General features: G+C 37.7%; 3 protein-coding genes across 3 annotated transcripts; 2 read left to right on the top strand and 1 right to left on the bottom strand.

Moving 5' to 3' along the window:
* The first annotated feature begins 2,817 nt into the window (after positions 1-2,817).
* LOC145778980 (EEF1A lysine methyltransferase 2-like) lies at positions 2,818-14,826 on the top strand. Its single transcript, XM_082590563.1, has 3 exons — positions 2,818-2,952; positions 11,022-11,157; positions 13,727-14,826. The coding sequence occupies exons 1-3, from the start codon at positions 2,818-2,820 to the stop codon at positions 14,188-14,190; spliced, it is 735 nt and encodes a 244-aa protein (XP_082446689.1). The 3' UTR covers positions 14,191-14,826.
* Positions 14,827-15,195: 369 nt separating this feature from the next.
* On the top strand, positions 15,196-21,181 carry LOC145777909 (eukaryotic translation initiation factor 2A-like). Its single transcript, XM_082589264.1, has 12 exons — positions 15,196-15,385; positions 15,641-15,710; positions 16,005-16,079; positions 16,177-16,295; positions 16,589-16,771; positions 17,193-17,383; positions 17,875-18,016; positions 18,341-18,504; positions 18,721-18,925; positions 19,245-19,441; positions 19,688-19,936; positions 20,124-21,181. Exons 1-12 carry the CDS (start codon positions 15,346-15,348, stop codon positions 20,253-20,255), a joined length of 1,767 nt encoding a protein of 588 aa, XP_082445390.1. The 5' UTR covers positions 15,196-15,345; the 3' UTR covers positions 20,256-21,181.
* Positions 21,182-21,592: 411 nt separating this feature from the next.
* LOC145777908 (uncharacterized) lies at positions 21,593-53,210 on the bottom strand. Its single transcript, XM_082589263.1, has 31 exons — positions 52,956-53,210; positions 52,192-52,316; positions 49,563-49,731; positions 48,828-49,040; positions 47,916-48,051; positions 47,421-47,557; positions 47,058-47,188; positions 46,751-46,864; positions 46,438-46,513; positions 45,994-46,144; positions 45,171-45,409; positions 44,481-44,581; positions 44,209-44,323; positions 42,754-42,938; positions 41,808-42,070; positions 40,489-40,696; positions 39,888-40,008; positions 38,628-38,809; positions 37,708-37,870; positions 37,021-37,212; positions 35,902-36,035; positions 35,692-35,785; positions 35,198-35,397; positions 34,735-34,911; positions 33,648-33,889; positions 33,101-33,297; positions 31,293-31,489; positions 30,357-30,450; positions 28,900-28,960; positions 27,333-27,443; positions 21,593-21,733 (listed from the first exon to the last, which is right to left on the bottom strand). The coding sequence occupies exons 1-31, from the start codon at positions 53,194-53,196 to the stop codon at positions 21,628-21,630; spliced, it is 4,875 nt and encodes a 1,624-aa protein (XP_082445389.1). The 5' UTR covers positions 53,197-53,210; the 3' UTR covers positions 21,593-21,627.
* Positions 53,211-61,239: the final 8,029 nt, after the last annotated feature.

The raw sequence follows: 61,239 nt of genomic DNA, 5'->3' as shown, positions 1-61,239 counted from the left end.
TTATGATATTGACGTTTGTTGAAATAAAAATTTATATAAGCTTCAATTCACAGAATTGTAATGGGTACTTTTCATTATGTAAGATTATTTCACCCGGAATATCAAAATAAACAATCGGTGGCTGGAGGTTGGTTTTCAACTGAATGCCCACGACGACAAATGCGACGTTGGCCCACCATTGTCTTAGCATTGTGTCCACAACCAAGTTTTACACAATATATATTTGGTAAAAAAAATGTTTTATGTGGTTTATATCACCAAATTATAACATGTTGTACCCTTTTTTACTGATTCTTTGTCCAGTTAAAGAAATAATGTTAGTTGGCAAATGGTTGTTTTGCGGCGAAAAGCCGACCGCGACGTTCGCGACCGTTGGCCAACGATCAGCCGACATTGTTTGCTGTGCGGGGCGTTGCACCCCATTTACACAGCTTTGAGGCCATTTTTACAGAAATACAATTCTTAAATAAACGTTTCAGAAGAGTGTTTCTTTCGGTCATTGCATACAGACGAACGGATCCGGGAACTTTATGTTACAATTTTCCCACGAAGAGATTATGGTTTACCGCTGTGACCAGACACAAGTAAAACCATATAACTTTAGGTGTATGGTGTGTTAGTACTGTAATGTCGTGTGAGCATGGTCCGTTTTAAATACCTTCAGACAGCAGTGCAGGACTACAGGTTCATCTACATGACTGTTGACGCTCTTGGTTTACGCCAATTGAGCACTTTACTGGAGGCACCTTGCTATGCATTGCGCAAAGCTCACTGCTTGCAGTTTGAGCACTTTGGCAAGGTTGGCAGTAGTACCATTTTTGGTTACTGATTAGGTACCACAAATGGGAAAATGTCACATGGGGATATATATATCTTCATGGCCATTATTCCAGTGTAACTACTGCACTGATGAGACCGGGAGGTCGAAACGGTGTGCACTGTCTGCAGTTAGTGACTGTGTCGTATGTATGTTATTTATACGACAATTAATATTATGCGACATTGCAATTATGTTTAATGTGTGTTAGGTATGGCCAATGTTGAGTAATTTCGTTTAGGTAATCTTCTGGAAGATGGATATTGTAATATTCATCTTGGAGGCTGCTATGTTCACGAAATTATGGCCAAGTTATCTGTCTCCGTATTGTGACATAGATTGTCGCGCAATCGTGACGTCATCATTGCGATGCACTGTCACGCTTGAGCGACAATCTCTCGTCATTCTTTCTCTAATTTTCTAACTTGTGTTTTCCAAACGTGTTGCGTCTTCCTTTTACGATGTGTGAATCTAACGGACGGACGTAATTAAGAGTGTGAAGTGACTATTCCACATCACAATTGAACCCGTTTCTTGTTAACAATATACCATCAATCTTCACTCAACACATGTGGAACTTGAGTCGAAAGTTAGGAAGAAGACAGGTTGGATAGCAGCTCATACATAGCGGTTATCAAAAAGAAAGAACATCATGATGACCTAAAAAAATACCAAATAGGTAAATAGGACTGCTCTCCATTCAGCGGTAGGCTACCTAGTGAATGGAGTAATTCCCCGGCAACAACACTTCAACAATTGGAAAACTTCACTCTGCCAAACTCGGTAACCGCCCTGCGTCAAAAGCCTCTACAAGTACCAGTATGCGAAACTAACAGGAATAACCAATCAAGGCTGTCAGTCCAAGGGTATAGATTCAAAACCAATCAACACAGTAGGCCTACCGGTAATGTTCACAAATACATGTAAAATGTGTTCATTTGCGATGTTTATGGTTTTATTGAAATTGCCTATCATAATTAGTCATAAGAACAAAAAGGCAAATTAAAAAATGCCAAACAAAATTTTTTTGGCAAAAGAACAACAAAAAAGGCCAAAAAACTGTCAAATTTTGAAAAATTGCCAAACAAGATTTTTGATGCCAAACAACAAATAAAAATGCCAACCTGACAACCCTGGTCACAAACTTAAGTGTTACCAATCACAATCTTAACTGACACCCGTCACACACTTGTCACAAACTTGGGCGACACGTGCCACGAATTTAAGTGACACTCATCACAAAGATGGCGACACCTGCCACAAACTTCGGTGATAGCCTACCTGCCAAAAATTTGGGTGATACCTGCCATACCTTTAGGCGCCATATGTCACAAATGTCAGTGACAACTGTCACAAAAGTGGTGACAGGTGTGGTGGCAGTGACACCTGTCACCAATTCGTCACAAACTTGTCATGCTGTTTGTTAAAGTTGCCAGATATTTAAAAAAAGTAAATCGTTTCTTTTTCAGAAAAATTTCAAAATTGCAGAAACAAGAAAAGGTAATATGAAAAATTTCTACAAAAAATGGCTTAAAAACAATCTTGAAAAGAAAAAACTTTCTACAAACGCAATTGTGATAAAAGGACCGGAAAATTGAGATTTGAGAATACTATCATGACAATTTGTAACTATTCATAAAGCAACGACGGGCAACACTTCTACCTATCTTATTCTTCTCATTTCTCAAGTACGTACAAATTGCAAAAAACCACGCTACAGGTTGTTGTTCTTGCTGAAGCTGTGCCTGTGCGTGTAGTGTGTAACAAGGATTTGAGGAAAGATCTGCTGATTTTGGTGGTTGTGCCACAAAGCTTAGCCTAGAATTTCGCTAACCATACTGGTGTATCTTGATAACTGTGACTAGTGTGTGTGTCATAAGTTTGTAGTAGGCGATCTACCAGTACCTCGGAAGCTATCGATCTCATTTCAATAAACTACTAAAGTTTAATACGTTACTGGTTACAGGTGTGTTGCAGCCTACCTTTCATAAATATAAGTAATGGAAGAGCTAAACTCATCTGTTTTGGGTACCCAAAAGCACTGGAATAGTGTGTATGACAAAGAGCTTTTAGATTTTCACAATTATGAAGATAAAGGCGAAGAATGGTTTGGTCGAACAGCTACAAAACGAGTTGTGAGTGTTAATTTAGACTATGTGTGAAAGTATTTTGTTAAATTCTTGTTAATTTGTGTAGATCAGTAGTTCTCAAACTGGGCTCTGTGGTCCCCAGTAGAGATGCAGCGAACCCAAAATTTTTATCCGCACACCGCACCGCAACTGACTCATCTATCCGCGCACCGCACCGCACACCGCAATTTATCTGGAACTTTGACACTGCACCGCACCGCACACCGCAAATTACAAAATTAAAAAAAAATATTTTAACGAGTTATTGTTTAGAAAGTCAATTGTAGGAAAAAGCATCCATGGCATATAACTGGTAACCTAGTACCAATACAGTTGTGCACTAATTGGCCAGGCTAACCAGATCATATTCTCTTATCAGCAATGCATCTAAGTTCTAAGACATAATACAAACTAAGACAAATAGAATGTTCCTGGATCCAGTATCAGGACTTTTGAACACTTTTTGTAAGCAATAATGCAATTATAATGCCAGTGGCTATATGAACTACACACACAAGAGTAAAACTTATAGCCTGAACTCACTGGGCTAACTGATATAGTAAATAATGCGGTAGTTGCGCTAGGCCTATAGCCTGGTAACTGAGCTTATCAGCTAGGCTACTAACCAAAAACATTCGTACAGCTTCCCTGACAAGCAAGCCCTAAAACCCTGTCAACTGCAAGCCATTTGCAATTTGCATTTGCATAGCTTTCCATCTTAGGGTTTCCGAAGGGAAAAATAACTGATCCGTGTTTCCAATTTAAATTTGAAGTTTCATAGCTGATTCTTGAAAAGTTGAAAGTTTACGTTTACGAAAGTTTAATTTCTTGAAAGTTTACGTTTACAAAAAATTAATTTCTTGAAAGTTTACGCGGCAAGCGGCGCGGCGCGGCTTTGTCATTTCAACCTTCGGCGCGGCGCGGCACGCGGCGAAAAAGTCAAAAGCGGCCGCGTACGCGGCGCGGCGCGGCTTGCATCACTAGTCCCCAGGTGTTCTATGAGGAAGTTTCATGGAGTTCGCCAACATCTTTTAAATCACATGAAATAAAAATAGCTACATAACTTTAAACGTTTTCGGCAAAACTTTCTGCCCTCGTCAGGAAAATATCTTAGTTCATCTAAAAAAAAACAAATATTCATGAATGTTAATAATAAATGACTGAAATTAAATAAAACTGCACTGACCTGCATACAAACAACTACTGACAAACAAACACAAAAGGTGGTAACAATCTGTCATAAATTATGCGGGAGTGTGATCATGAGACAAGATAGTGAGCGGAACAACATTTAGGCAATGAAGGAAAAACCACTAAGCAACATAAAACAAAGGTGATCTAATACAAATTCAACGAAAAAGATGCTCCTCCAGCGAATAATTGTTTGTTGAGCCTGGGGTTGTGCTGTTTTATTTGGAGTGCCTCATGAATTTTAGTTTCAAACTCTGATTGACAGTTGCGAATTATTTTGAATGAATCTAATGCAAATTTGATGTTGGAACAAATACTGCAGTCAATATACCCTCAAAGGCTATATTCACAATCAATCACAACACCATGGTAAGAATAGCCACTGTGTTCATATAATTTTGTGATAATAATTGTCGTGAGGCTTCTCATATTGATTGTACAGTCTATTTAAAATACAGTTAGATAACAGGGTTCGATCTTAGCACTGATCCTCTGGCCAATGTCTAGTGCGAGTCTCCCGCGGACCAGTACGAATCGTTTCGCACTGGTCCGACTGTCCAGTGCAAAAATATTGTATTATGTCGTTTGGAGTGCGTGGTTCTCGTTTGCGCTTCTCTTCAAACAACAAAACACGTGATCCGTGTGTGTTAAACCGTAAAAAAAAGGCAATCGCAACATCACGTGACGGTGTTAAATCGTAAGAAAAAGGGTAATCGCAACAACACATGAGCTCTGGTAATCGCAATAACCACGCAACAGATCTTCTGACCATCCAGCTACACTGCTACAGTCAGCAGAAATAACAGATTTCGACCCCAAACCTGCCATACATCCATGGCTGTCAAACGATTCATCTGTGAGGTCAAGAAGGCCCGACACTGGCTAGGCCTATGTGTTTACAAGACCAGACAAACACACATCGGATTCAGATTATGACCCCGTGATTGTCCCGTCATCAGATTCTGATTATGACCCATCATCTGATTCAGAAATTGAAGAAGAGCCCCAAGTAGATTGATTGTCTTGCCTAGATGAACTGTTGTTACTGTTATTGCCATTGTATATTTCCATGTTATTGCCACCATTCATTATTGTCGTTTTAAAGTGGTTTTCCCTGGGTTGGCCTCGTGCTTCCCACGACCAGGGCTGCGATTTTTGCCTTTTTTGGTGACGAGGTCACTCGACACACGCCATCACTATTCGACAAACGCCGTGCCTTACGAAAAAAAAAAACGAAAAAAAAGGAAAATAAAAAGGAAAAAAACTGAGAGAGGACTAAACGTTGTCAGGTCGAAGAGCAATCAGGGGGGCATCACGTGATGCAATCATAAAAGTGCTGACTTATGTAAACTTTCTTGCGCCAGGTACTACAAAGCAAGGTCTAAAAGCGACGCTTAACACGAGAAACTCCCAAGGCGTCAGCGCCACCATTTTGAACACTGCGGGAGAATGCTTTGATCAAAGTTCCAACGCCTGGCATCAAACATTTTGCAATCACACGTTTTGTGCTATTCGACACAACGGGTTTCTTTTATAGATGAAATATTCTAGGCTACGTTGAGTTGTCAACGTCTATGCCAGTTTGTATTTCGCCGTTTGAGCCAATTAACAATATTGCTCTGGTAATATGACTGTTGGATACTTGCTATGAAAGTTTTTCATGTGTAAAAAACAGCCTAGTTTCCGACCCATACGCGCCGACTTCCGGGGGGCGCCGCCCCCCCGTAAATCAATGGTTGAGGGGCAACAAAAATGGCTATTACAAGTGGTATTTCAAAGATAAAATACTTCGCGAAAGATATTTACATCATTTAAACGGGCAGAATGCTGAAAGCGAAAAGCAGCCTTTGTACGTTGCTCCTGCTCGCAAAACAGCAGCTGATCGCATTGCTTTCTCTGGAACGTGAATTACTACTGAGATGCGCAAGGCACGCACGCTCACAGTCCCACACTGCTTATCTTCCAGCGCGTCAGGAGCAACTTCAAATTCAAAAATGTTTATTCTCATTTCACGAGTTATCCAAACGTCCGTTAGTTTTTTGTGACTTCAAACATGAAATCGATTTTAGCAAACTTATCGAGTTGAAACTACGACACAACGAACAATTACGTGAATAAAGAATCAAAGACAAAATGCATTTGTCAAAACTGTCATCCTTGTTTTGCTTTAATAAGCACTTATTGATGTATATATTTTCACAATATATACATCAACAATTATGAGAAAACTGCACTACCGTATTCGATTAAAGACTTTCGATAAAAAACAGAAAACACTTCGCCGTTGTTAACGCTTTGAAGGTAAGTAATTAGCAAAATGAGCGAAACGAGGTTAATAAAACTGCGTTTTATTTTGATAACTTCACTGTCTTGAGTGTTGTTATTCACTCGCACGAAAAGGAAATCAATCGGCTTGTTTTCCAACTATTCCAATTATGAGCTAACAATATCAAAATTTTTACAACTAGGCGCATTGCATGCGTAAAACTAATCCTTTCAAGCAGCGGTTCTAATAAATTCGGTTTGCGACCTAGGTGTCAATATAAACAAGACGGTAAGCTTAATCAAAGACTATTTTAATTGAGTAAAAAGCCTTATGGTTATGACGTCATCACCTTTCTCGCCCCCCAAGGTTTTTTGCAAAGTCGGCGCCTATGTTCCGACCAGATGTTCAGAAATACAGATGAAAAAAGTCGCTATTTTTATGGAAAGGAGTTCTCTTCCAAACATTTTGAACACTGCATGAAAATGATTTGATCGAAGTTCTAACGCCTGCCATCAAACATTTCGCCACACACGTTTCGTGCTATTTGACACAACGGGTTTCTTTTATAGATAAAATAACCGAAGTAGGCTACTTTTAGTTGTCAACGTGTTTACAAGTTTGTGTTTACGTCTGACTTAGCCTATGCACTTGTTGTTTCAAGATTGCAGAATTTTTTTGCAATGTGAATAAAGAATTGTAGACAGATAAACACGGTTGCAACTCGACTTCCTTCCACTAAAAGAGTTTCTGTGATTACGTAATGGGCGATTTTGCACATTCACAAAAGCACACAACCCAGCTAGCAAAACTCGTCGTTTTTACATTGATTCAACGTCTGCAGACGTTGAATCAATGCATGCCATGTATAAACAAGTTTGCTGGCTGGGAAGTCTGGACATCTGCTGGAAATTTGTCTCGCACCAGGCGAGATGCTATCCTTTGAAAGATTTAACAATGATGGATTTTTGTAGCCAGTGCATGATAACGAAAACAAATTTAAGATTTCCTTTCCGTTCATCATCATCATAATCCATCGTCGGTTTGTTCCCCACTAGTGGGGGTGGCCGATTGTTTCCGCGCAGCAATTGTCTTAATCCCTTTTCTCCATTTCACCCTGTCCCTTGCATCTTCCTCCTTCAGTCCGACTTTTTTAAACTCATCCTTCACTTGTTGTTTCCACGTTCTTCTTGGACGACCGCGTTTCCTCTTCCCATCCACCTTTAGATCTAGTGCCTTTCTAAGAGTTATTTAACTTAAAACAGGTGATTGATACAGGAGAAAAGAAACGCAGAAGTACACAATAAAAGAACACAATAAAGCCTACTTATTACGGGTCTGCTACTATTCAGTGAGTCCGAATCGGTGAGTCCGATTTGGTGAGTCTGATTCGGTGAGTTCCTAACCTCTAACCCCTAACCCTAAAACGGCAATAATAATTAGGCTACGGTACCCAATAATTCAAAAAAAAAATTTGAAAAAATCCCCCGTTAAGGGATCGGACTCACCGAATCAGACTCACCGAAACGGGCCATTCCGACTTGTTACGCAAGTTTTTACATCAAGAAAATAGCCTAGTTTCCGACCAGATGTTCAGAATTAGAAACACAGATAAGAAAGGTCGCTATATATAAGAGTTCGCTTCTAGAAGAATAGTAGGTAGTCACTGGGAGTGCACAAGGCAAGGTCATAAACAAGTTGTAAGAACAGCATAGCTTTGCCCAACTACAGATAGAATAGTCTTCAGTTAGTCAGTATCCTATAATGACTAAAAAATGAAAGAATCCTCCAACAACACAGATGGCAAAAGCTTCGGTCGGTCTTACCGAGAAGTGGTTAAGGTTCAGCAAACAGCGAGTGAAGTGCGGGATCTGTTCGCAGGAGCTATCGAGAGAAGCATTGCCATGTCACTTTGGAACTTATCATTCAGGTAAACTTCCGGCTAATAGCTTTAGTAGCTTGACATCGCAAAGCATTCTCAATTTTGAACAAATTTAATCTTTCTGCTCCAGCTACGCACTGCACGACTCGCGATTAAGGCCGCTGTCTGACGAAGCTATTCAAGATGAACTATTTGTTGGCGTGTGCGGTCCACCGATTTCACTGGCAAAACCATTGTTGCGAAAAGCACTTGACTGCCTGTTCCCCAATGGTTGGCATTTCTATCTTCAAAAAAAAAGTACCAAATACCGGAAATCTCCTGTCTAAAGTCATACAGAGGCAGCATAATCAAGATCTAGCAGCAAGCATGCCCTGGCATTAATGTTTGTGTTGTTACTAATATTCTTTCCTTTTCACTGTTATTAATTAATTCGTTCTTGTGTTACCGGTACTTTACGTGATTGCATGTAGTTTGTTGCAATGTTGTACGAAGAGGCTTGTTTGCCATCTCGGCACCCCTTAAACGCTGTAGGCCTGTAGCATTACGCCGTTGTTTTGTATTAAAGTGGTATTGTTCCGTTTTCTTTTATCTGCAGTTCATTTTTTGCTTTATCTTCGCTGTGTTTCTTGGTAACTTTCATGTTTTGCTCCTAACTGTGTTTGCATGCGGGTACGTGCATAACCATTAACGTACTAAGCGAGACTAAAGAGATGCCAAAGGAAAAATTCTCCATCACGTAGTAATTCACAGCCAAACGCTTATAATCTGACTCCTGTGACGTCATAACACTATTCGACAAACAAACGCAAAATTTTTGGTCATTCAACAAGGAAAAAAAAATTGCAGCCCTGTCCATGACGGGTCTGCTACTATTTGGTGAGTTCGATTTGGTGAGTTCCTAACCTCTAACCCTTAACCCTAACCCCAAACCCTAAAACGGCAATGATAATTAGGCTACGGTACCCGATAATTTAAAAAAAAATTAAAAAAATCCCCCTTTAAGGGATCAGACTCACCGAAACGGGCCATTCCGGCCCACGACAATCTTGTTTTTATCAATAAAAGGGACGGACCAGTGCGATCTTGTGCGGACCAGTGCAAGTGGTGAGCCACTGGTCCGGTTGGCCAGTGCGAAAAAAAGTTAAGGTCGAACCCTGAGATAAGGTCTATCTTTCACCACAGCACTTTGCACATTCATCGTCTCTAATAAGCTGAACTATCGTAACTCCAAAAATGCAGTTTTGAGAAAATTGAATTTTAAAGTTCACGCTGTGTTTGCTGTACATTCATTTACGATAGTTCATCGTTCTGTATCATCAAAACTAAAGTAGATAGAGTTACGATGCTTTAACAAAATATACTGTAGTCTATAAAGATACCAAATCAATCAAAAACGCAATTTTGAAAAATTTGGACTTACGATAGTTCAGCTTATTAGAGACGACATATCCATACAATTCCATAACTGCTAGTTATTCTCTAGTTCTGTTTTTTTATTATATACAGCGTCATCGATAATTAACATTACAACTTCAAACAACTGTATTTAACGTTAATATTTAGCGTTACAATGTTAATAAACTGAATACTTCTTGATTTTATATTTTTAGGCCTAACAAGGAGTGATATTGGCAAGGCCTTAAAAATTAACAGAGTGTTGATCTGGAGAACTCTCAAAAGGCACAAAGAAACTGGAAATGTCAAAAATTGATCTGGCCAAGGTCACTCTCGAAGCGCCAGAACTTCAAAATTGATAAAAGCAACCAGAGAAAAGATGCGAAGAGATCCATTCAAAAACTGGCAAAGGAGACGAACGTGGCCTATGGAACCATGTTCACAGTTCTCAAGAAGGATTTGAAGATGAACCGATTCAAATTCAAACACATGAAGAAACAGTTGCTAAATGCCATTACCATTGAGAAACTTCTCTCCAGAGCCAGAATTCTGCTTTCACGCATTGAAGGAGGAGGCATGCTGCCGAACCTTGTGTTCAGCGATGAGAAGAAGTTTGATGTCCAGCGTTGTTAAACAGTCAGAATGATCGTGTTTGATCAAGAGATGGTGAATGATGTGAAAACCCGGGTAGTCACTCGGAGACAAGGGGCGGCATCAGTGATGGTGTGGGCCACAGTCGAATCAGGAAGGAGTCCATTGAGTTTTGTGGACCAAGGAGTAAAAGTGAACCAAGAAAACTATTGAAATGATATTCTTGAGGGTTCATTGTTGCCTTGGGCAAAGAAATACTTCAAAAATCGTAATTGGTCATTCCAACAAGATTCTGCTCCTTCACATTGAGCTAAGAGAATGCAAACCTAGCTTTCAGCCAATGTGCCGTTCTTCGTTTCCAAGGAAGAATGACCTTCTTCATCCCCAGACGAACCCCCTAGATTTTGGCATCTGGTCTTACCTGGAGAGCAAGGTTTTGACTAAACACCAAAGTTTGGAAGCACTGTAGGCTACTCTGAAAAAAGAATGGACCAAATTCCTCAGAGTTATTCATGACTCTTGCAGGTCCTTTTCAAAGCGTCTCCGATTTGTTATCGACGCAAATGGCGGACACATTGAGTAAAACTTGTTTTTCCTAAACATTTATTTATTTGACAATAATATTATATGTTTATTACTCAAAAATTGTCTACCATTTGTTAAATACAGTTGTTTGAAGTTGTAACGTTAATTATTGATGACTCTGTATAATGTATATGTATATCAACAGATTATGTTTTACTCCAAAAACAGGTTAAATGGGTTGCTGCTTCAGAAAAGATTTCACACAGCTCCAAAATTCTTGATATTGGTTGTGGCAATGGATTAATGCTATTAGAATTAGCCAAGCTTGGTTACAATGCCTTAACTGGTGTTGATTACTGTAAAGGTAATTTATTGTCAAACTTCTCATTGCACTAAGTATGTTATTGTACTTACTAACATAGGCGCCGACTCCAGGGGGGCAGGGGGGCGGCGCCCCCCCGTGAATTTAGCTCGGGGTGGCTGCCCCCCCGCAAATTATTTAAAAAAAATCCTAAATCAAATGTTTCTAAGTTCAGATTCGCGTTAGTTTGACCTTCATTGCGGATCGATCTCAATTAAAAGATCTACTTGTTGCAACAAGAGCGCTGCTCCTAAGATAACAAAAGAAAGAGAAGTACCGTAGCTGATAAACGCCAGCATGGTGCCGTTGAAGCATAGTAACAATGATTGAAAAACGTTTTTCTTGATTTCTTTTGCTTTGTTTTTTCTTGGGAGTGTCAATAACGAGGTACGGCTTGCTGTTTGCTCAGTTTAGTATCTAAGCGTATTAAGAGCTAAAGTTCAAAGTGACCAGCATATAATTCGAAGTAGCCTACAGGCCTCGAAATTCGTTTTTTTGACGGCGGACAAACGTGTCCGGTCTGAGCAGCTATCTCGGCGGACAAATTAAGTCTCACGGCTGACACACCAGTTTTAGCCGTCGATCGTCATGCGTAATCACTTTATCTTGATGACAATTCTTCGCCATTTCAGAACTATAACTACGGTTTAGAAGGCTATTTAAAAATTCAGTAAAGTCACTCTGAAAGGCTTTCATCAGACCAACGACTTGCGCTTGAAGAGTCAAAGCGCCGTGTATAGCTGGTCAATACGTCACAACACTGTTTAACTTCCACCGAACGAGGTCGTGTGGCTTATTGCGTCACAATGCTCTGGGCAGGAGTCGGAAAATTTCTACACTAACGCTACTGTTTTCTGCTGTGCAAAGTTTCACAGGCTTTTTTCTTTAAGTGTATTTTTGCGTGTCATGTGAGCGAAAGTAAATTTTCCTTGGGTCTTTTCTTTCTTACTGTAATACCAAAACTTAACAAATTTTGTTGCATCTTGCTGTAATAGCCTACTCGTATAATCTAATTTAGTAACCAACCTTGCCGTATCATTATTACCCGGAGATCAAAGCCAGACATTGTGACGTAAACTTGAACTAAATTGCGCGTGATTAGTGTAGAGAAGTACCTGTACTCCTATCGATTCTTAGCGAAGGATTCACCTTTGTTACGCTGACTCAATGTCATCAATCGTTGAAGCAATGTAAAAATCGAAAGTTTTCCTCCTTGAATGGAAGTTAAGGGATACAGTATTCACATTTTCTAGATGCGCGCTAGAATGCGCTGGAAATTATATTATAGCAACAATTGTTCGTGCTATGCAATGACGATTTGTATCGCTAGTTCCTGTGTTATTTCTCGGCGGACAAATATGACCGACCTAGATGGTACTTCCCGCGGACATCACATAGCCTACTGTGACGGCGGACATGTCAATCAATCAATGTTTTATTTGTCAGTAACAGGAACATAGGTACATGTTTGAAATATGCAATTAATATACACAATGCAAAGTTACACAAGTTCCCATACCGACAGGGAGACAACGAAACGACCATACGGTCTACAAGTCAATTGCCACCCTACGGAAATGACGATTTTGCCATTTAAACTAAACTTACAAGAGAAAAATAAAACGTTAAAACGTTCCCGCGCTTCAACATACGCACCAAAAAAAAAAAAAAAAACATATTTATGATAACGTAGGCCTAAACACAAATTCCAAGAAGCAAGCAGAGATTAATCAAGTTTCCGACTGAACATTGTATTGCATAATAATGAAACTGGCAAGTTGGCTTCCATAACATACCTTTCCATAACATGTCCGATGTTCGCCGTGAATTTCGAGGCCTGAGCCTACATTATAAAGCTTGGCGATATACAATGGCATATAGACGCTAAAAACATCAATGCTGACAAACAAAGATCAGCATTTTGAATGTAAGCAATCAGTCGGCTAGAAAGTTTGCCCCCCCGGCGATTTTCAAAACCCGGCGCCTATGCTTACTAACTTAATGAAATTTAAATCATGGATATTTGGATAATGGATATTTTACATAAGAATTGTGTGCTGGTTATCAACGCCGATTTTGTATTGTTACCGGTACACATGATTGTGAAGGTTACACATACTTGTGTCATGTGAGGTGTGACTCGTGACTATGCAAATTGTAAGATGGAAAGAATTTTTTAATTGATGTACTAATGATGTGCTTCAGTATTTATTTTGTACAGTAGATGAAAAGTTGTGGTACTAGTATACATTAAACTATTTAAACAATAAAGTTATGCAACTTTGGTGAATTTTTTTACGTTTGTGAAAGCAACAATTAAGATATAATTTGTGTAATTTTTTTTCTGGCTGTGCAATAGTTGTATATTTAAAAAATCAAAATAACGTTGGCAAAAACAAACTTTGCAGTATTTTTCAAGTATGATTTACCGCAATGCAAAAATATCGTTATTTCTCCTGTTCACTTTCTAATGTTTATGATTATTCAATACTACTTTCTTTCCATTAATAAATAAGTACACAAAAGTTGAGTTTATTTTTTTGTTATGCACAATTGCACATTTTATTTTCAGATGCTCTTAAACTTTGCAAAGCCATTTTCAACAGTGAGGGTTTCAACAATAAAGAAGCCACTTGGTTAGAATTAGATGTGACACAACAAACAATTATTTGCAGCACACAAAACGCAGGAAATATGCAATCATGGAATAAATGTAAAACTTTCCCTGATGGCTTCAAGTTGCAATCTTTTGATTTGTGCCTGGATAAAGGGACATATGATGCTATTAGCTTATGTCCAGATAATGCTTGTGAAATGCGTTCCTGCTACCGAAAATGTGTTGAAAATTTCTTGTCTACGAGCACTGGACTCTTTATTATTGTTTCTTGTAACTGGACGACGCAAGAACTTCAGTCTCATTTTTCAAACTTTTGTTTGCTTGAAGATTTGCCTGCACCAACATTCTCATTTGGTGGTAAATCTGGCAAAACAGTTTCTACATGTGTTTTTCAATATCAACCGAAAAGTAGTAGTTAATATTTTTAATTTTATGTAGCCTAATTATTTTCTGCAATTATCACTCCTGCGATTGCTTGGTCTGCGACAATTGGATGCACCCGATTTGGAGATGACCTTTATCGAAGACAATCGATTGAGGCTTTTGCTCCTCATTCATTTTACATAGTGTTGATTTAGATTATGTCAGTGCTATCTGTGTCTTCTGTTGCTATTACCTTACGTTGCCAAACGCTACTCTATCAAGGTACGAAATGCCACACTTCACGGAATGGCCCGTTTCGGTGAGTCCGATTCGGTGAGTCCGATCCCTTAACACTTAACAGGGAATTTTTTCAATTTTTTTTTTAAATTGTCGGGTACCGTAGCCTAATTATCATTGCCGTTTTAGGGTTAGGTGTTAGAGGTTAGGAACTCACCGAATAGTAGCAGACCCTACACTTCACATCTACTTGAAACTATTGTTTAATTGGGTCAACGCAACTATTGTTTAATTGGGTCAACGCGTCTGCTCCAAATCGGTCGTCTCTGAAAAGGACCGTCTCTGAATCGGCCATTTCGCTCATTGCTTGTAGTCGATATCAGGGTAGTCCTACAACGACTCTTCAGTCTTCACTCTTGAAAATTGGGAATAGACAATAGTCATTAGACACCTAATGGTATTTTACTTTATTTGGACAAATGTTTCAGGAGATATTGTCAATTATGTGTTGGCCACTAGAGCCAGTAGCCAGTATAACGCTAAGGGAAGCACAAAGTTGCTTTTATCTTGGCTGCTCTTGGACCAATTTAAACAGTGTTTTATTCAATTATGTGGAATGAAGAGAGGAGCTTGTTTCCAAAGTAAATACAGTGTTGTATCTACGAGTCGATTTAGCTTTTACTATCAGTTCATTGTTATGTTTGGTTGACTATTACATTTTGAAGTATAAATGCACCATTAAGCAAGCCAGTTCATTCACTATCCGAACATCTCAGTGTGGCTACTTTAAGTAAGACTACTCACCATTTCTTTTAAAATTTGTGATTTTTGAAACGAGTTGTGTTTGTGCTGATACCAATGCTTATTTTTAGTCTGGTGATCTAGCTAATGTCAAGCAGTGAATAGCCATTAGCCAATATATAATTACATACGAGCAATCAAATTTATTTGTTGTTGATGTGACAAGGAGTAGCATGGAGGGAGAACACGAAAAAACATTACCACTTCTTGCAGGTATGTTAATTTTGTGTTTCTCTTATCAAATTTTTAATTTTACTTCTCTCATATTTTCTTCATGCTTTGTTTCTTTAATTGACTGTTTTGTATGTTATTGTCCAAATTACATAATGCTGACCACTTGTTCATATTTATTTTTCGGATTTTTTTTAAGTAATTACAAAACCAGTTAATTATTCTAAGTACTGACTATTACATTCTTGTCATTTTATTGTAAACACCTGTAATGTCATAATTGACTGTTTATTGTAGTACGTGGCTCGAATGGAATTTCCCTTGTGGACTGGAATGGAGAAAAAAAGGGAACTTGTGAAACTATAAAGTTAGTAGAGCAAAAATATTATGTTTTAATACATGCGATATTCAAGATCGTTGAGCAATGAGCAAGGCTGCCGTTAAGGTCACACTTTGTTTAGACAAATGCTTACAAACCAACGAAAGAATGTTCAATATTGAAATTTGCAAAAGTAAAAGCTAACAAGTATGCAGAATCCCCGACCAAGTTTGTGCATATAGGCGTACATGGTGTTCCCGAACTTAATGTCACTTACTCTTATCGCCATTCATCATTTCTATGATTTGAACTGATCACTATTTTTGCGTTTCATATTTACAGAATATCTGAAAGCGTATGCCGAGTGATGAAGTTTTCCAACAGCGGCAACAGACTGGCGTGGTGTGATGGCTCGAAGTAAGCATTTTGCTTTCGATTTGTTGAAACAACATCTTTGAACATAAATTACATACATAACAGTTGGGCATTGGCATTTTAATCTTGTCTTTTGCAGATTGCAAGTGATGAATGTTAAATCAAGGGAAACATTCTTCACCACTCCTTTGTCAAGAACATATGCCATGTGTTTTTCCGCAGATGAAAGTATTTTGAGCACTTGGGAACCGTACGCTGGTAAACATTGTTTGGAGTTTATAGCCGTAAGATGAGAAGTAGATTGCCAATTTTGAAGAACTGCTACTCGCCTATTACTTTAGTGTTTTATGTTCTACTAACACATGCTAGGTGTTTTCCAAACAAATTTATTAGCTAGAGATTATTAAGGTTTACGAAATGTCGTTGTGTTTCAGTGGTGGTCATAGAATATTTTATTAAGGTATTTGTATTTCACATATTATTTTGCAAAGAATCATATTTACCATTTCACAACGTGAGTTTTTTTATCCTGAAATTTTCTGTTTTTGCAGTAACGAAAGAATTTCCTCAGGGAAAGCCGAACTTGCAAATGTGGGACATAGAGAGTGGAAAATGTATTCATGAGTTGGTACAAAAGAAAGTTGATGGGTGGAAGCCGAATTGGGAGAAAAAGTCCAACCTATGTGCAAAACTGGTCGGAAGTACTGTCCATTTCTACCAAAACAACGACTTCCGTGAGTCGCATTGATTTTCTGGCTGTTCGCTGGCACGCAATGGCTTTAATTTCGCTTTAACTAATAACAGTCATTTCGCTTTAAATGTCCACATTTTTGATAGCAAACGCTATTAAAATATAAAAATAATCTTACGGTACGTATGTAACTTTTTGTAAAGGTTTGTGTGGATGCCACTTATTTACCAGTGGGGGACAGTTGTCAGTCCGAAATGTAAAGATATTTATTTCAACGAGACCTTACGGCTTACGCTGTGGACGTTTTATAAAATTATGTCTTACCTATTAAAACGCTTTTAACGCTGAACCAAATGCCAACCGACCACATTTACAAAATTTTTCAACTCACTATTTGAACTTTGAAGGTGTTAAAAAAACCTCATGTATTTACAAGAACAATACCACCACCTCGTGCTTTGCAGATCAAACCGTTGCCAAATTGAACATCCCGAAATTGGATTCATTTGAAATATCTCCCAACGAAGGCCGACTTAGAATTGCATGCTTCATACGTGGAACGAAGGGGGCACCTTCGTCAGTTCGAATCTTTAACTACCCGCGCTTTTCTCCATCGGATATGATCGCGAGCAAGAGCTTTTTCAAAGCAGATTCCGTGAGTTTTGTTAAAATGTATTTAATCATCAATCGTCGCATTGTTGCACGATCTGAATATTACCAATTTATATTTTTATGGCAAGTTGACCGCTACAGATTGCATGCTAGATCATGGTAATCCCAATAGGCAATTATTGTCATTTCACATTGTTTCAGTCGTTACATGACATTGTCTAACACTTAGCGATGAAACAAAGTAAAGAGCAAAGTTTGCAGGCTGAGATCAAGTAAAATTCTCACTATGCAGCTTGCTTTCGGAACATTCTGCCTTCGATTAACATCAGTCAAAAATCTTTGCCCCAATCTGTGTTCACTTTCATCTTGCTATTGAAAATGGGAATGGATAGGCTTTTGGCCCGCTACGATTTTACGAGTGTGTCTTTACTGTATCATACATCATTTAAATGCTGGTTGGCAATGGCCAAGCAGCCTTTGACCGTGAAAACTTTGTGGTATTTCTATCTCTGCATCACACCGAGTTGCTTTCAGGTGAATATTCTATGGAACAAACAAGGGACAAGCTTACTGGTGAAAGCTGCTGTGGATGTGGACACCACTGGCGAGTCTTATTATGGCGAGCAAAGTCTTCACTTCATGACATGCAAAGGAGAAACGGCAATAGTTAGTTTATGTAAGCTATTGACGCACATTTCAAGGAACTCATTAGCTCCGTTGGTCACACACGGAGCAACAATGTAAAGCTGGTGCTTAGAATGTTGTGCGTTGTATCGCCGATGGTGTAGGAATATAATTATTATACAGCTTTTCAGACTGTAGGCCTACAACAAATATTACACTTTGTCCTTTTTTGTTATCAACATAACTTTGACGACAATGCATCAAACAACGACGCGCCACAAGTATTTAAAAATGTAAGACTTTATTTTGATGCTTATTCTAGGTTACTTTTTACTTCCATCACACCGAATAGGTTTTGATGTTTTCTTCTGTTCAGCTAAAAAGGGTCCGATCTATGACGCGGCGTGGTCTCCCAGCTCGTTGACCTTCTGTGTTGTGTTTGGTTTCATGCCGGCGAAAGCATGTATCTTCGATTTAAAGTGTGACATGCTGTTTGAGTTTGGTCCAACACCGAAAAACGAATGCTACTTCAACCCACAGGTAAGCCTGGTTACTTAAGACACTGCTCAGGCAGGGTTGTCTAGGAAAAGCGATTTGGTAATTGACTCAATGTGTTTTGATTTTTGTCTTTAAGCTTTTAGTCGAATTATTGTTAACGAACGTCTGTGTAGTCTAGAGCTTTAGAACTTTTTCATGTACATATTTTCTTATCTTCACATAATGGTTTGTATTTGCTGAACATTTTTCTCTCTGTAGGGCAACTTATTGGCACTGGCCGGTTTCGGAAATTTGCGTGGAAATATAGAAATTTGGGACTACGAAAGAAAAAAGCAAGTCGCACAGTATCAATCACTAGACACGACGTTCTTCGAATGGTGCAGTGATGGAGCTAGCTTTGTCACTGCCACCACATCACCTAGATTGCGCGTGGGAAATGGTTACAAGCTTTGGAATTTTAAAGGTAACCAAAGTGAGATAAAGCAGCTTAACCATCAAGCTTTCATACGCTTGCTACTTTGCGCATAATTACCAGATATCGTTAAGTGCAAGTTACAAAATTTCTTCTGCATTTATTTTCTTCAAATTCATGGCAGCACCCATGTTCCAACGCTCTTGTTCTGTGGATACTTAGCCGCTATTATCTTGTGCAATACAAGAAATAGGTTGACAGTTTAGGTTGTTGTTTTCTGCAATGTCATCATTGAGTAGATTGCATTTGATTAGCGTCATTGATTGTTGCGATCGTATTCCCTCTAAAATGACAAGGTCTTCTCTTTCAGCTGGAGTTTGTCACGAGTACAAAGCAGACCGAGACATCAATGAGGTCACGTGGCAGCCTGCTCCCGAAGGCGTCTACCGCGCTCCGATTGTGCAGAATGTGTCGAACAAAGAAATAAACGACATCATCAAAGCGTCAAAACCGGCTTCGTATGTACCGCCACACGCGAGGGGGAAGCAAACGTATTCTGCCGCCAAGGTACTTGAGCTTCCGTGCTGGGATAATCGAGCACGCAGATTTCAACTAGCAACTATTTTAGGCCTCTTCATACTGTGAAGAAGATTTTAGTCCTGCTTTGGACAATAACTTTCTTAAAAACTAAATCGTAAACTTTTGCTAGACGCGATGCATTGAATATTTTTTATGAAGTTAAGTTATCGAAAAATGTCAGTAGTTAATTTTTTTGTATCCTCGAAACTTTTGACGATTGTTCTTGTGACGTAGAACCGGTTTGAACGTGACGACGAGGAACCTGCTGCCGTCGTGGAGAAATCTTTGTCGAAATCCGCACAAAAGAATAAAAAGAAGAGAGATCAAAGAAGAAACAAACAGGCGATGGATTCTACTCCTTCCAATATGAGCTCAGAGCAGAAGGATGCTGTAGACATGGCGAAATATCTTTTAAATGATGACGCAGCACCGCAGGACGCCGCAGCGAATTCGACAGAAAAAAAAATCAAAGGTTTACGGAAGGTAATTTTAAAAGAGTTTCCAAACTGCAGATTTTTACTTCTTGTTGATAAAGATTGCTTGTTTGAGCACTTCATCCCACAAGTGATAACTGCAAGACACTAATTTTGAACAATAATTTGCTTTGATGTCTTTTATGTTAATACCCAGATCTCGCCTTCGTTTAAGTCGCGCATTTTTTGTATTTTAGAAATTGCAAGCGATCGAAAAACTTAAAAAACAGCAGCAAGAAGGAAAACAGCTCGAGAAGAATCAAATCGCAAAAGTTAATACCGAAGCTTCGTTATTGCAAGAGCTTGAACAATTGGAGATAAATTCTTAATGAACAGTTGAGGTTCTCATTTCTAAGCTGCTTCGAAGTATTCGCATTGATTCCAACGCCGATTCCACTCTTGTTTTGTTGTTGCTCAACTACAAGGTTGTTGTGCATTGAACGAAGTGAAGGAAGTTTCTATTCTTTAGCGGGCACGAGGCTTTCTAAGCGGCTTGTTTGTTGGTGGCTTCTTTTAAACTGCTTTTGTGGTCAAAGCCAAAGGATCACACAACACTGATCATCGTGACTGGGTGTTCAACTGTTCAGTGCCTACTTTGTTTCATAATGTTGTAGTTTACTCAGTTGTATTTTACCCGTAGAGGATTAAATGAATTTGGTATTTAAAATCGTTTTCAAATTACCGTCGTGTTTCCAGAATAAAAAATACTTAGTGTACTTTAAGTGTTAGGATGGTCACCACTCTGTGCTATGCGTGGACTGTTCAACTTTAACGTAACCGCTAGCCAATGTGTTGCATTTAAACGATCCTGGTCTTGCTTTGTTAACGGATAAGTTAATTTTTAATTGGAGTAGCTGCCTCATTTGTCCTGTTCGTATTGAAAATTGGCTTTTCTATATTCAGTCACTCTGATTAGGTTACAGATTAAAAGCTAGTGTTTTTTGCAATATTTTGCAAAAAAAAAGTTTATAATTTATTGTTTGATATTGGCGTAACCTCTTAGAAACTTTGCAACTACGTTTAGGCACTGTTGAAATTCCATATCAGACCATTGCCTGCTTTTGTAACCTCCCATAAGAGTAACACATCAAGTTTGCCGTCAACCTTTACGCTACAATGTGACGATTCTGACACCCGCCGCTCCAAAGCATCATATAATTTTTGAACAGCTCAAGTTTTTACGAAATATCAACCACAGGAACTGATGAAGACTGCATAGAAGAGCACTGATACATCTGTTAAGACTGCACAAAGCAATTACAAAGTAACTTCCACTTTATTTGCTTTTAAAATATGTGATCGAAGTGTAGGGCTTAAACGAGATAGCGCCATGATTGCCCTCTCGACCGCGTTTAGATAGTAGCATTACTGCATTAGCGTATTTCTATTTACAATAAGCTTGCATCTCAATAGAAGAGTGTTATTTAAAATTGTAAAAAGTTCAAGAACAAACATTTACATGCGAGCAAAGATTGCTATGAAGCTAGGTTTCAACTGTAAATAAGTTTTGAAACAAGAAGACTTGCAGAACTGATCAGCTGACAGCCTCGCTCCTTGATTTGATACGTTCCGCAAGAGGTTAGAACCGTTCACTGCTGAAGTTGCAGAAAATATGTGGACTATGAAAAGTGCGTTGATGTGCTCAGTTACATAATTGATAAGATATGAAAGTCGTAAAAGTCCAGCTTGCGTCATGAGACCTTATGGCTCTTCAACTCGTCGTCTACGTCTTCCCGAACGGATTTGGCTGGGTTCTGGTATCCCTCGAAGTCTATCAGCGTTGACAAAGATGCTCTCCAAGTCTGAACTAAATAAATAACGATTTTTTATCATTGAGAATCAACAAAAACAGCAAATAAATGATATTTTGTACATTGAAATAAACTTCGATTTTCTCTATAAATTTAAACCTTGCTCCAACTTCGATTGCACTCCGTTTGGCCTTATCGTGCAATTGCAGCTCTCATATTGTTTCACGACGATTAGCCCAGTAGACCTAACGTAAAAAAAACCTCTACCGTTCCTTGAACACTTCGTGTGGTCTATGCCAACCCTCACTCATTTTCGTAATTCTGCAGCTCAACACACTTGTAGGTATCCAGTAGGCTAAGCCAGTTCAACAATATACTTTTTATTTCAAAAACCAATTCGAGTTGCTACAGGCCACTGATCAATAAATCCACAAAGTCACCACCACCCGAACCTTATCACCAATTCGCAACACCATCGTTATCTGCGCTGTAGGTACACTGCAAGCCATCAACTGGTACTCGCGTTCTGCGTTTCGAGCAGGCCCGGATTTAGGGGGGGGGGGGGCAGAGGGGGCAGGTGCCCCGGGCCCCCCGCTATTTTTTCTTCCTTTCAGCTTTTGAAGTTTCTGCAAAATGCTGTGCAGCAGTGCTGGATTGATGCTACTGTAGACACAGAGGTGGTTTTTCGCGCCGTAGGCGCGAAAATTTTTTTGCAGGGGGGCCCCCGATCTAAAAGTGCCCCGGGCCCCCCATCAGTGAAATCCGGCCCTGGTTTCGAGTGCCTCAACCAAACCTTCCTTTGCTCTGCAGAGGGCTTGTCACAATCAAGGTGCAAATGCCTCGCGATGGCTTGCTTTGTATCTTCAACGAATGTGCTATTTTCATTATGGAATTCTGGTGCGTTGTGTTATTATCGGTTATGACCTGAAGTAACCTCTGATTGAGAAATTTGTATTATGTAACGTATTTCTAGAATCATCTGTAAGCATGCAAATCTAGAAGGTTCTGTTGTTTTTCATGATTTCTGAGCGTCGTTTGTCATGACGTCATAAGGTTGTTTATCAGTAAATGTCCGATTGCGAAATCGTTATTATGTAAGAATCTTCTTGTGAACGTGACATTCTTTAGACTTCTATAAGCTTCTGCTTGTTGACATTTATTGCAACTTGACAGAACAATGTGACGTTACGTAACCTTCTCGATGTTACTGGACTGAACAACCAACTATAAATAGTGGTGTAGTTTGTATTCTGATTATTCTGAGATTATTATTATGGTGATTGTTACGAGTTGATTATGAGAGTTGTGCTATGAGTTGTGGATTGGTAGTTGATGCAGAAATTAGAGTTATTTGAGAAGCCGTTCGTTAAAGTTTTTCAAGAAGTCAGATTATCATTTCGCTAGTAGAATTATTCGACATTTAATTGACTGCTTTTCGGTTGACCCATCAAACTACGTCATTGAATCTTTCCAAGTCTTTTTTCTGGTAAGAGATAGAAAGAAATCGTGACATTCTGGGGGCTCGTCCGGGAAAACCGAAAAAGGGATTAACCGAAAAACCGAAGAATACCGAAGATTTATTGAAAGAATAATAAATTAATGTCAAGATGGCGGATACTGTCAAACATGAGATGATTGAAGACTTAGGGAGCATGGCTGAACGAATGGGGCTGACTGGTAATGAGAAGTCTCAGTTTGTGATGGAAGAGTATCACAAGATAATGGACCAAAAAGCTCAGCGAGAAGCTGACGAAAGAGAAGATAGAAGAGCTGCTCGTGAAATACGGAAAGCAGAACTTGAAGCTGAAGAAAAACAAGCTCAACGAGAAGCTGAAGAGAAACAAGCGCAGCGCGAAGCTGAAGAAAAACAAGCGCAGCGCGAAGCTGAAGAAAAACGTGCTCAATGGCAGTACGAAACAGAAGCTGAAGAAAGAAGAGCGCAGCGCGAAGCAGAAGCTGAAGAAAGAAGAGCGCAATATGAATTGGAAAAGTTAAAACTTGAATTAGAAAGACAAAAGCTGGACATTGGTGAGCGATCTAATTCTACTAATGATAATGCTCGAGATGTTATTGTGGCGCAAGTTAGACGTCCAGATTTGCCATCATTTGTTGAAGAAAAAGATGAGTTGGACAGTTATTTGTTAAGATTTGAAAGATATGCTACAATAGCCAAATTGGAGAAGTCGACGTGGGCTACCCAGCTAAGCATGTTATTATCGGGACAAGCTCTTGATGTATATTCAAGACTTTCGCAAGAAGAGGCCATGAACTACGACAGATTGAAGTTAGCTCTGTTAAAGCGATACAATTTTACCGAGCATGGATACCGTCAAAGATTCCGTGAGGCAAAGCCTGAAAGACACGAAAGTCCAGGTCAATTTATTGAACGTTTGAGAAACCTTTTGTTAAAATGGTTTGAACTTTCGGGGGCCGAACAATCATTGGACGGATTGGCAAACCTTATAGTTAGGGAACAATTCACAGATTCATGTTCAAAAGATCTGTCTGTTTATCTAATGGAGAGAAGTCCAAAGAATCTAGAAGAAATAGCCAGTGTGGCAGAACAGTATTTAGTTGCTCATGATGAGAAGTTGTCGACTGAAGAAACGTTGTCATGCGATAATGACGAGGAGCAAACAAATAATTCTAAAGGAGGTGCTGTTCCAAGAGAAGTACGTTGTTTTAATTGTAATGGCTTAGGTCATAAGTCTGTTAACTGCCGGAAAAAGACTAACATAAATCATCAGGAATCGAGGAAGTGGTGCAATCGTTGCAATAGGCAAGGACACGAAGCGAAGGAATGCAAGGACAAGTCGTTTTCCCGATCCAATCAGTCTGGAAAAGATGAAGACACGGACGTTTATCGATGCGGTTGTGCGTTAATGATTCCTGAACCCACGCTTGGGGAGGAGAGGCCGGATGAAAATGTTTGCGAAAAAATAATACCTGAAGATTACCTGCCAGTAGTGGATGGAAAAGTTGGAAACAAAAAGGTAAAAGTTTTACGTGATTCTGGTTCTACGGGTATAATGGTGAGGAGAGATTTGGTTAAAGACAGTCAATTAACGGGAAAAACTGGCCATGTGACAAAAATAGATACCACTTCAATCCAAGGACCGTTAGCGATGATATCTATCGAAACTCCGTATTGTAGTGGGACTGTGAAAGCGTTATGTTTACAAAACTCTTTAGTTGATCTGATAATCGGAAATGTTTTTGAGAGAGATTCTGAAGTTACTTGTTATTCTTGTGGCAAGAATGGTCACTTTGCTCAAGATTGTTCTGCAGATAATCAGCAACGATCTCACGATGACGGATATTACGAGCGCGAAGAACCGAGGAGAAGAGGCAGGCGACGACCATTTGGAGTTTGCTATAGATGCGGTAGACGCGGACACTTCGCCAGGGAGTGCGTTGCTGACGGCGGACATTCGGAAAATAGACGTTGCCGTGACAACCACTGCTACCGATGTGGGGAGATTGGACACATAGCCAGGAGCTGCTCTTTTGATGAAAAGGCTTGCTACAACTGTCACAGAGAAGGTCATCTCGCCAAGGACTGTCGGGAGAGGAGGTGTTTCCGATGTAAGAAGATGGGTCATCTTGCTCGCCGGTGCATTGAAAACATTGCGGACGTTGGAAACTTTCACAGTAAACGTGACTATTGTTTTGAGAAAAGCTATCGTTGGTAGTTCATGCAACGATGGACTTATGAGAATTGATTATTGAGTAATTAATTGTTTTGTAATATGTTTTGTATTGATTGTGTTGTTATATTGTTTGCAACAATATTCTAAGAGGGGGCGTATGTCACAATCAAGGTGCAAATGCCTCGCGATGGCTTGCTTTGTATCTTCAACGAATGTGCTATTTTCATTATGGAATTCTGGTGCGTTGTGTTATTATCGGTTATGACCTGAAGTAACCTCTGATTGAGAAATTTGTATTATGTAACGTATTTCTAGAATCATCTGTAAGCATGCAAATCTAGAAGGTTCTGTTGTTTTTCATGATTTCTGAGCGTCGTTTGTCATGACGTCATAAGGTTGTTTATCAGTAAATGTCCGATTGCGAAATCGTTATTATGTAAGAATCTTCTTGTGAACGTGACATTCTTTAGACTTCTATAAGCTTCTGCTTGTTGACATTTATTGCAACTTGACAGAACAATGTGACGTTACGTAACCTTCTCGATGTTACTGGACTGAACAACCAACTATAAATAGTGGTGTAGTTTGTATTCTGATTATTCTGAGATTATTATTATGGTGATTGTTACGAGTTGATTATGAGAGTTGTGCTATGAGTTGTGGATTGGTAGTTGATGCAGAAATTAGAGTTATTTGAGAAGCCGTTCGTTAAAGTTCTTCAAGAAGTCAGATTATCATTTCGCTAGTAGAATTATTCGACATTTAATTGACTGCTTTTCGGTTGACCCATCAAACTACGTCATTGAATCTTTCCAAGTCTTTTTTCTGGTAAGAGATAGAAAGAAATCGTGACAGGGCTGATTAAGCTCACAAAAAGCTTTCTCAATCCGAGGATAAAAGACAATCAATCTACGTCCGTCTCACACCAATAATAATTAAATCGACCAAATGATTCCTAAAAACAGCTGGATTTCCGCCTTGGGGGTGGTCAACAATAGATCAAGTCGCTTTTCCCACACGAATATTAAGAAGTGTTCTTTGGCAAAGAACGTAGAGATTCTGTTTCGACCTACAAGCATCACATGGAACCGAGGCTTCACCCAGATGCTGCTTCGTCTGGTTGTTGACAAGCCATGGTCAGAATGATGATAAGACTGGTCGATAAAAGTAAATTACGTGTGACGAAGTCAGAGTTGTACACTCTGACACTCATCACTGTTGTATGACAAGATTACCAAACTCTTGCTCGTCATCTGCAAGATTTCTATAGTACCGATACTAGCCTAACATTATTTCAACATAGAATCATGCCTCTAACACTCGTAGAAACTCGACGTTCTACGCCGGTAGTTAGAAAGTGTAACCTACATTTGTGTAAATGTCATATAGGCTATATTTTAGACATAAACTTTCTGTAATTGTAGGGAATTTCTATTCTCTTTCGCCCTATGTTGTAGATAGCCTATCGACATCTATGGTGTAGAAGCATCGTGAGGTACAAACCTAAGTCTGCAGGTAAGAATTGCACAAAAACAAAACAGTCGCTCACTAACATGGCAGTACATCATTATCGCATTAGCTAAACTACAGTCCCTGGAAGAAAAAAGCTTAAATCAGCCATAGGGTGCTGACTGCAGAAGTGTAGGCTGGTTGGTTGGTTTTGAATGTTTATCCTCGGACTGACAAAGCCATGATTGGTAGTTTCGCAAACTTGTAGAGGCTCTTGACGCAGGGCCGGTTACCGAGATTGACAGAGTAAACAGAATATCTGTTTATGACAGAGTGAAGTTTTCCAATTGTTGAAGTGTTGCCGGGGAATTATTCCATTCACTAGGTGCCGCTGAATGGAAAACAGTTCTGAAATGCGTTGCTCAAGCGCACACCCCTCGAGTAGCCTAACCACTGAGCTATCGGGGCGGACTGTAAAATTTAAAGATACGACAGTTTTTCAAAAAGTCTTAACTTAGCTATCTTATAGCCTATGCGCCCTATGGTTCTAACTTACCATGGCGTTTCTGTATCTCTTCCCAACCCTACTGGACAAGTTCGGTTAAATTCTCGCCAAGGTTGTCCACAACCATTGCCAAGGTAACGAATCTGAATAACTTCGTTTGATCTGCAGTTAAAACAATATTGTTAATATTTTGTGCAGTGTGGAAGGCCGAAGCTCAACCACAAAGTTGCAAACGGGGGTTCGTAACTCTAATCTATGCATTTTAAGTACGGTAGCCAATAAAACATGTTTTCAATATAATTGTGAATATAGCGTCATCATTAGGACAACTTTTTATTGACCTAATACAATTGACTGTATTGACATAACAAAATTTGACTGAGTGAACTTTAAGTTTCTGTCCTTGGCCAGAAGTTTGTGAAGCATCAAAAACCTTTTTTTTACAGAAGCAAACGTGGGAATAAGTTGTTAAAATATCAGTTATTCTTAGCATTTTAAAGGAAATATTTGGACTGGTCCTGTCAATTAGCCTACGTAGGCTACAATTGACCAAACGATAAAAAATTGATATTTTATTGACCTATCAAATCACGATTTTGAAACTTAGGCTACTTCTTGTGTCTGGAACTCTTAAAACCACACCGCAATAACTTGTTTAAAAAAAATTGGCTTTACTTGCTCTAGTCATCATATTTGAGCGGCCTCTGACAGCTATTGTATTGTCCGCGAAAATGATTTTTCTGAAGCCCGACTAAAAGACCTTGTGCTTTATTGAGGTCATCACCTATTTTGCTGCAGGTCTTATATCAATCATTATCTCAAAGCTCATTTTAATCCCATTCAGCTTTTTTAATTATCCAAAACAACTGACGCAGTCCGTTCTAATAACATCATATGTTAAAGCAAACTTTAGAAGTGCTCACGCATGTTTGCATCTTGGTAAAACACAAATTACACACAATGGTTAGCGTGCAGAAAGTCTTTAACCATAATGGTTGAAAGTCTTTAACCATAATGGTTAAAGAAAGAAAGTCTTTATGGTTGAAGAAAGTCACCTCTTTACCAAAATTGTATTAGAAAGTCTTAGCACTTTCGTACGTTAGAAAATATCGAGATTCGTGACATTACACATAGATTAAGTTACTACATGTTTCAAAAGGGTGCGAAAGTGTGACTCTCGCAACATCTTTGCTGATGCGCTGCTGACGGGAAGCATTGGCCTACGATCATAGTAAAGAACCTACATCCATAGACTACTCAACACTCATCAGCAGTAGCCTACCGTTGATAAGGGGTCCAGGATGTACTGTCGGCCGGCATGATTTTAGGGGCCCGTGGACAAACTTTTCCAAGGGACCCAGAAACTTAAAGAAATCACCGCATATTCTTTGGATATGATGCTTTTTTTCAGAAATGTATTGATTTGGGGTCGGAGAATCTCATAGGCTACCTGGCACAAATTATCCGCTCAATAATCCTGCTCATCAGATACAAATAGTGATGGAATAGGTTAATGTACCTCTTCACCAAAATCTTAAAAATACAGCGCTGTAGTGAAAGCGGGAGATTAGTTAACACTTTTTTAAACAACCCTCCCTTTCTCAGGTAGCGTACTTACATGGGGTAGTTGTATCTACAACATGAACTCCATCCACTCCAGTCAAAGTTGCAGCATGGTCCTAGTGCAGCATAAAAATTGTGTCAGGTTTGCCTTATTAGGTAAAGCCCGTAGTCTACAGATTGTAGAGTATAGCCTAGAGGAGTCTACTGTCTGCACTAGCAAATTAATTCAAAATGTTTATGTTCTTGCACTTGGTAATATGCTAAATTTTGTGAATTTTTTACCGTAGACTACTATAGTGATGATCGACAAAAACGTAGGCTAATTGGGCTGAACAACATTATTCGTACCGGTACTGCAACAAAATCAATAAACTATTTAAGAATGAACGTTTTCGAGGCAGTAGGCTTACAGTGCTTTCCATAAAAAATATTAATCATCTACAATTAACAAAATGACAAGAATAAACAAACTGTTTTGAGAGATGTAAGCCTACATTTAAATTAAATCTTATAACAAGCTGGCCAAAACTATTAGAACCTGTATGAAAGCTTTAAAGACTTCTATATTTTTGCTTTTGTTATAGTTTGAACAATGTTAAAGCAACCCAATTACTTCGTTGTCAAACGTGTGTTTAATGTGAAGTAAAACTTCTTCAAAAACTTTCTACCCACTTGTGTCAGTTTTTCAGTAGGCTATCAGTAGTATAGAAAGTATGATCCAACAAGTAAATGTATTAACCCTCGGTATTAACCTGCCACAAGCACATTTGATTTTATACCACATTTATATAGTTATGAATATGAATGGTCTTGTAAATGTATTAACCCAAAGTGGTGACGCACATTTGATTTTATGTGAGAAACGTCAGAGTAAAAAAATACTAGAGTGATGTCATGCGATCAACAAATGATAAATCGAGTTCCAACAGCAATGATATTTTATCTGCTCACTTTTTATAGAACACAATGCTTTGTTCTGCCAACCTCTATATAAAATCTCTGTTTTATGTATGTTATGAGCATTTTTCAATTCCCAGCTTATTTCATAATATGGTGCCTTTTTATCAGTATCCTTGTAGCACATAATTCGGACTTTGTACTTTGCGATTTACCTTTCTCACATAAAATCAAATGTGCGTCACCACTTTGGGTTAATACATTTACAAGACCATTCATATTCATAACTATATAAATGTGGTATAAAATCAAATGTGGTATAAAATCAAATGTGCTTCACCACTTTGGGTTAATACATTTACAAGACCATTCATATTCATAACTATATAAATGTGGTATAAAATCAAATGTGCTTGTGGCAGGTTAATACCGAGGGTTAATACATTTACTTGTTGGATCATACTTTCTATACTACTGATATCTTCCTTTAACAAAAATTAAAAACGTTTGAAAGAATTTTCAAACTAAAAGTGAGGTTTAAGATCATATAAACTGCTGTGTGTGGCTATTTAAATTCTTGCAGCTAAACTAGTAGCCTACTAGCCTATCTCTTACCTGCGGTGCAATCTTCTTGATCTATAGCTCCAACAATTGTTGTGAAGCAAAAACCGGTTCCAGGCAAACCACCTTGGCACTGTCGCGATCGACTCTAGAACATTGATTTGTGATTATATATTTGCTGTTCCAAGTCACATAAACCAATTCGAATGTCTTTTACTTTGTAATACAAGTGCTACTTAACTGAAATCAGAGATGAGCTGATGGCTGTGGCAATTTAATTGATTAAGATTTATTTGACTATATTACGACTGTGATCATGATAATTCAAATTTTCAAAATTGTTATGATTACAAATTATTCGGAAAGAATACAATAGAAACAATATGAGCTCACATATAGGCTAAATAGTTTTTGATACAGTCTTGATCATGTGTGTTTAAAATGTGAGTGCACGAATTATGAAAGATAGCATATCACCTACAGAAACACAGATTTCTTGATTTTAAAACCGGGTTTCAGAAAGCAAAAAAGACAAAAATCAGGGTTTCGGTTCGAAGCAAACCCGGGTGGAAAACACTGTTAGGAACAACAAGGTACAATAATAGTTTTCATCGGTTTCAAGGTTGTTGTCGTTAATTGCACTATCATGTTGACGTGAGTTGATAACACAATTCATATTTTTTAGCAAAGAAAAAACATTATTCTTGGCTGACATTAAAGTTGTCAAGTGTAATGTTATCGAACGCTACATAGCCTGAGTGGTGAGAGCACTGGAACGGCACTCAAAATGGCGCCGGTTTGACAACGCTCAAGAGCATGGCAAGACACTTAAAAGCACGCTTGAAGGTGGACACGAAAAATAGCTTCCATGTCTTACCGTCCACTTAATCTTCAACCACCCGGAGTAAGCCTGGATACAACAAAAAATAATCGAACGTTTAAAATTTTATTTGTGATAATTTGGTATAAAAGACTTTTTTTCATACTCACACGTGATCCAGGTCCACATGACGTACTGCATGGGCCCCAAGTGGCCCATCCACCCCATATGGCACATGGATTAAGTCGACAACTGCGTGATTCGGTTTGTCTCTCTCCTGTGCAAGATTGAGTTCTTTCTCGAGAGTTGAAACCGTTGCCGCAGGTTGCGCTGCAATCGGACCATTGTGTGAAACGTGACCAAGAGCCTGAAAGTTGAGCAAATACAAATCAAAGATTGCTCATACAGTTCTTGTACAACTGATTCCGCTAAATTGGCCCAACGTTTAATGGCACCGCCACTTCTTCAGACCGTTTTTTTCCTGTTCCAAATTTTTAACTCCGTTGTTTGCACATTTTTCTTGTCTATCTCGACCAGTCGCATAGTCAAACCGATTTGGATAAGTCTCGATCGGAGATTGATCATTCACATGACTTCAATTGAGTTTTATTTTTACAATTAAGTTTTTTAATCGCAATTATTTCACTCTAAAAAACAAATTACGTTTGCAAATAGCCTACAATCACTATAGGGATTCTAAAGGAAAAACCTGACTAGGCGATTGTACACGTTCTTTGTGTTTAACATGCTACCATAAAACGATTTTCAATAAAATTTTGCCCCATTGCGGTCTGATCAGCATTCCGCGCGTGCTTTTGTCAGAGCTTTCAAAACGGGAATGGTCGTGAGCAGCGAAGCCTGACTGTACAGTCTACGTCACTATCGACTAGCAATCAGCTGATCGGACAATACTTTTTACTGCGGGCGAGTTAACTTTAGGCTATGTATGTATGTACATCAAAACATCAGATTTCAACATCAAAACATCAGACAGTTTGCTCAAAAAATCAGATCTGATGTTAAAACATCAGATGTGGTAACGTGGCTTTTGTTATTGCTGTCGATAGTGACGTATTGTAGAGCAGTGTTTTCACTTTTTGGTCATTTTGAAAATTTAAAATAAATGAGACATTGGACTTTGGACCTTGCCAATGCCATTGAAAACAATTTTTTTTTGGTAATTTTTTTTTAAATGTAGGCTATTCTTGAATGTTCAGTTTACGCATTTTAATGCTTAATTCCCGTTTGAAAATTTCATTTAGTACCGTATGCCTTTTAATAAATATAGGTTAGGCTGATACTTTACGAGTCCAACACGTTGTTTTTTTTTGTTTTTTTTACAAAATAGCGCAACATTACATCGATATTCTAATAAGTGTAGTCATGAGTTCATCTTGTGCCTTTATTAGCCAATTGGGAGCATCATTTTCAAGTTCTTTGTGGCCATAGGTCTACTTATAGCCATGCTACGCGCATTTTTAGAGATGAATGAAAACCGTCTTTCACTTTGCTACAAATTTTTAATAAAAAAAATTTTTAAAATGTAACATGTAAAATGTATTCAAAACGACAATTGTAATTAGTAGCCTACAAGTAAACAAAATCAAAAACTTTGAATTACAATCAGGCTTACAACAAAAGATGCAATTACTGACATTTCACCAAACTACAAATTTGACAGTAGTTGGTCTCGATGTGGTTCAATTGTATTTTAATGACCTTCTTTAACGCTTTATTTGTAAAAAACTTAACCATTGTCAGTCACTGAATATTATAACGTCATTAACAAAAAAATATATTTGTAGCGATTAATCTCTATTTTCTACATTTACGTTTTAAGCTTAAAACATTCAAACGCATTCTCAGCTAATGTTTGTTTAAGTGACATTGCTATTCAAGCAGCTTGGCATTAGTTTGGTAAAGATAATTAAAAAATAGGTTATTAAAAAGTTTTTTATTTTATACTGTAGCCTTTCACCTGGATCGGTATTACAAGCTCGGGTTTCAAACTCATCATCAAGATCACAAGTGTGTGTGCGTCGTCTTGATTGCTGGCCTCCCCCACACGAGACGGGGCATGCCGTCCACTGTTCCCATTGCTCCCACTGACCAGCTTGCGTATTGCATGTAATGGTATCGCGCTGGGGTGCTGGTTCGCAGGGGTTGGTTCTTTGTCTTTAGAAATTAAAAAAAGTAATTTGCTGTCTTTTGCTACACATTCTGCCATATGCTCAGCAATTGTAGTGTAGTTTAAATTGCATAGGATTATACTGTATTTGGTCTGACGATACAATGACTATTACCATGTGGTATGAGACTCAAAGAAGTACAGTACATTTATTGAACTACATACAGACACGAATCCTGACGAACATAATGGGAAGATTTCAGCTATGGGCAGAAAAGGATAAACTTTTTTATCATAAATTATTGCAAAATGTTAGTCTACTTAAGCGTCTGACAAATTCTTTAAAAGAATGATAATTACTAAATGATAAACAAGAACAGAAAGATTTTAAACTTACCTGGTCATGAAACCTCCGCTGCAAGTTCTTGAACAAGGAGAAAATTCTGACCACTCAGACACATCACCTTGTCCTGCATCACAACTGATTTGTTCAAAAAAATCTCCTGGGCAGCCGGATGCACCTGGTCTGTCACCTTGACAGATTCTTGTGCGTGAACGGGTACCAATGCCACAGCTGACAGAGCAATCGGTGTACGGAGTCCAGGGCGTCCAAACTGGACAAACTCCCGTGCCACAGTCCTTTAAAACAATGAATTCTATTATTTGTTTTGTTGAGTTCTCCCATCAAAAATATAGTGAATGTATTTAGCAGTGAGTTTAGCCTAAGAAAACTTAATTGAACCAGGCTTGCGAATTCGTCGCCTGCTTTAAATTAAACTCAAACAATGTGGTCGATTTGCTAAACTTAAAAATGAAAGTTTATGAACTCAATAAACGTTTTATTGCCACCAATTGACAGTTCCAATACTAGGCCAATCTCTAATCAGTACAGCATATTGTTCGGCTGAACACAAACTTAAAATTGTTGAAAAATTATCGAATTTGGTTTTGCAAATACGAAATCAAAAAATTCAATTTCATCTCAGATTTGCAAATACCTAGCAAATCCGAATTTAATAATCATGCAAAAGTCTGTGAAATTGTGACGTGCATATTAGTAGGCTACTATTAGCCTACACTCAGTGTTTCAACCTTGCACGTCTCATCGCTTTGGCACTAAACAGCTAAATCCACATAAAAATCTAATGAAATGAACAAAGTAGCTTTAAGTTTAAGACCAGTTCACTCTGAATGATACGTTAACAATAGTATTCTAAGCAAAGCCTTAGACTTGCAGAGTTGAGGAGTTTTAGTTTGGGCTTGCTGTTTTATCATGTAATTTAGGCCAATTGGTCTAAGTTTCAGAAAATTTAAGGACCTTAAAAACGTTACTTAGATCAACTGACTGTTTTCGAATAAATGCCTGCAAACCACTCGGAAAGAAACTGCTGATTGCATGCTTCAGTCAGAGCTTCAATCATGTAAACTCCGATGTTGTTGACCAAGTAGATTATTGATGTTACTAAACTTATAATGCAGCTTACTTCAACTTCCTGCTGGTCTCCAAGTCCGCAAGAGTGAGTTCGGAGTCTGCTACGAGTGCTTCCGCCGCACGTTACAGAACAAGTGGTCCATTGACTCCAAAGAGAATAGCCGCCTTGGAATGTGTTACATGGCGCAGTTTCTTCTTGGTCTGGTAAACCGCAAGTATGAGTTCGTCTCTAAAATAATAAAATTGTGATATGAAATGTTTTTTAACGTTAATGATTATTACCACAGACCATCAGATTCAAAAGCATTAAAACTTTCCTCTTACAAGAATGTAAGCTAATTTGTGTTGGGTACAGCTTAAGCTTAGCCGTTGCAGAGACTCTGTGAAGGTGTTTTACATCATTTTCCTATTCAGCTAAACCTCACAGTCTTGAACCAAACGCATCAAGCATACGCTAGCAACAATCAAAACGAAATATCGCCAATGAGTTCTTGCATTGCAACAGGCGAACTAACTCGTGTGTAAGTTCCTCCTCCACAAGATCTTGTGCAAGGTGACCAGGCGCTCCATACGTTGTATTGACCAGCGAAATCATTGCACGTCTCTGCTGCGTTGTCGACAACTCCAGTGCAAGTGTGAATACGACTTCGACTTCTTGTACCTCCGCCACAACTTCTTGTACATGGTGACCATAACGCCCATGGCCCAAAGCCGCCTGAAAACGCAAACGGTCTTTATGTGGTTTTTGATACGCATGGTAGGCCTACATGTTACATACAGACAACAAAATGCAAGATTTCTCAAATCTATTTGTACAACTGTATAATTATTAACTAAAATCGGGGCTCTTTTGGTTCAAAGTCTTTTGTTATAAACATGGCAGTTACTTCACAAAAGTGGCCTGCGGGCACGTTTTACCTACAGTAGACTTGCCTTCTGGGAATAAACAATGCGCATGGCCCATGAGCATGCTGTAGCCTACATGGCAATTTTGTCTGAGGTTACATACCTAGATCTGTATTACAGGCTGCTGTTTCTTCTTCTGGGTCCAGTCCACACGAGTTGATACGTGTACGAGTATACAATCCTCCACCACAACTGACCTAAAGGCGTAAAATCACAACTTGTCAATTAAACTAGAATGTCTTTTGGCTTTAATTTTAAGCAAAAAATGAAGCAGGGCATTGGTACGTTCGTATCTACAGAAAATTGTATTTACCGAGCACAGTCCCCAAGGTCCCCAGTTTTGCCAAGTGCCATCTCCAAAGCTACATGGAAGAGTTTGCTCGGCTTCTCCAATACAATTGACTCCAACTACTCCCAAAACACATTCCCTTCTTCGGGTACGAGTGCCTGTAACAAGTACCAATAACTAAAAATAGAGATTGGCATGCAATTGCTGTAAAACTACTGAAAGAATTTTTCGCAAGCGCATAAATAAAGTCTTTCTTCAGCCTCTTATACAAGCGCATGACTAAATGAAGCATCGCAAATAAATTAGTGTGCCTCTCTTAACTTATACAAGTAGGCCTACTCTATTCTAAAAAAGAACGAGTTGGTCGCTTGCAAACACAGCCGAAATCATAAACAATTGAAGTGTCCACAGAAAATAATTTGACAAAGTTGTAAAAGTTCTTGTAGGGTACAACCATGGATGCAAATACAACGCTATCTCTTTTTAGACCTTTGCTATGTTGACATGCTTTCCGTTCGCTATGAAGGTCAGAAATAAATTGAACTGAACGCTCAAAAGAACGCCGAGATAATTAGTTGAACTAATTTATTAACTGAATGACTTATTAAATAGACTGCTAATTACCTGGAGTAAAAAGCTCGCAAACATTGGGTGTCAAAGGCTTTTTAAAACAGTAAAACAGATACAATTGTTTATTGAGCAAAAGTTTTCTCATAAATCATGTGGTGAATTGTAAATTTTCATATTTTTTTTAAATGACTTGGCACAGAATGATGTCCATATAACTTTTAACATTTAAAAATAAAAATATTTTCCTACTGCTGCGATTTACAAATTTCAAAAGCTGTTAAATACTTGGTTGCTGTAAAAATGCTTGATCCAACTATAGGAGTTGGACTAAGGACTCAACAAGACTGCAGTCTCAAGCCAAACAAAAAGCCGCATAAAACACAAAACAACACCATTCGTCATAGCACATGACTAGGGAACAGTTTTCTGAAAGCTAGTGCAATTCGCTATTACCACAGCGAACTCGCAGCATCAGGCTAAAACAGGATCATGCTGCTAAAAGAGAAACTCGATCTATTGCATAGGAGTAAAACTTGACCAAAGTTCACAAGTGGTATCGAATCTGTTGCTGACCTTCGAAGCAGCTGACACTGCAAGCAGTCCAGGCGGACCAATCCGAGAAAAATGGACATCGATTGTTATTGCAGGTTCTTGATACAATTTGAGGTTGAGAGGCGCAAGTGTTGGTTCGTCTTCGTGTTTGGTCACCACCGTTACACGTCTCAGTGCAGGTAGTCCACAACGTCCATTGCGATGTTCTTCCATCTAAATTGTTGTACTTTAGTTTAGTAAACAGTTTAGCTTTTTTAAGTGGTTGTAGGCTACTGTGTGCTTTCTTAAGTGGCTATACAAGTTGTGGCATTTGGTTTTTCTCAAATTTTCTACACACAAGGAAGGTTTTAAGTCGGAGCATATACTAATCAACCTCACTTATACAGTAGGCCTACTACAATGTTTACTATTCATCAATACAAAAAATAACACATTAAGTTTAATAATTAAATATATCCAACACTCTTCGTATCTCATTATTATTGGACACTCACTGCAAGAAAATGTAGTAGGCTACGGTCAAGTATATAAAATTTCAAAAGAAATAGTCGTCTTATTGAACACTAGTACGGAGTTATTGATATTACAGACATTATTTTAACATTCACATGAGCTAAACGTGTTTTGTATCCTTTCTTGCAACTTTACGTCTTGTTAATTTGATTACTAGTTTGTTCGGTTTATTTTCTAGGACTATTATTTGCTTACTTCCAGCATTGCAAGACCGGACTTGATTGTCAACAGGTTGGTTGAGCGAGCAGTTACTGAATCGTTGGCGACCTTGCTGTCCAATTCCGCAGCTAACTGGACATGCTGTCCATTGTGTCCAGGGTTGCACAAAGCAGCATCGTGCAGTGCCACAAGCCCGAGGCTTTGCAGAGTAACAAAAAAAAAAAAAGTTTTAAAACGTTTATAAATACCTGTTACCGTTTATCGACTGTTGCCTTGGTTTAGATCAGACAACTTCAAATAAAGTTTATTTTATCTTATTGACTGTTTTTTTTTTTGGGAAAAGTGAAATTGGTGACATAAAAGAAATCGGCTTTCTTTATGTAATCGTTGTGTATTATTCGATCAAAACATTTGTTTTATCACTGCACAAGTTTGGTTTGCAACTGAACAAAATATTTATCACTGCCCCTTAGAATTAGCTATGGCTAACGAGCCACGTTGAGCGCGTCAGACTGACACTCCCTCAACGAAAGAGTGGACTTGATCTTCGACTTTCAAAATGCTTTGAAGTATCTTAACAAGACAGTTAAAATTGGCTTCCATGCTTTTCCGTTTACTTTGATGTAAATATTTAAATGCTTTGGACTTCGATTGGCCCTCAATCACTAAATGTTTTAGAAAATTAATAATTTTATAAGCTACAAAAATTCATTAAAAAAAAGAGGCGATCACTTTAAACCCGTACCAACGTATAGTTAATCGGGGATCCGCGTAAAACAGAAAAAACAAAAAAATTCTCAAATACAAATATTCAGTTTGGGTCTTTTCAAAAAGTGTACTATCTATAGAAAAGTTTTAGCTTTGCTTACTCGCGCAGGAGGTTTTAAAGAAAACAACATATTTTAATTTTTTTTTGAATAATCACGGTGTTTAGTAGTTCTTAAAACAGCATCCACCTGAGACTGATCTTGAAATCCACAAAACCCTTGTCGTCTTCTAACTTGCGATCCTCCGCCACAGGTTTGAGAGCAGGGTCCATAAAGACCCCAGTTTCCAAAGTATCCAGTTCTTCCGCACTGTTCAGAATCGGTATTAACGTCGCGATTGCAGGAATGAATTCGTCGTCGTACTCGAGAGCCTGTTGACCAAAGTAATGTTACAACTATATCGTAACATGGGCTATACCAGTATACCTACTGTGCAACAACAAGCAAAAAGTATAAGTAAGCTTGCATTAACGGTATCAATTTTAGTGTGAGAAATTATGCTATGTTGATAAGTCACTACAACTACACTTTAGTTGATCCAGTCAGAGATCCGAGGTCTATCAGCTAAGCCGTCAAAAAAGTAGAAAAACACTCGAAAGTTACGTGGAGCGGGTACAAGTTTTTTCAAGCTAACACTTAATTTTTCACTAAAGCAAAGACAAAATAAAGAAAAAAGATACTAAAAAGCATTAGGCTACCGTGCTGCAATGTCACGCAAGGAGTAGGCTTTTTTATATTACGCTTAGCAAGTTATTTTTATAAGCATTTTTTACCACGACCTATTCTGGCGAGTTCATTTTTTAACTTTTTTATCGCACAGATACATTGGGAGTGCTAGAGTTAGATTTTGTCTTTATTGAAACAAAATTTTATTAAACTCAGATTTCTTTACGTTTTTTTTTAAACAGTATCTTTTATGAAAGCTTTTATTGGTACCATGGCTGGGCTATCTAATGAAACGGCCTGATTTGTTACATTTGGCAGACTTTTCCAAATTTTGCCAGCATTTGGTAATTGTTGTTTGAAAATTTAAAAAAGTAGTGTTTTAACGTCTTTTTTACTGTATTCTCCAGGTGACAAATTAGGTTTTGACATCATAAGGTTTTGAAAAAAAAGAAAATTTGATTCCGAAAATTTCAGTCAGATTGTTAATCGCTTTTTAACTAATAAATGGTTTTTCAAGTTACATTTTTTTATTTTTGACTGCTTTCTCAAGGCAACAAAAGCTTTTATATCATTACAAGTCACTAAAAAGTAAAAAGATGTTATAAAATTTCACTCAGACAATAGCAGTAGCTGTAGTCAAAATTCACAAAATGTGAAAATTTAGGCCGCATCTCCAGGCAGCCATGTTGGAAAATATGTGAGTAATATTCAAAACCTGTTTTTAGTTAAAAATAAGTTATCTGCTATGATTAGATGTATTATTTACATAAACGTTGATCTTACCTCCTGCACACAGAGATGAACAAGTGCTCCATCGTCCCCAAGGTCCGTAACCTCCGGGGCTTCCACAAGGCTCACTATCGGTGTTAAATTCAGATGTGCATTGATGACGTTGGAAACGATTCTAGAAAGACGTAAGACGCAAGGATGTCAGACGGAAGCAAATACTGTAGATCAGCGAGAAGCATGCGTCAAAATTTGAAAGGGTTAAACACTCAGACGAGTTTAATTTGTTACTGACATTATCTGAAGATGTTTACATGAAACATACGACGTCCAATAAATCTCTACATCATTTTTTTATTTAGAGAACTAAAAATATCTCAACAACCCCTCTTAACTATCAGTAGGCTAATTAGGCCTATATCTGTGGTGATTGAATGACAATAGGTAGCATATATGAAGTAATTTTACACAGTTTGAGTTGTCGTGAATAAATATAGTTATGTATCATTAGAAGTAATTGTTAATGTTAAAAAGTACAATATTTTTTCCACAAACCCTTACTTTTTTGAAAAGTTTGATTTGCCAAGATTTTTACCGAAAATACTTTATGCAAATCGTTGAACTCTAAAACTTTAATGCAGAACAAGACGGTACTTACTCTTGTGCCTACGCATGTTGTTGAACATGGACCCCAGTTACCCCAAGGAAGCAAAGTTCCAGGGCTACCACACGCTTGCCTTTCTACTCGTGCTGGCATGCCGCAAGTATGTCGTGCAAAGCGTGTCTGTGTTCCTCCGAGACATGTTCGAGAACACGTGGACCACTGGCTGGGCTCGAGGTACCGCCCAGGGTCAGTATTACAACTCCTAAATTGCATCCATTTTGTTAGTTAGTTTACCAAAGAAACTTTATTTTGAAAGTAAATTGGTTGAAACTAATTTCCATTTTTGTCCAAAATCAGCACATTCACAATGGTAAGTGATCGAAAGTAACTGGCAAGCACCTCCAAATGATCCTTACCGCGATCACCAACTTGTACTGTAAAATTAATGTTTTTTACAATTACCACCATCAAAGGAATGTAGATTACTGCTGCGAAAATAGGCTAATGCAAAATATTTTTCACAAACAATAAAATAGAGATAAAGTATCGCTGCGTGGCCGAGTGTTGAGAATGTCTGCGTGACGTTCAAAAGGACATCGGTGCAACGCTGCTCCGGAGCATACAGCTGTGTCTCAGCAAGACATTTACATGGCAAAAAGCATAAAATAAGCTGACTCGATGACTGTCTGTTTCTGTTGTGTGCAGGGTTATAGGGAGTAGCTGCCGGGTACTCGGGTATCGTATAGCTACCCGGGAGTGCTGTTTTTTTATTAATTTTTTTTTTATAAAAAACCCGGGTTTTTAAAAAGGACACGGCTAGGTCTACAAAACTAGTGTTTGCCAGATGAGAAATTCTGCTGTAATTTGAAAAATTTCAAGAAAAAAATTTGTGGCAACATCTTTGACGAAAAAGCTTTTTCTCAAAAGTTTTATTTTCAACAACTAATCAAAATACTGCAAAGTTTGGGTGTTCATCGGGATTGTTTTAGGTTGTGTTTGAATTAAATTATTGTTATATTTAGTAGGCTTAGCAACCAGCAACTCACTGCCTGTATGTTTTTCACATGAATGCATATCGCATGCCACAGAACAATAGTCAAACCAGTCCCGCAAAAAATATTTTTTGGCTATTTTTACAGGATAAAACCCATTTTTGATCATAAACCATTTTTTTACCAAAAACCCGTTTTTGTCCATAAAAAGTCGGGCGAGATTGGTTTTATTTAAAAAAGCGTGTTTTTTATAACCCTGGTTGTGTAGTATCTCTAATCGCAGTATACTGCACGTTGAACAATGAGCGCTAAATAGAACATGATTAGCCTATAATTAAATCATTGATATTATGATAAACGTGTAAGCACAAATTTTCTTACTGAACGTCTCTTTGTGGCTCCCGTCTTTGACAGAGGTTAACGCGGCTACGCACCATAAATCCACCACCACACGTCCTAGAGCAGCGGCTGAATGGAGTATAGTCTCCATATCCTGGATCATTTCCGCAATAAATTGCTTGATCTTGTCTTACACCACTGCAAGTTTGAATTCTAGATCTGGTTCGTATTCCACCGGGGCAACTTCGACTACAATCACCCCATGAACTCCACTCAGCCCAATCCCCGTTACCAATGATGCAATACTAAACAAAGAAAAGCCATTAAAAACGTACCCTTGAAGAGCACCGTTGAAACATACTGTACTTTAGCATGGCCTCCTGGAGATGCGGCCTGATTTGTCACATTTTGCAAATTTTGATTACAGCTACTGCTAGTGGTTGACTGACATTTTTTGAGATGTTTTTACTTTTTGCAGTTTCCTAATGACAAAAAACTTTTTTGTTGCCTTGGGGAAGCAGTAGCAAATGAGAAAAAGGAAGTTGAAAAACGCAAAATAGACTGTTATTGAAAATTAACAGTCTGACTAAAATCTACAAAATCAAATTTTCTTTGTTTTTCAACATGTGAGGATGTTAAAACCTATTGTGTCATCTGGGGAAAAGAATAAAGAAAGCGTAAAAATCTAATTTTTGGAAAAATTTATTTAAACGTTCGCCCGAAGTTAGAAAAATCTCGAAATTTCTGCAAAATGTGACAAATCAGGCCGTGTCTTTAGGTGGCCATGACTTTAGCTATAATGTTAAATGCAATGTCGTTGCTTGGTAGGCTATATCTGTTTATGGTTGTTCAACGAAGTTATCTCTGATAGAGCTTCGGTAGACAGTTATCTCTGCACCAAAAATTTAAATAATTAAATAAATTGTAAAGTACTGACAATGACGCATTCACAGTAAAATGATGTACAGTATGGTTCTGTATAGTTCACCTGATTTTCAATTCTTGGATTGACGTTGTCACAAGTATTGATTTGTTGTCTGTTGCGGATTCCATAACCACACGTTGTTGGGCAGGCTGACCATGTGCTCCACGAGCCGAAGGAACAGCAAATACGAATTCTGCAAGACTGAACTTCCCGGTTGTTATCACGTTCGTTCGCAGAAAGATTTAAAGCTAGAAGAAAAATGTTTGTCAATTACAGAAGCACTTGCATTTCACCGTAGAGTAAGATATTTACTTGTGCAATATGTAGAACGACAATTCACCATATCAATAGATATGAGTTTGACTTTCGTTTCACATGTCACATATAGCCTACCTTGCTATGCTGCAATGGATCGAGTAATTTACAAACAAAACTCCCACAAGTGAAAACTTGCAAACTTCATTCTGTAAATATCGGGGATCCGGTACTGCGTCAATGGATAATGCTTTTATAGGTATGGTAACATATGCCAAACTGCCAGGAACAAGCTTTCAAAAACGCTTTTTAGTCTGATGATAGACTAAAGCATAGCTACATGGGTAAAGATTTCCCACAAAAACTCAATAAAGAAAAAAAGAAAAAAGTCACAAGTCACAACCACTTAATATTTTTAAAAGTATTTTTATTTTTTCAGTAAAGCAAATAATTTCATCCTTAAGCCAGTTTTATAGACCGGAGGATAGTTACCGTTAAATTGGGTGAAATAATCGCAATTTTTGTTGATGTACTGTACTTTCATATCTAGATAGCTGGTAGTAGACTGTGTAAGTAGTAAAGTAGTGAGCACTCATAAAGTAGAAATGTGCCTGGTCATTAGAAATGGGTTTGGTAATAAAAAGATTTCTGTGTGATCCCAACACGAGCTAGATCAGTTATTTGTTGCCATTGTTTGCTTCTTTTATGGATTAAATTTATTTTCATGGATTAAATGTTTTTCGCTTCATGTAGTTAAACAAGATTTTAGAGTCGAATAGTATGACGTCACGTGTGTCATACCATTCTATTAGGTAGAGTTCGCGGTGAACTATGTCAAATTACTTGGCTCCAAACGTAAATGTGCCATTTAAACTATGTGCAGTAAAAAGCAGTTTTAATAGAAGTGTTGAATTCTATACGTATAGGCCATACCTCATTATACGTCAGACGTCATACGCGTCATACCATTCAGTTACGTCATACTTGGTGGAATCCGCCATCAAACCATATTAAATTACTGGCTCAAAACGTCCATATACCATTTAAGCTGTGTGCGTTTAAAAGCAGTTCTAACATATTTTTTTAATTCAACATGTAGGCCATACTTCTTTAACTTACTAAGTATAGCTAACTTTACTTAGTATAATACAGCTAAAAGCTATGCTTGGCACATGTTTGTCATGACCGTGTCATTTTGTTAAATCCGATTACAATTAAAAACTAGTGCAATGTTGGTCTTAATTGATCTATGGGTACACTTACGACAAGAATGGACTCTCGTTCGAAATTGTTGTCCATCACCACACGTGCGATCACACGTTGACCATGGAGAATAATCTCCCCACGATCCAAATGATCCGCATGGTCGAGTTTCCTCCTAAATTCAAAGTTAAAAGTTACCTTTTTAACATAGTTTACATAAAAAAAAAGTATGAGTAGACTTAACTATAAGTTTTCCTAGTTGTATGGTGAAATATAAATCTCGAATCAAACAAAACGTGACACTCATCACAATAAGATAGTTGTTAGCATACATCAGTTTCTCCAGTACAGGGTTGGAGACGTCTTCGGACTTGTGTGCCTCCAATGCAACTTTGAGAACAAGTGCTCCATTGATCCCAATCTCCATAATCTCCTAAAATTAAAAAAAAACATCCCGTTTAAAAAGCCATTAGCCTACTTTTAACACTCAAAACTTGTTACTGAATTAACACGTGCAATGTAATTACTGCAGTTAACCTCCAACAGTCTGATGATGTCTTTGATGAATTCTGACTGTTTTTACAGATCAGACTACTTCAAACATTATCAGTAGGCTCTTTATCTTGATCATGAATTGATAATACTGCCCGTTTAGTTTTTGTTTGGTTACTGTAGTAATAAGTATCACTGAAATTGTGCAACTTAGGCACTCAGCATTGGATTAACCTTGCAGAAGATAGAGATGCGTGGAGGCTCACTGTGCATGAGACCGTCTCCAAAATGCATACCACTAACCAAGTAGAAAAGCGTTGCAATAGACAAAACTGTCGAAATTTTTCATCATCACCAGTGACAGGCTTTACATGTTATCCTTACAACCGCGCCTGCCAGTCACGCATTGGACTTTTTAGCCACAGAAGGGCTTGTAAGTGACGTGTTTTTAAACTGCTATCTTCGTTTCGAAGTACTGCCATATGTACTATGGACAAAGTTATATCTGCAATAAAATTGCAATAATGTACCTATAGTTCCACAAGGTTGCGTATCCCGTCGAGGTGCTCTTCCACAAGGGTTAAATTGTCGTCTTGATCTTGTTCCTACGCAAGTGGAGCTGCAAGAGTCAAAATCTCCCCAAGGACTATAATCTGCCTCCTCCCCACATGCAATTGATTCCCTTTCTACAACATTTGTGCAAGGATTGCGACGCGTGCGCTCAGCCTGGCCACCAGGACAAGTTGCTGAACATGGGCCGTAGCCAGACCTTAAAAAATTACCATAGCCTACTTTTAGTATATTTGATATTGCGTGATATAACGTTTTACCACTAATTGCTTTTTCATAGCTGCTACATATCAATGCTTTTTAAATCTTGCTTAAATTGCCGTTAGTTTTGATTACGCTATAGGTCTACTCTTCACTGCATTGCAGTAAAAGGGTAATTCAATAATGAATTGTATTTCTAGAAACAACATTGTAGCCTAAATCATATATGGCAACCTTGAAATTACGGAATTAATAATGATCAAATGAATGAAAACCAAATAAAAATAAAAAAATACAAAAAGTAGAAAATAAAATCATGTTATATCATTTTTTATTGTAAAAAAGTAGCTTCACTTAGAATCATGCAAAATAGTGTGAAGTCCTAATCGGTACTATTCGCTTGTTTTCGGATCATTTAAGCTAAATTAGTTACACTGGTCGATACTATTTTTCTTGCATAAACTTAAAAAGTTAATTTAGAATAAGTTTGGTGTTTGTAGGCCATGTTATCCATTAACAGGCCTTTGACTACTTGTTGAGAACCTTTGAAAACCCAAAATGGAGATCGTAAGGTTGCCTTACCACAACGAGAACCCTCCAATTCCTCCACAGGCACGAGTATCTGTTTCTATGGTCCCGTAGCAAGAGTGAGCTCTTCTCCTTGTCTGAGACCCTCCACCGCAAGATGAACTGCATACTCCCCATGGCGCCCAATCCCCAAAGTTTCCATTCCCTGCGCATATATGAATAAATTACGTTGTCATTTGTATAGTTAGTAACTCGGCTGCCGAGAAACATATTGTATAGTTGATTGGATGGTCTAGCGTGGAGACTACACCGTTATGGTTAGTGAATCGCAATTGCTCGGTGTTCTAGACTTCTAGAGAATGCTCAACCATTTGCTGATAGCCAGAAAAACGCTCCTTTCTAAACACTGCAAAGTCAGTTCACAAAACAAGTGGTTAACAATTCCGAAAGAAGTTGGAGCGTAAAATTACGGCTTTGTAATGATGTATGCAAACGCACCTCTATTGCAGATTACAGATTCAACATCATCCGGAAATTCTGGACATCTATCTATTCTTCTTCTGGTTCTAGTTCCCTGTTAAATACAATTGTGTATGAATAACAGAATAAAAAATTCACCGCAGTGACTACTATTATCTCGTAGTCTACACAGTTAGGGCATTTAACTAGCAGCAATCTATAATTTTTGCTTGGTTTGACGTGCGCTTGGAAAATTCTTTGGTGAATCTTAAGACGATGTTGACCTATCTGTGTTTTTGAACCAGCACTATTATCAATCAAAATATAGAGCAACCAAAACAGCTCGACTTACTCGTCCACAAGTGGTGCTGCAGCCAGTCCAATCAGTCCAGGCTGATTTTCCACAACAGCTTTCGATATTACAGTTTCTTGATTCCGTATTAGTGGGTTCATAGCACGTATGTCGCTAAAATAAATAAAAATTGAAGCATGTGCATGCAACTTACAATAAATAACACAAGTTTTCTCACATTGAGTTTAGCATGACTAGGCATTGGTTCTGAAAACACAACGCATCATATTCTAACGATACCTGTAAAACTACAAATAAATCACTGTTAGTGGAAAACTATTAAACACAATTCCATTCATATAATTACTTGTGTGCGGCTCTGAGTTCCACCTCCACATGTTAAAGAGCACACTGACCACAACGACCACTGATCATACACTCCATACGAAGAACGGCCGGTGTTACATCGAATGGATTCAGTGTCAATACCAATGCAACCTACACGAAACATACCAGTAAACAAGAAGTTGTCGAGCTACAAGAGTAGGCTAAGTATGTAGGCTACAAAAAGACCCTTTTACTCAATAACTGAGCAACATAAAACTAATATAAAATTTGATAGGCTTATGAATTTATAAATAATTTCCAATTCGTGCGCTCTTTAATTCATTTTAGCTTTTCTTTATTTCAACTATGAAATAGTTGGAATGAAAATCATGATTTTTTGCACCTGGTTGTTCTCGTTCTCCACCAAGGCACCGGCGAGTTCTAGTCTGACTTCCAGCACCACACGAAAGACTGCATGAACTGTAACCTGACCATGGACCCCAGTATCCGCAAATCCGTCCCACTGGATTTGGGCAGCCCCTTTGAAAATAAGTATTTTATGCATATTTACTTTTATGTGATACAGTTTTCATGGTATGTAGTTTTTGATCATATTAATCTTGTTTGATTTTCAATTCGTAGGCCCACGTATCTATTTCAAAAATTATTATTTGTCATTGGTTATAACGTAGCAAACAACAATAAAATATTCAAAATTTTTTACAACTAATAACTTATTCCAGATGAGATAAAAGTAATTGTTTTGTCAGACAATTTCTACAGTGATTGGGCTTGTCACCAAAGTGTCCAGCGCACTTACAAAGAACATAAACAAGTGACATCAGAAGGGCTGTAGCCCACTTTTTGTAAAAACAGTCAACGACAGTAATATGCCTACCTTTTCTCGGTACAAGCTCCTTGACAAGCACCCGTTCCTGGAACACAACCTTGACAACGACGAATACGCATTTGCACACCAACACCGCACACTCCCTGGCAGTTGCTCCATCCACCCCATGGGTACCAAAAACAGCCTTAATCAAAGGTTTAAAAGGTTTAACCAACCAAATGAAAGACTTTAATGTAGTCATACAAAAAAACTGTATTAACTAAATTCACATTTTGTCTTGAGTATGATGTTTGGTACATCTGTTCTACACGCAAGAAAAAATATAAAAACCTATTAGTGTGATGAAATTGCGTAGGTTTCACGGAGAATAATAATTTCCAACCTGTGGCTTAAGGACTTTTAAGGAGTCCGTAAAAGTTTTTGAGAGAATTTGTAAATACATGATTTTTAAAAAGTTGTTAATAATTGACATATTTAAAAAAAAATCTGCAAAATTTTGATTCAGGTTTTTTCTTGGAAAATTCTTGCGTTTGTAGGCTCGGTATTCTTTTAAAGGGCTCGGTAACTGCAAAAAGGTTGGGAACCACTGCATAGAGCATTGCCTGGATAGAATGTTTGTTTTTTTGCATTTTAGTTTTGAGATAGAACAAGAGCGAATGAAAAAATTTGATTTCATACATTGCTTGCCAGTAGCCAAAATATACAGTGCACCATAATTTATATCCGACATCTAAAACGTACATTTCAAGACCATCGGTTAAAGGTCTGCATCACCAAATTGCATGGCGAATAACAAGACGTGTTAAATGGTTTTATACTAACAGTATACTGTTTAATGCGTAGTGTTGAAATAATATCCATAATAATATTAATACTATGCAGTGTAATTATTTATTCTTCTGTGTCAAAGAATTGATTAAAGATCGCCAATAGTGCAAAAATATTTTATATATCACTTACGTGGGCTTGGTGCAATTGTGGGAACCACTTGCCCACTTGAAATTATCCCACGCAACGCATTAAATTCATTGATACTGATAAAACCAGCTGTGCTAAGGGCACGAATAAAAGTCAAGCCTCCTTGTCTGATTATGGCAACTGCCCCAGCATCCCCACGAGTGGCATCAAATACGAGATTGTCGATATCTTGCTGCGAGTACCCAACTGCAGAATCTGATATCAAAATAGGCAGCGTAAACGAATCAAATTAAATTCCGGATGCTAAATCCACTGTGCAGGTGCACGTTAACATAAAGTTAGAAATTATTGGCAGGATTATAAGATGTGATAAAAGGATTTTAAATTTTTGCAACGCGAAACTTTGATCAAGAGAGTTAATTTATTTCAAAAACAGCCAAGTAGGCTACGAAGAATGTCAAATTTTAACATACAAAATTGTCGTCTTTAAAATTTACAACTATCCGGTATCCCATCATGGATCGTATTGATACAGACCTGGATGTTGCAATTGCTGTCAAGGAGGTATTGTAAATTCATGGTAAAAAATAATTTTGTCATTTAACAAAGTTGTGTTTAACACAAATTAGGCTATTATTATTTTTAAGCAGCGCTTATCATAGTTGAAGAATAGACGCAATTTAGGAAGGTTTAGGTAAATGCTGGTTTAAACAGTTTTAATAGTTTTTTTTTTTTTTGAGAAGTAACACAGTTTGTAATAGCTTTATGTCAGCATACTTCTGCAATCCGGTTCTCTTGATAGTACGCATTGGATCAAAGATTCTATGAATTGTTGTATGTCGGCTTGTTTTAAACTTGAGCTGCTACCGGTGTCAAAATTCAGCTCATCAACTTTAGAATAAATATAAATTGCCGGTTGTCCTTTCAAGCAAATTGGACCGTCATCCTAAGAAACAAATGTAAGGTATGTTTGATCTGAAAGTATCTAAAAGATTAACCAAGGCAACAAGGAAAGTTACCTGTCATACATGGTAACTTCGCAAGTTAGCAACATAAACCAAAGTTTGATTTCAGATAGCTTTTGGTAGCAAAGTAATTTCATTTAGCACGAAATTAGAAACTGTTATACCAAAGGCCTGAATGCTATGTTAATGCTTTAGGTTACCAGTTTCCACACTTCAAAATTATTGCTGCAGTTTTTCTGCTCATAATAAATGTAGCACAAATAAGAGGTGATAATGGCTGAAATAAAATTTGGGATTTCCACGTACAGGGCGGCACGTCCTTTAAGCGAACTATTAGGCTGTCGCCCAAGGCAGGGGTCGGCAAATAGTGGGTCGCGTCACGAGACCATCCACTGTGGGTCGCAAAACAGTTTAAACTTACTATCAATATAACTTGTTTGGCAAAAATAAATCAGTTCAGTTCAGTTTGTTTTTACTTCTGACCACGACAACGAAAACACAATATGTGTCAAACATAACAGAGGTCTAGAAAAAGATAGAAGCGACAACACGCGGACGTTAGCCTAAAACGTGCGTGATACTAATGCATGACAATCAGTTTAAAATGTGGTACGGTCACAACACCTTAGTAAAATTTTTTTAAATTTATAAAACAAGAGAGAAAAAAACGGTGATAATTTTTTTTTTCTTTTAACAATTTATATGAGTAAAAAAAAAACTTGCAATCATATACTCTGTGATGTGATAAGGTTCATACAATTTTGTAGCCTACAAGAAAATTCATACTTCAATGGTAGTAGTCTAGTCAGGCCCGGATTTAGGGGGGGGCAGAGGGGGCAGTTGCCCCGGGCCCCCCGACTTTGGAAGGGCCCCCCTACGTGGAAAAAAATGTGATTTTGTGTTATTTTTTTTCTTTTGGCCTTTAAAGTTTCTGCAAAATGCTGTGCAGTAGTGGACTAATGCTACTGTAGACGTAGAGATGGTTTTTCGCGCCGTAGGCGCAAAAATTTTTTTGCACGGGGCCCCCCCGATCTAAAAGTGCCCCGGGCCCCCCATCAGCTAAATCCGGCCCTGAGTCTAGTCCCCGCTTATTAAGCCCGCGGATAATAGGTCCACCCGCATATTAAGCCCAATTAGTTCATTTCGGAATTACTGAAAGTATAGGAGTGGTGGAGAATCGTCCCTCGCTTAACAAGCCCAAAATTGTCCGGTCCGGATGTGGGCTTAGGGCTAATACGAGGACACGAGGAGACGACTGTATTGAAATTGATATTGAATTGCAAAGTATATTGAGCAAAATTATATGCTTCCGAAACGTTTGGGTTGCGAAGAATTAAAAGTATTGTTTTTTGGGTTGCGCTAACAAGTATTTACGGACCTCTGGCCTAGGGTGTAGACCCCGAGAGGACACAGAACTTTCTTTTTCTTGCGGTTTTTTACTTTAAATTTTTTTTTTTTTATGAATAAAAATGATTTGTGTTTCGAATATTGTCGCACAAACTGTAGGTCTAAGTTATACCGATACTCCAAAAGATACAAATTGGTAAAGAGCGCTGATGTTTTGAAATCATCGATAGATGCTACAGCACAATCTTTCAATAATGGCTTGTGTATAGTCCTGTGGGATAAACATTTTCGAAGATACAAGTTTAGAGAGCTCATCTAAATATACAGACTTGCATTTGTAATCATCAAATTCAAATTGTTGTGTGCTTCCTTCCTGGTAGGCCTACAATACATGTTTTAAAATAAACTTAACAAGTAAAATGCTCCAGAAAAGTGATATTGATTTGAAGGAATGTAGCCAACAATGCAGGTTAGCATACGTAGCCCATAACGACGAATGTCACTGCGCAATGCAGATCCGATGAAGGAGTTCAACAAAGTTTAGTAAATAGGCTATCGTTAGTACTGAATTGTCAAGAAACTAGACATTCTTTCATTATTTGAACAAGAACTATACGGAAGCAAATACAAAAGGCATTAGATAAAAAGAATGATGATGCCGCAAAAGAACCCAACGCAAAACTTAGGGTAGAAATCTCCATTATTGTTTTATGATTTTATTCAACAACAATTTAAGCTACAAAAACCGGAAAAACTCACAAAATTTATCGTTCACTTGTTACAGTGAAATGTTGAGTTGGCCTAATGGGGCGCAGAAACTGAATCTTGCCTGAGGTGCAAAATTGCCTTGTGCCTGCCCTGCCCGCGCAGCAACAAACAAGGGTGACAAGCTGCGCTAATATTCTACAAAAATAAACCATTGTGTGCAGCCTCTTATTAACTGTAGCAAAGTTTGACAAAAAAACTGGAGTGAATTTTACAAATTGATTAATTTGCAGGTTTCTGCAAGTTTCCAAACTTAGCATTTTCTATGTGCTACGTCAAATAAAAATGACGTTTTTGCAAACAGTTATTGAAACGAAAAGAAAAAGCACCTCTGGGTCGTCCAAAAAACAACACTTCTTTTGTCGGCATGCTGTTTCAGTTATGTTTTCAGCAAGACATTCTGTAGGCTCTACAAAGTTCTCATTTCCGTCATTGACTACTTGACAAGACATTCCTGCAATATTTACAAAATTTTGTTGAAAGTATTGCAAGAAAATAATTTGAACGAAAGTTGTATCACAACACTGAACAAGCTTATGTTATCGAAATATAATTAATTTTAACACATTTTGAAAATTAAAACAACAAGGTCATAGCAGAAGCAATATAAAGTGAATAAATGAATTCATGTGGACATGAATTCAATGGAATGACTAAACCATTTGCTGAACATAAAGTTATTTCAATATATACAGTAAATTATCAAACTATAATTCTTCGTTCAACGTAATGTGAGGGTTAGGCTTAATTACTGTAGATTCTTTATCATTTTTGCAAAGTCTTGCATGCATTCTAAGGTTACAAACGAAAAATTATAAGTTCTCTACTATAGAAAAAGAATAAAGATACAAAAATTTGAATGCGTTTTTCACAAAGGTTTAAAAGTGTTTCATAGAGTTGTTTAATTCTGAAGTTACTCGATCAAAGAGGATTTTTTAACTTTATTGAGCAGAAATATTATACCGAAAAAAAGCAATATGTAACATTATAGAAACGTAATCTAGGTTTCTTACACATTTTTATTTACAATGCAAGTACAACAGCAGAAAGAGATTCAGTTTTATTTATGTTCAAAGATTCAACATAAACTTACTTTGTACAACTTCTAACATTTGTCTTCGGAGAAGAAACTTTTCCTTATATGACCTGTCTCTTTCATCTGAAGGACTTGTTGCATTGTCTTTGATTGAAGAAGCCGTTGTTTCGGCATTTATTAACACATCAGTAGCATTTTCTAAACTAGGTGTAATCGTATCCGGAACAGTTTGCGCTGTGGCACAGCTCACCAATAAAAGACTAACCAACAATGGTGAGGCCAAGAAGGACAACCGCATGGTGTCGTATTTGAGCAATCTGTGTATGTATATAAACAACCCATTAGAACATTATTCAGCATTCACTGTATGTTTACAAATTAATTATTGAAAATACGTGTTTATTATTTTTTTAGCTTGTAAAACTTGTAAAACTAGAAGTTGAAATAGTCTACAGCATAAACATGATTTTTTTTTCGAAATGTAAAGCATCTACAGCTATGTTTTTTAAGCTGACAAAAACAATAAATCAAACAATTTTTTTTAAATTACTGCAAACAATGAACATACAGAAGATGTTTTGATTCAACTAACATTTGTTTACGTTTGTACCAATTAACTTGCTACCATTAAAAATGATACAAACTAGTTTGATATTTGCTAACTAGTTTAGTTCGAAGCACAGAGTCATTTCACCCCCCACTTAGTACAACACAACGCATGCAAACGAAACTTGCGTGGAATTGCACGCAAAATGAGATAATTTACCTCTAAAGTTGTCTATATTAAAAATTACTGTTTTGATAGCCTTTTATGAGCACCTATTACACTAATTCAACTTTTTGCAGCATGTAGCCTACAACTTCACTAAAATATTAGAACTTCAAACATATGGTGATCTCATCACATCGGCTTGATAGGCTAACCTAGTGATGAGAGCCTTGGTACGACGCTTAAAAGGATGCTGGTTCGACACCCCTTCAAAATATGCGCTGGTGTATTTAGTAAGACGTTTCATGACATGCCTGAAAGAAAGCAAGAAGATTGGCTTCCTTGCCGTCCTCGAAATTTAAATCTTCAACTACGGGCTTATGCCTGGATACGACAACCTCGTTTTAGCCAGTTGGCTAGGGGCTACTACACTATACGCAATGGCGGCTTACAGATGCTATAGGCCTACTGGTTTGCCTGCAATATTCATTGTGCTTGTTTCAAGACATTTGTCTTTAAACACCGTCATCTCATCGTTAAAACACATCAACAGCAACGTATGTTTGTAAAGATATACGCATGTAATATGTCAACCAACCAATACTGGTATTGTAGCCCTTGCAAAATGAAGACTACAAACAAACACTTGTTATACATAAAATAAATGCAGGGTATGGGATGAAATGGAAGACATTTTTCCACGTTCCATCCTGAACTTTTCTTCCATTCCATCTTTAAAAATTTCTTCCATCGTTCATTCCATCATCCATCTGCAAATTTTGTTGTTTCTGTATTGTATATGTTACAAGTAAGCCCACGAACTATAGGGTATAGGCTATATTTGAGCAAAACATTTAACAGTAGTATTTTTCTAAGAATTAGGCTGCGTACAGTCTGGTGTTAGAAGACTGGAAAACCTGCAGCATATACGTAGTCTTGTTTCGGTGCAACTTCAACACTTGCTGGACAGGAACGCAACAAGATGGAATGCGTTTCTAAAAATAAATTTGATTGATTTATTATTACTATCACTGTTAGCACTTTAGTTTTCAAAGCGCTTTGCTTCCTGCTACATAAAGTTTCTCAAACTATTTGATTGATAGTTCACGTTTTCACACAAATATAATGATTCAAGAGCGATTTAGTGCATTTAAATGACTGAAGTGAAAGTATGATACTTACGAGGATGCTTGTTTTAACGTAAATGTTGTCGACTTCTCGTTCTCGAACAACCGTCCGAGCAACAGTCGTGTTGGTTCAATACGAAACGAAAATCGAATTAAGTTTAATTCAAGAAACGTAATCAAACGGAAATTTTACTCAAGTTATTTTAACATTTTTTATGTCTTAAACCGTGTTAGGCTAAAAAGTTCATGATGGAATTGAGATAGAATGATGGAAGACTGTGTTCCATCTCATCATCCAAATCTTCCATCTCATTCCATCTTTGGCATTTTCCATCTTTCTTGAAATATGCTTTCCATTCCATCTTTCATCCCATCCCATCCCATCCCATTCCCTGCATAAATGGAAACCTAATTTTATCCACTAGTTCAATTAAGTGGGTATCAACTGTTATCAAAAATAATAAACAGAGGGTTGAATTTCAACACAACTGCAAACTATCGGTAAATTTCGTATTTCCTGAAATTTGTAACCTGCCCTTGAGCCATTTTAAAATCTTGACTTTGCAGGATTACTACTTCGCAATGTGACCATGTAGGTTGATAAAATGGTCGAAACGCAAAACGTTAAGCAGAAGTTTTCTAATTAGTTGCCTTTATATTGTTTGTTCTCTCTTTGGATTGTAAAGTATTCATTCTTTTTTGTGCATCAATCTTATAAGCACGAAGCTTGTAAGCTAGGTTACTCTTTACGAAATAAAAGCACTGGCCATAGCATTTGCCACCATGATACACAAATAAAAACAAATCATAAAGATTCAATCCCACGCCTCCTGTTTGTCGAAAAGTTGTTCTGGCAACTTGAAATAAACAACTACACTTTATGGACGTTGGTGGAAATTACTATTTAAGTTAATCAAAGCAAAGGTAATTTAATTTCTTTGGAAAAGTCGTATTTGAAAATTCACACTTGTTGCCTGCATTTAATCAATTGAAATTTTAACACGTAAGATTTCTTGGTCTCAAGCCTACTGGCAAAAACATATTCAGCACAGTGCAAGTCAATCCTTTCTGATACTGGTTGGTGTGTAATAGTCCTTTCTCCTAACTAAAGCACTTCATGATCCTGCTAACATCAATATCAAACTGCGTCTCAGGAAACCCTTACTTGTTCATGAGAACTGCATTTCCAATGAATGTAACTTTGTGAGTAAAAACTAAATTGTTATGGTGATCGTCTGCAAACACCAATTGAATCTTTTTTTTAGTCAAGACAAAGGACAACAACATTTTCACCGTGCAAGATTATGTTAACGTATACCGGCGATTACATACTCTCTGCTTGGCTATCTTTGGCTCAGAAATCTCTTTTTGTGAAGACATTAAATTGCTTTTAGGCTTCTACATGTTTCACCTAAGAAAATATTAATACGTCTTAATATACCAGGTGATGTTGCTTGCCCTTAGGGGTCTTTGGATGATTACGATTTTCAACCACGCCTGTAATGGATTTCATTTTTATTGACCATTTGCTTGTATAGTCAGTGATTTCATGACACTAAAACAATTTTAAACTTTTTAATTTAAAATTTCCTTGAAAATGAGCGATGTATTCTCGAAACTTGTAGTAAATTGTATATTAGTTTTAATTCACAAACCCAATAGCACAGAAGCATTTGTTAATTCTTTATCCTAGACTCAAATAGATTGCCCAAGGCCGTCGGGTAAGGGTGCTCTGGCTCATTTTTCGAAATATGATCGCAATAAGATAATTTGTTGATCGCAATGCTGGACTGGCAGTGATGGTATAAGCTTGGCGCTTGCGGCGAGAGCTGCGCCCGTCGTGTCAAGGTACGCAACCACGCCTGCAGTGCACAACCACATTCCAACGTTAGCAGATGGGGCACGGACAGTTGCGACCCGCCGGCAATAACGTACTGTCGAAGTAAGGTCCACGAACAATGAACATGGAAGTCTTTCTCTTCGCTTATTTCTGCCATTACGATTATTCAAGCCGTGTCAATCAAAATTTAGCTTCTTTTTTCGAAATATTGCAACTTGATTTAATGTTTTTTGAAGGTTGTTTATCAAATATTACCTTTTTCTGCAACGATGGCTTGTTCCTTATGTGGCAACCTTTTTATTACCCAACTATAAGAGTTAAATTTAAAATTTGAATAGGCTTACAGCAGCCTATATTGAATGATCGCAACTAAGTAACCGTTATGGAGTTGCTGAAAGCAAGCAAATGATCTACCCGTAATAAGTTGCATAGCCTACGTTTTGCATATAGTAAAATACTAGGTTTGTACAATGTAAGTGAAGTTTCTATTGTAGTACAGTTTGTTTCACCCCGTAGTCTGATTTCAGAAGGTTCTTATTTAAACTGTGCCATTATTTGACCTTTTATTCCGAAACGTATTGTTTTGAGAAAATTTGTCACTCATATAGCCCTTTTGAAGCAAATAAATTTACTTGTAGCCTATTTCTACACAAGTTACACACGCCTTTTCAAAGATTAGTTGATCGTTATCACAATTATTGGTAACGTCTGACCGCAACAGTTGCAAGTGAATACTGCCGTTTACTGCAGGCCTACAGTATTTAGCGGCGTGAAAATCATTTATTTTTATGAGTAATGTTTTTATATAAAATCAAATACACCGCATGCAACCGTACAAGTATTTGGTGTAAATGACACAATGAATGAATAGCTTTACCAGTATTATTTAGTAGCCTATCATTCAAGAACCTATAAACGCTCAGCATCTTTTTAAAGATTTTCTCGATAATATTCCAGACAAATCGACGATTCCAGCGTCAAATTGTTTCCCACAAAATGAAGGGTAATTTTCCTTAATTTAAAAGTTGAATTGTCTGCAAGCAGTTTTGGTTCTTACAGAAGACATCTGTGACACACACTTCAATAGTAGGCGTACTGCAGCTAAACCAGGGAAGCACTTTGACCAGGTGTTCCTTCAAACCTTCAAATTTTCATACGAGCTTCCCTCAAAACAGCAAGGAAAAATAACTGCAGCTTTCTCAGCAAGCGAAAATGTACAAGTAGATTATGTTACGTGTTCATAGTCTTCTTCTGTTCAAACTATGCTCACCCTTCCTAATTAACCCAAAGGCTACTCAAAAATTCATCACAAATAAGCTATTGAAATCTTTCAGTGGTCATCAAAAATACGATTTTAAAATAAACTTCAACTTTAAGCTATACAAAAACGTAACTCTGACGCTTTCAGAAATCTTAGCTTTAAATTTGATGATTACAACAAAATAATACAAAGCGGGTATCTAAAACATAAACAAAATATTTGGCCACAAAATACACGAAAAATGACCAAAACAACAATAAATTGTCAAAATTTAAATCTAAAACCCTTGAACTAACTTTTTTAGATCACCACCTTTGCGTTTTCCGCTCTCTTTTAGCATTTTTACTTTGTTGGAAATATTTTGCCACCCCAAAGTCTTTTTTAGATCTTCTTCTGCTTATCAGTCTTCTACTTCATCGTGTGTCACACGGCCGTTGCCCAGAGCATCACGCAGGCTCTTGCTCTATCGTTGAACTCGGCCAAATCCTGTGCAGAGCACCTTGCTTTTAGGTCAGGGCATTCGAGTAGATGTTGCATCGTTTGCTCCTGTCCGCATTTGCAACTTGTGCTCCCCATGGAATACCCCCAGTGTCTCATCAAGGTTTTACACCTGCCAATACCAGTTCTTAAGCGGTTGAGGCATCGCCAATACATCGCCGGTTCATGTTTTCCGGAAGGAAGGCTCTCCATGGGTGTGAGCTCCATATTGGCCAATGTCGGTCCGGCTGCCAGTCTCTCCTGCCATAGTTGAACCCGCACATTGGCGGCAACATCGTCATGACCTAATGGGACAACTGAAGCAAGGAAACTTTTTCTTGACTTCAGACGCTTATCAGTGAAGTTGTGTCGTAGGCAAATTAGGAAAATAAACTGACCCCTTTTTGTTTTATAGCCTGCTGTTCTCAGTCTAATTTTGTTGCGTTACAAAACTACAACAAAAAGCCTCTGTGTGTTATGTTTTACGTATGGATCGTCTACTTGAACTAAATTTACCTTCACTCAGAACTTATCTCATTTTATTGAACATTAAAAAAAATTAAAATCTTCTGTTTATACTGATCTTCGTCTGTCTTCGTCGATCTCATATTTACACACTATTTGCAATAACAATGAACCATTAACGATACGTGTTTGCAATTGCTTGTTCCTGCCCCCCGGCTGGTACCGAAAGATCCTTGGACTGTCACATTCTCTCAACTTTAAACAAACTTGAACTCACTCAATGGAGCATTAGAAACATTTTTCTGATGACCAGTCTATGTCCGCACTGTCATCGAATGTAATATTTCAACGCAATACTTAACGTAATTAGTACGTAAAGATTGTAGCCTAAAAGGCTTGCTTGTAGCTGCTAGGCATTGCTGCAGGATAGGCTACAGTAGTCTACGTTCCTCCCAGTAGCATGGTAACCAACCTAAAGTCAGGGTGTTCTTTTCGAAAGCGTTTCATTTCATTTATTTAAAAGCACAAAAGTATGGTTAGTTTTCTGGACATGTGATTTAAATTACTTTGAACTTTTTTATCAAGTAATCATCATCTAGCAATCTGTATCATTTTAAACAATTCCCGATTGTGGTTTATCATGCACCATACAAAGCGTTGCATGAACGCTGCGTAGCCAAATAGTTTAAACGCCTGCGAGACGCTCAAACGAATGCTGGTTCAACACCGACCCCGAAACGTAACGGCATGCGTAATGGTGGACGTGAAAGTTGGCTTCCTTGCCACCTCGTCTGCTAATTCAAATCCTTAAACACCTTGACTGAGACTGAACAAACAATGGATAGAAATATGGAATTATTATTCGCAACGGAATTCTTGCTCATTGAAGGAAATTCTTTGCATTTTTTTTTATACCAAAGTGTAATCAGACAACTTGAGTTACCTTGCAGTAATTTCTTGTTGTTGCATTAATTTAGGCTCTGTAAATTGTGAACTGAAAATTCTTTTAGAGCATTTCAAATTCGAAAAAAGTTTGTTGCACAAAAAATTACCCCACTCGGTGAGATAAATTCATTTTTATTTTTACGATGGAAATTTTGTGCGAATGCATTAAAACCACTCCTGTTGTTTGCCGCTGTTTTTTTTTTTATCAAAAGGAAGTTAATCGATATTCTTCACAAAAAGAACGATAATGCAAAACGAAATCAACAGAACATTTTTTCGGCATAAACAAATTTTTTTTACGTTTTAAAACGTTTCCGAAATCCTTTTGTTTTATCCACTCATAAGCCTGAATAATTGGTAGTCTGTTGTAATTCTTTGAAGAATATAGCTCAAGGCTACCTGTCGCAAATTTTGTTCTACTTTCTGCTTTTGTAGATGTTTGGTTTTGTGTCGAGTTGAGGCGAAACAAAATTGATGCTATTAAAAAAAAAACAACTTTGAAACGTTTATTCCTATACCTTGAAATAAAACTAAATAAAAATACACTTAAACAAAACGTTCCAAAAGGAGGAAATCTTTTTCGCTTCAAACAGCTTTAATAGTCACTGAAATGAAAGTTACGACTTTGTGCAAAATGAGGGTTATATAAAATGATGAAAGCTACGTTAACCAATAACCTGCGTACTGCTCCTGACCTGGTGGCTACTGTGAGGTTGCGGACACCATCGAAGCTATGCATTGTTGAATACGTAAACATAAAAATTTGAGAAATAAATTTCAAATGTCAAATAAATCAATTTTCATCAAGTTATTTGAAGTTCTACAAAGTTGCTTGTTGCGCTTAAGTAAAAGATAAACAAAAACTACAACAAAGAAACGACTATTTATTCTCTTCTTTAGTCCTATCTTGTTTTACAGATACTCATGCAACAAAGCATATCATTTGCCTTATTATGCAAACACAAAAAATCCTTAAACTCAATAAAAAATAAAATGCCTACGTTCAACTTAACAAGTCGTCCAACCACAAATATTCGGCCAATGTCTTGTAATAGTAAGAAAAAGAAAATCTGTATATGCTTGCCTGCAAATGGCAGCTTAAACTTATGAGTTCACTTTTGAACCGAACGTGCGTATTACCAAAACAAATAATTTAAAAGCAGCAAGCTATTGTACCGTATGAAATTAATCTTTTTAGTTTCTGTTACTATCTATTCTCGGCAACAAAATATCACATCGTTTCGATAAAGTGAAACGTTTCTGGTGCTTTTTGGTATCAACCTTATATTTACTTCCCCCTTTTTCTTTTTTCAGACACAGACTTGCACGCCAACTTCACAAAATTAATAAGACTCGATGCACTTCTTAGAAAATACTTTTTTTTGAGCTCCACAGATGATGAACTACTTTGCATGGAAAAATGATTTAAATTCATATGCACTATTAAGTTTTAAATGTAGGCTACATTTTTGTTTATTCTGCTATGGTGCATGTCTTTACAATGAAGGAATTTTAAA

Source organism: Aplidium turbinatum, chromosome 10, assembly GCF_918807975.1.
Source record: "Aplidium turbinatum chromosome 10, kaAplTurb1.1, whole genome shotgun sequence".
In the NCBI taxonomy this organism is placed as follows: Eukaryota; Metazoa; Chordata; class Ascidiacea; order Aplousobranchia; family Polyclinidae; genus Aplidium; species Aplidium turbinatum.
Note: the sequence above shows the minus strand (reverse complement) of the source record. Positions and strands in the feature narration are given on the sequence as shown.

What these genes read in the sequence shown, in the direction of transcription:
- LOC145777908 (XM_082589263.1), bottom strand. Translation starts at nt 53,196, where the DNA reads ATGCGGTTGTCCTTCTTGGCCTCACCATTGTTGGTTAGTCTTTTATTG. An exon ending in CACAATTGCACCAAGCCCAC is followed by an intron (nt 48,052 to 48,827) that starts GTAAGTGATATA and finishes CCTTTGATTAAG; the next exon opens with GCTGTTTTTGGTACCCATGG. An exon ending in TGTAGATACAACTACCCCAT is followed by an intron (nt 27,444 to 28,899) that starts GTAAGTACGCTA and finishes TTTTAACTGCAG; the next exon opens with ATCAAACGAAGTTATTCAGA.
- LOC145778980 (XM_082590563.1), top strand. Translation starts at nt 2,818, where the DNA reads ATGGAAGAGCTAAACTCATCTGTTTTGGGTACCCAAAAGCACTGGAAT. An exon ending in GAACAGCTACAAAACGAGTT is followed by an intron (nt 2,953 to 11,021) that starts GTGAGTGTTAAT and finishes CTCCAAAAACAG; the next exon opens with GTTAAATGGGTTGCTGCTTC. An exon ending in TGGTGTTGATTACTGTAAAG is followed by an intron (nt 11,158 to 13,726) that starts GTAATTTATTGT and finishes TTTTATTTTCAG; the next exon opens with ATGCTCTTAAACTTTGCAAA.
- LOC145777909 (XM_082589264.1), top strand. Translation starts at nt 15,346, where the DNA reads ATGGAGGGAGAACACGAAAAAACATTACCACTTCTTGCAG. An exon ending in CACTTGGGAACCGTACGCTG is followed by an intron (nt 16,296 to 16,588) that starts GTAAACATTGTT and finishes CTGTTTTTGCAG; the next exon opens with TAACGAAAGAATTTCCTCAG. An exon ending in AATGCTACTTCAACCCACAG is followed by an intron (nt 18,505 to 18,720) that starts GTAAGCCTGGTT and finishes TTCTCTCTGTAG; the next exon opens with GGCAACTTATTGGCACTGGC.